At 43.5% G+C, this 72,089-nt stretch overlaps 1 long non-coding RNA gene across 2 annotated transcripts; it reads left to right on the top strand.

Moving 5' to 3' along the window:
• The first annotated feature begins 496 nt into the window (after positions 1–496).
• LOC128346170 (uncharacterized) lies at positions 497–49,747 on the top strand. 2 transcript variants are annotated; one of them, XR_008316819.1, is made up of 2 exons: positions 497–1,230; positions 49,344–49,747. It is a non-coding gene; the product is annotated as an uncharacterized LOC128346170 (long non-coding RNA). The 2 variants fall into 2 exon arrangements; XR_008316818.1 differs by lacking the exon at positions 497–1,230 and adding an exon at positions 37,822–38,021.
• The last annotated feature ends 22,342 nt before the right edge of the window (positions 49,748–72,089 follow it).

Genomic DNA, 72,089 nt, shown 5'->3' on the forward strand with positions numbered 1-72,089 from the left:
GTTTATGACAGAAAAGAAGTCTCCCTCGTGCACAGGTGGTGCGAAAGGATTTCCTTTAAAAAAAATTAAAAATCCCTACCTTAAGAGTAAACTCCACCCCAAAGGAAAAGGTATTAATTAGCAGCAAATTTGCAACATCAGTCAGTCCCTTATTCCTCCACAGAAAGCAAGTGCAGTCCATAGTGTAATAAACAGACTGTAAGATTTAATAAGCTTGAATTCTGAACAGCACTTCATGAAAAATTTATTTCTTTCATTTTTAATTTTTATGTTCTGAGAAAGCCACTGACATGAGACCTCTCTCTGTCTTTCTCTTTGCAGTCATCAAGCCCATTCCTACCTTGTGTTTGTTTAAGTGACACTAGGGGTGTGCGGAACTGGTTAGAATTGAACCAGGTGTGATTTGAACCAGCCCGGGGTATGACCAGTTCCAGTTTGCAGATTGGCAGTTCGGTAAGAATTCAGTTCAAATTCAAACTGAACCACCCAGAGCAGTTCCATGCACAACCCTACCAGACACCAAACCTTTGCAAGAACATAATATATTAAAAAGGCAGAAAAGTAAAATATTTTAAGGATATATACTTTGAGCGAATAAGAGCTAAATTAGAAATGAAACAAAACTGAAGGAACACACACACAAACCCCTGCTTGCAAAACTTCAAATTAAAGTGTCTAGCATCAGTTTTTGCCAATATTTCTGGTTACAGAGGCTGTTGAATTTAGAGATTTTGAGAAAGGAAAACCAGGACAGAAAATGAAACATGATTTGGGATTGTAAAATCACCAGGTTTTGCTTCTGCTAAAAGAAATTAGCGGGCAAAATTAATTAGGCATCTAGACAAATAGAAAGTGGGGCAGACTTGGGTCCAGATCAAGGGCATTGCTGGTACCGCATCCCTCCTTTCCCCCAAAATATAAGAGCTCCAGTCCCATCAAAATACTAACAAAATTCAGAACACAAGACTATGCACATAAAACAAGAACACAGATCAAAGTTGGTCCACAGATTCATGACTAGCTACTCCTGCGTATTATAGTCCTGCAAAGAGCTTGGAGCTCGATGAGTGATCCTTTGCAGGTAACATGAATGGCACTGCTCAGGATCACACAAGGCTGCAAACACTGGTGGATCAGGAGAGCTGGATGGGATGACATTGTCACTGGGTGTGGAGTCATCAGCACCTGAGCCTGAAGCCTGATGTGTGCTCTGCACTGGTTTGAAAATGGGTGAGTAGCTTGAGAAAGTGATGGCTGCTTGAAACTGGGGTGTCTCTGAAGGTTTTGTACAGTTTCCATTCATGGGGCATGGCTGCCTTGCTCAATTAGTTGGGCATTTTGTTCAGACACTTCATTGGCTCGAGCAGTTTCCAATATTTTGGTGAAGATCATCTGGGGTTCATGTAGAATTTGTCACCAAAGTTTGGCTGAGGAACATCCTTGTATTATCTGTGCCCTTTTCTCATTGTCTGTGCAATGAGTGCCCTTATCTCACAGGACTGTGCAAGGTGATGAAGGGTATGATATGCATCAGTACTTTCTCCTTCCTTTTGACTTGTTCGTTGGAACATATAGTGCTCAAAGTCGATGTTTTTGCAGGGCTTAAAATACTTGGTGAGTGCTAGCTTTGCCTTTTCATAATCACCACCATTTCCAGTATGAGGTAATGTTTTGAAAATGTGGTGAACTTCACTGCCTGCAAAATGTAACAGCACTGCCTGTGGGGTCATTTCCCTTTATCTATTTATTTAAGAGATAGATTTTCCAGTCTTTCAAGCCAGTGGTCCCCAAAAGGTCCCAATGTAGAGTGGAAGTAATGAATAGCAAATTCAGGAAAAGTAGGAAGCATATTGATAATAACAAAGGCAAAATCTCCTAAAACTGGAAGAGGAACCAGTCACTGTTGGAAAATAATGCTGTGCCACTGAACAAAAGCAGCACTCAAAATGGCTGCCACTCCAGACCCTCAGGCAGAGCTAAGAAACTCTACAGTAGATAAGATGGCTGCTGCACTCAGAAATAGGGCACTACAAAAGTATTGGGTTACACAGTATGTTATCCCTATGAAGAAAAATTCTGAATTCCAAGTGAGGGAAAGAAGAGAAATACCTGTTTAGAAGAATGGTGTGTCTTTGTTTTTGTCCCTTGCCTTCCTTTTGCCCTGTCTGTGCCTTGTTGGCCTTTTCCTCGATCTGTTGATTCCTGTCACTGAAAAGAGAGTTTTGGTAGGTTTGTTGAGGGGTTCTTTCTCAGCCATTCTTGTCACCAATGTAGACTCCAGAGGAGAGAGCTATGGTATGCAAGGACAAAACAGTGGAGTTGAATCAGGAATATTAATGGTTTAATGCAGGGTGGATTTGATTTAAGTCAAATTGATTTAAATCACTTGTCAGTAAGACTAGATTTAAATCATGGGTGGTTTTTTTTTTTACATAAATACTCATTCTTGCTGGTATAATCTTAATATTTACAACCAGATGAAGGTTTCATTTTTGGTCCTCTTCTAGATAGAAAAATTGCCCATAATAATCTTACAGAAACCTCTGGAAGAGCATGACATTGTTAATGGATTAATGGAATTCATTTACCAAAAACTTTAAACATTTCATATATACAGCCTCATGCTGCATAATTAAAAAACTAATCCTTATTTCATGATGAATACCTTTGGACTATAATGTATCTTAAATAGAAAACTATCTTTAGATAGATTTTCCCCCTCAAAATGCATTTTATTTTAAAAATCTGATTTATATTAAAAAATCTGATTTTTTAAAAAAATAAATCACTGATTTTTATCCACCCTAGTTTAATGAGATAAGATATTATTTACAGTGAGGCAAGTACAGTCTGCCTTCAGTGCTCTTGCTGCTGGCTGTTTTTTTAGACACACCTCTACTCCAGGACTGGAATAAAAGTAACTAAAGCACCATTCAAAAGCTGGCCTGGATCAATGAATGGATTAAGCAAAAACAGCACATTATGGAAAGTTATGTATTACCTCTGCGCGGTGAATTCTAGGACTTTGAGACCTAGAGACATATGCTTCCTTATGTGATATGCTCTCTCAAGAACTTGGGGGAAAGCACCATAAAACAACAGACATTGGACCCAGGGAGCACATGTGCTGCTGGTAGGATTTACAGGCCCAAAGGTGAGTACATGAGTTAGGCTTGGTCTACTGATTGCACAGAGAAGAACACCACCAAGGAGTAAGGCCTGGAAAGAAAGCAAATTTCTGTGTATACACACACACACACAGCCTTGTAATAAATTGCACTTATATGTGGCTATAGAGTAATATGCATGGAAAAGCAAAGTACTATATATTATGCCTTCAATTATTTAACCCCTTAAAATATGGTACCAGCCTACAAAGGAACTATCCTAGCCCTACATACTGAAGTTTCTGGTTTCATGAATGATTATAATGCATATTCAGAGACTGGCAACATCAGTTATGAAAGTTGCTGTCAAGGATTCCAGGATCCTCCAAGGCCGAGCAAAGAGCTGCTTGGGTCTGCTCAGAGGACTCCTTTTCTTTCTAAGTTTTACTTTAGATTCAAGAAGAAGAAAAATCCCTGATTAGAAATAGCAAGGCATGTTGATGACTTGTTAATGATAGCATAGTTATTCATCATTTTGTTTTTACTTCTGAATTGCAAAATAAACTTGCCAGCTAGATGATAACTTTTGGAAAGTTCATGCAATTAAATAGTCTTTAAAACACACACGTGCACACACACACTCCGAAAGATAAGCTCTGTTGGGCTCCCGGGGTAGAGAGATTAATCATGATTCTATAGCAAGAAACAGAACAATTTCCACCCTCTTAAGATGCCACAAACTGTCTCATTGAGCATTGTGTACTCCTTTGCTGTCTCCTGTTTTCAGCATCTATGACTAGTGGGGTCACTGGCTATGTTATCACAAGAATGCCTGAAAGTCTGTGTTCAGAATGTTCAGAATCTCCTTTCTACCTAAGCTATGCCCAGATTTTTCATTCAAATGCCTGGCTGATATAGCTGGTACCCATCAGCTAATCAGAAATATACTCAGAATCAGGAAGCAATTCAGTTCATGCTTAACTTGCATATCAGGTCTGGAAGGTTTGCATGGATGTTACTACAGAAGACCATGGAAAGTGCAGTTCACACTGGCTGACATCCAGAGCAGCTCACTGTGGACATGCCAGGAAAACATATCTGTGCTGCAGAGAGCAGGAGTGTTGCTAGGTAACATAGGAAGCTGCCTTATACCAAGTCAGACCACTGGTCCATCTAGCTCAGTATCGTCTACACCAGGCCTGCTCAACTTCGGCCCTCCTGCAGATGTTGGCCTACAATTCCCATAATCTCTGGCTATTGGCTGCTATGGCTGAGAATTATGGGAGCTGTAGTCCAAAAACAGCTGGGGGGCCTAAGTTGAGCAGGCCTGGTCTACACAGAATGGCAGTGGCTTCTCCAAGGCTGCAGGCAGGAGTCTCTCAGCCCTATCTTGGAGATGCAAGGGAGGGAACTTGGAACCTTATGCTCTTCCCAGAGTGGCCCCATCCCCTGAGGGGAAGATCTTACAGTGCTCGCATTCTCCCATTTGAATTCAAACCAGGGTGTACCCTGCTTAGCAAAGGGGGCAATTCATGTGTGCTACCACGAGACCAGCTCTCCTCCCTTTAAAAATGTAAATGTTTTTAAATTAAAATATTTGGGGCCTGGGCCCACAGCTTCCCTCTTGATAATTAAATTCAATCAGATCCCCCCCATAAAAATTGCATATGCTTTTAAAAGTCTCTAATATTATAATACAGCACCTGCGAAGGTGGAAGCAGCAGAGAGCTAGGTGAGGTTAGGAGCTGTCCCATGTGCTGTGCATGGAGTTTGCTGATGCAAGCAAACAGTGGAAGCCACTTTCTTTTTTTCTGCCCACAATTCCGGTCAGATTTTATTACCTTCTTCAAAATGGGAACAAAAAAAGACCATGCTCAGTCTCTCCATTTGTGGCCAGTGCCTTGACAGAGCAATGAAAAATTATGGTCCAGTCCATCAAAAAACATTACTGGGAAATACTGAAATCTGGCAGGTTAATGAAAACTTTATGGTCTAGTCCCTCAAAAATATTACCCAACAGAAAAGCTTACCTTGGTACTGGAATCTGACAGGTAAATTTTCAGTCTTGTCCATCATAAAATATTACTCATCAGAAAAGCTTGCCCTGGTATGGAAATGTGAATGGGTACTAGGAAAAATTGAAATCTGATAGAGCATTGAAAAAATATGATCCTGTCCCTCAGAGTCCAATCCCTCAGAAAACATTACTGAAAAATACTGAAATATGACAAAGTAATGAGAAATTATGGTCCAATACTTCAGAAAACATTACCATTGGAAAAACCTACCCCATCCGATATTTAAATGGGCATGTGTACTGCTAGTCCATCATAAGATATTAACCATTAAAAATTACTTGTACTGGAATCTGACAGGGTACGGGAAATGCTTGACTAACAAGCAGAAGTTTGCCAGTTCGAATCCCCGCTGGTACTATATCGGGCAGCAGCAATATAGGAAGATGCTGAAAGGCATCATCTCATACTGCACAGGAGGAGGCAATGATAAACCCCTCCTGTATTCTACCACAAAAAACACACAGGGCTCTGTGGGCGCCAGGAGTCAAAATCGACTTGACGCGGCATACTTTACCTTACTGAAAACTTATGGTTTAGTCCATCTGAAAACATTAACCATCAGAAAAGCTTGCTCCAGTACTGAACTATGAGAGGATTATGAAAAATTACATTGTTATCCATCGGAAAACATTACTGGGTAAGGAATTCTTACAGGATTTTAAAAAAATGTTCACTACACTGGCACTGGGCTGATGAGATTCAGGGCTCTAAGCAATTCATTGGGTGCCAGTGCCCCATGGGCCACCCCCTAATGACCTAATATAGCACCTCTATAGCCAAGCAGCAAGGTGGATGGACTCGATTACAACAGCAATGGATGCACCACTGAGAGACCTTAAAGGCCAAGTTGAAGACAGATCATCTTGGAGAAAATCTATCTATGTGGTCTCTAAGAGTTGACACTGACTTGATGGCACTTACACTCAATCAATCAATCAATAACCCTTTCCTGAGAGGAAATGCAGTAGTGGAGTCACCTGCATAGAGAGCTTCTAGCCTCACCTAGCTTTCAATCGAACGCCAAGCTATTTGCAGGACTATACTACACAGCAGTAGCTGGTCATGAATCTGTGGGCCAACTTTGATCTTGTTTTATGTGCATAGTTTTTTGTTCCGAATTTTGTTAGTATTTTGATGGGACTGGAGCTTTTTTATTTTGGGGGAAAGGAGGGATGCAGTGTTCTTGGTTAATCCATTCATTGATCCAGGCCAGCTTTTGAATGGTGCTTTAGTTATTTTTATTCCAGTGCTGGAGTAGAGGTGTGTCTAAAAAACAGCCAGCAGCAAGAGCACTGAAGGCACTTGCCTCTCTGAAAATTTTATATATATATATATATAAAAATATTAAATCATTAATATTCCTGATTCAACTCCACTGTCTTATCCTTGCATACCACAACTCTTTCCTTGGGATTCTACACATAGATAGACTACAATTTAGCCTCAACTATTTTCCTTCATGGTAATAGAGTTGCAGGCTGGACTGCCCACCCAGAATTTTTAGACCTCAGAAAAGTGCACTCCCCATGTTTGGGCCCTGCATCCAATTGAGCTTCTCTGGATTGCTCCAATCAGCCATCATTTTGTCATAATTCTGCTTCAATGAGGCAGAACCATTTTCTCTCTCTACTTGGGGAGGCAGTCTGCTATCAGTGCTTTATAATGAATGAATGAAATGTATTAATCCACACAATGCTGTGCCACAGCATTGGTTTACCCAATCCTTCTTCTTCATAATATGCAGATAGATGGATCTTGAATTGATTGCATCGCTGCTAGTCTGAGAGAGGTGGGATCCTGTGCTTTTACATTCATGACTGAAGCAGTCTATGCATGCCAGTCCATTAAACCACAAACCTGAATTGCTTACAAGCAGGTATTCCATAAAACAAAAGCAACCTCAGGGCATCACTGCATTTTTAAAAACCAGGTGCTTTTTATTTGACTATTGACAGTGAATTGTGTAACTCCCAAATTAACTATGTCAGGTGTTTTTATTTTGTTTTGATTCATTGCTAGACAACCTGTCAAAATTCTTGTCTAACATTACGTTTGTTTCTTTTTAAATTTTGTGGTACATCTTTGTCACTAAGATCCATCTTGTCCCTTGTGGTTCGACAGTATGACACTTGCCCTAATCCGGCTGATATTTTTGACAAGTTACCCTGGCACCAGGTGTTTTATCTCAGCCCCAAATAGTTTGCAGAATACTTTAAAGTGTTTCACGTTCTAAATATCCTCTTTCATAACAGAATAATTTTTTATGCTTATCACCAGTTTGGGGACCAAGGGCCAGTTTTATTGTGGTTTGACAGATAAATGAAACCAGGCTGGCAGGGGGGAACTATCTGAAGTTGTTTTTCAGATCGACTAATTGAAGGCCCTTTGGAGACTGTCATCTACTTAAATACACCTATGATGAATGAAAAACTTTACATCAATGATTTGTAAAACTAAAACCACAGTGAATCCATGGGGCAGCCTGGCTATTTCTTTTTGCCCCAAAGAGCTTTCTATAATTACTCTCTGTTCTGTTAGTCAAGCACTATTCACATCAGTTGATTCAGGATTTGAAGAATTTCATTTTCATTGTTCTTTATTGTAGTTTAAAAGCCACTCTGTTGCTGGTATTTCAAAATCCTTTTAGTAATGAACTTATTTATAGGAAATTTGGCTCTTGGAGCTAATTTGCTATCCAGACCACTAAGAAATTATCAGGAGGCTTACTGCTAGAGGCAAGCACTACACTTTAGGAACTTCTGCTGCTCGGATATGGCACAGTGTGGCTGCCTTTATATTGCAAGCAGCATAGTGGATAGGGGGGTTGCAAGTACACATGGATTTGATGGCACATTCTAAGCTAAAGGAAAGCATGTTTTGAAGTGCCGAGAGCTGTAGAATGTTAAGACTGAAGATTGATTAATTGATGTGATGAATTGATTCATTGTGCATCATAGATTTAAAATAATGGGTCCTTCAAAAAGAACTCTTTCCTGTACCCTTATTATGGTGTTGGTGGTTGACAACAGTGGAATCAGTCTGTGCAAGCTGTAACCTCTTGAGTCTGATAGTATTCTTGCTCTCATGCCCAAAAGGTGAATAGGAGGAGCATCCAGCCAGGCTCCAAGCCCCACGCACACTCCAAAGAAATGGTCATGTGTGAGCAAAAATCAAGGTAGAAGGAGGGGCAAGTGATCATCTGCTAGCTGAGATCTGGGTAGGATGGTATGGGACATGCTTTTCCTCCACTCTTGATACAATGCTGGGTACATGATGTGGGTTGGCTGCCGTTGTCCTATCCAGATCGCAGCTAGCACACAATCACTTCGCCCTCCTCCTACCTTGATTGTTGCCGACAGATGGCCATTCCTCGGGATCGCATATGAGGCTTGGAGCCTCCCCGGATGCTCAAACTACCCAGTTTGGGGGCATGAGATCAAGCCTAATATTTTAAAAATACAGATGCCACAATATGGTAATACTTCTATGGGGACCAACCAAAATGGCACTAAAGGGACTTTCACACAACCATATACAGTTGGGTTGAGGGCGGCTAGGGCGCTCCCTACTCATACCCTAGTAGCAATTTGAGAGGGTCGGAATCAGATTAACTTTTAAAATGAATGCATGTACAGTCATTCACACAAACACATGTACAGATGTGCAAACAACTGATCACATGCACAGCTTAATGTCTGAACCATGTTTAGGTTACTTTTAAATACATGAGCAATAGGCTATGGTTACTTTTAAATATATGAGCAAGTTCCTTGAATTCCCAGTTTGATCTGCAATGTGAGAGGCCACTTTGCATTGCTTCAATGTTAATAAGTATAGAATTGGGACTTCTAAAAAAAAGGTAGATATAAAATTCTATAATTACTGAGTTAAGAAATCCTTCATTATCTCCCAGTGTTATTACTTTGTTGAGATGAGGACAGCGTACCACATTACTTCATTCCCATAAGTGTGAGGGATATAGCTAATTCACATTTTCGTAACAGAAAAGGATGGTATGTTGTGGATTGTTACAGAGCAATCCTTGTCATTTGTCCCTTCCAGACTTCTGGGATGCTCAATGGACTTAGTATTGCCATCTTCGGGGTGGCGTACCCATGAGGCAGGGTGAGGCAGTTGCCTCATGGGCACGCCACCCTGAAGATGGCAATACTAAGTCCATTGAGGTGTGGTGAGCAGCACAGGGGGCAGCAAGCACCACAGATGAGGTGCTTGCAGATGAACGGTGGGTATCATATTGTCTGTCTCTGGCAGCAAAATGTCTTGGACCATCCCAGGCCAGCTTTAAAATGTGATTGAAGATTTTCACACAGGGTGTGAAAATCTTCAGAATGATGGCACGGGGTGCAGGGGAGAGGTCATTTACACAATCAAAAACTGCATTCTTCCTAGGTTTGAGAACTGTGTGACTGTGTGCGCTTCCAATTTTCAGTTGTGTGGAAGCAAGGTTGGAGGAGAGGTTACCCAGGTTTTCCTCCTTGCTTCTGCACAATCAGTTCTACTCAGGTTTTCCTTTTACTTTGCTTCCACACAACTGAAAATTGAGAACACACAGCTCTCCCAAACCCAGGTAGAACACAATTTTTGATTGTCAATGTGATCTCATGGGGTGCAGATGTGGATATATCTACATTTGTAGGTGGGTGGGAAATTGTTTGATGATCAAAGATGGTTAAAGGTCTAGTGGGACTAACTCAAGGTACATTGTCATCACAGAGGTTGTAAAATGTTGCTGCCCAACCTCAACCCACAAAAGGGGAGCATGTCAAGCAAAGCAAGCCTTGGTTTGAGGCCAAGCAGGATGAGATCCTGAAAATGGTGGGATAGGCAATACAAACAAAGGACAGATAATATTGTGTGAGAGAAGGCTGAGGGGGACTAGGATATAACTGAGTGTTCAGGGGCAAATAGAGGTGGAAGAAAATATCAATGCATTTTTTTAAAAATGCAAATATTTGTGCATATCCCTGTAGTGCTGAGCATCAGAGCAGGCTACATCCTGCCTTGGCATCTAGCACTTAATTTTCATGGCGGTGGTAAAAAATATGTCTGGGCCATGCCACTTTGGACTGTGGGTGGGGATTCACAGTTGTGAGTCTGTCAATTATCTGGAAAATTCAAAACACATGCTGGCCACATTCACATGTCATATGGAATGGACAGTGCAATGGACCCACACTTCCACCCTCTCCACACATGTTAACCTGTCTGCTTTCAGTCCCAAACTGCAGTTAGAGAGGCTGCAGAGAGGAAGGGGAACTGGTTGCGCAGGTGGGGGAACTGGCTGCCAGGCTTCTTCCTTTGCATGAAGGACAGCCATAGCAGCCAATCAAAATGGAGAGAGGGAGGAGCTTCCTTCCCTCAACCCTGAGCTTGGAGAAGGCTGCCCCCAGTTCAGTGATTGGATGTAACACTGCCGAACACAAACCTCAGGAAGGAGAAGTGAAACTCACAACAACCTGGAGGTTCAAATTGGAGTTTGGGGAGGGAAACTTCAGGTTTCTTTTTGAATGAGACAAAGGTTCCATGCATTCGGACATACAAGAAATCCAACCTCTACCCCATTTATCTCCAGTTCCCCATTACGTACGAATGTGGCGGCTGACTTCAGTGCATCTGCTGACCCTTCATATCTCCATTTTATTTTGTAAATAGTACAGTTTGAGGTGTGCATCCTGTGAAAATTGTTATGCAAACTGGATCCAAACTTGGTCAGTGGTGGGGTGAGTGGGGCTTTAGCATTTTCTCATGCCACAGTTCTGAGCAAGATTGCTTGCTTCTTCATGTGCTTTTTCCATTTGGAAACTGGTGCCAATGAAAGCTTTTTGTAAAGTAAACAACAGGGAAGCAAGCAAGAAAAAGGAAGCATCCAGCCAGTGAAGATAGTGCTTTGCCAGCTGAAGAGAGTGAGGGACCACTGCACATTCATTCCCAGCTTTGGCCAGGCTCCCTATGTTGGCCAGCATGGGGTCAGTGTGGTGGTAGCCTTGGTGACCTTTCATAGGACCAGCAGCAGCCTTGCTACATCCCTGTTTTAATACCATGTTAGAAAGGGGACACGCTGTGGACTAGGAGTGTGCACCAAACCATCTGGCCCAGTTCAGTTTAGAGTCCAAACTGGACCTGAATTGGACCGGGCCAGTTCAGTTCTGCAAACCCTCCAACCCCCCTGGTTTGGTTTGGTTTGCGGATGGGGGGAGGTTGCCAAGTTTTTTAAAAAAATTGCAAAAAAAAACACCTCCCAAATGGCTGGGGGTAGGTGGGTTTCAGTTCGATACTGGACCATCGGGGCAAACAGGTTCTACATCGAACCTGTTCGCACATCCCTACTGAGGACTTCTGCAGAGAATTTTCTGATGCCCTATAAGCACATCACCCTTATCTTGTGGTGGTGTTGGGGTGTGTTTATTAGAATGACCCCTTTGCATACACTTGCAATACTTGTTTAAACAATTATTTGGTGCTTGTGTAGAGGGGCCATTTCAATAAGCAGCCCCCCATGCAATAAAGGGGCTTTCTGGGAGGGCATTGGGATGTCTGCAGAGAACATCTCAGTGGGCACACTCTCAGCACATTATCTTCTTCAGCACCTTCCTAATAAGTGAAGGTATCATCTTAACCAGGCCATAGAACTATGTAATTGGGGTCTAAAAGGTTGGATTGAGAAATCAGGTAATAGTGCTTGCTCTTTAATTAAAAACCTGAGAAGGTTTGAGTAAAAACATGCTTCTGCAATGAGATTCAATAAGGATTTTTGGTAGAACTGTACCAAAGTGAAGTGGATGACATCACTGCAGACATTTTAATATTATTATTTGATTTTTTTAAAAAAATCCCCATGAACTATACCCTTCCTATCCTAAACTATCCTGGAAATATTTATTTATTTATTTATTTATTTATTTATTTATTTATTTATTTAATTTATACCCCACCCAAACTTATGTCTCTGGGCAGCTAACAACAATTAAAACACATAAAAAGTTAAAACAGCTAAACATATAACACATATAAAAGTTAAAACAATACAATAATTTTAAAACCATAAAATTAACAAACAGTATTCTTTAATTAAAAACCTGAGAAGGCTTGAGTAAAAAAAAAAAAAAAGTGTTTTCAAATGTTTTTTAAAAATAGCCAGAGATGGGGAGAATCGTAACTCAACAGGGAGCGCATTCCACAATCATGGGGCAGCAGCCAAGAAGGCCCGTCTCTGTGTGACCACCAAATAGTTTGTTTGTTTGTTTGTTTGTTTGTTTAGCACATTTTTATACCGCCCTAACCCAAGGTCTCAGTTGAGGGTAACTGAGGAGTAACTGAGGACCTCCTCAGATGACCTCAGTGGGCGGTGGAGAGCGAAGAATACGCTCTCTTAAATACCCAGGACCTAAGCCATTTAGGGCTTTATAAGTTATAACTAGCACTTTGTATTTTGCCCAGAAACCTATCGGCGCCTAAATAGGTTAGGGCTGCCTTTGTACATTGTTCAGAAACTTCAGTTAGTTCAAAATGCGGCAGCTAAATTGGTTTCTGGGGTATCCTGTAGAGACCACATTATGCCTGTTCTTAAACAGTTGCACTGGCTGCCAATATTTTTCTGGACAAAGTACAAAGCACAAACCTTTAAAGCCCTGAATGATCTAGGTCTGAGTTGCCTGAGAGACTGCCTTTCTCTACAAGATCCCTACAGCTCATTGAGATCATCAAGAGGGGTCTGTCTTTGGGTGCCACCAGTTCATCTGGTGTTGACCTGGGATCAGGCCTTCTCTATAGTAGCCCCTAGATTGTGGAATGTGCTCCCCGTGGATATAAGAGGATTGTCTTCCTTGGAGGCCTTCAGGAGAACCTTAAAGACCCATCTTTTTAGCCTGACTTTTAATGATATGTAGTTTTAATTGTAATTTTATTCTGCTTTTAATTGATCTTTATTTTAATTATTATGCATTTTTATTTTAATGTAAGCCACCCTGAGCCACTTCATTATTTATTTATTTTATTTTAGTTTTACACTTATATCCCACACTTCAAGGAGCTCAGAGCAGTGTACATGGTTATGTTTATCCTCACAACAATCCTGTGAGGTAGGTTAGGCTGAGAGAGATATGACTGGGCCATAGTCACCCAGTGAGTTTCATGGCTGTACGGGGATCTGAACTCAGGTCTCCCCGGTCCTGGTCCAACATTCTAACCACTACACTCAGAGGTGCACCTAGGTAATTTGGGAGCCTGGACCTAAAGGCCTTTGGAGCCCCTCCCTCCACCCTGCTGCAAATTAAGCATCTCATGCTCTGCCGGGCGACCATACCACCCAGGACAGACTAATGAGGATGAGGTGGGCAGGGGCTGTGGAGGCCCTGGACTTCGGCCCTGAAGACCAGGGGTAAGAGTGCCTCTGACTACACCACACTACACTTTAGGAAGGGTGGTATATAAATGGACTAAGTAAAGTAAAGAAAAAGTACTAGCAGTAACCATTCTGAGTCTGGTGCCAGTGTAAAAGCTGATCATTCTACCCTTGACTATAACCGTATTTGTTGTGTTAGCTATATAAGCACTAGGGCCACTAGGTGGCACTATTCAAGGAGTCTAAGTTGCTGGATGGGGAAAATAAAAGTTAACTTTACCTCAACATGGTGTCCAGAGATGGTCTGTTAATGCATCACTTCACATCTTCAGGCGTTCAAACGAATGAGTGGAGGGGAGGGGTCAGGAACGTGCCAGCTAGCCACTCAGCCTGCTGCTCCCTGGTTGAGTCCACACTCCCTGCTTTCTCCATATTCTGGAACCCTGAGGGTTCCAAAAGGTGGAGAGAAGTTCCCCCCATGTTCAGCGGTTGCCTCTTAAGACAATAAGTGAATGCATGGGAGAGTATAAGCATGATCAAGGAACACATTGGCACCAAGGGGGCAGGGCTAGCAGGCCTGCTCCCATTCCATCTTCTCCACATAGTCATTTGATCATCTGATGAGAGCTCACAAGTTACCACAAACTGATCATCGATCACCCAGCATAGTCTCCAGAGTTATGCCATACAAAAAGTGGCTTCCAAAGTACAGAGTCCCAGCATCGGACCATAAGTCTTTTAAAAGAGTTTTAAATTGCACATGTTAATCTGACACAGAGTGCACTCTAATGCTCACACAGAGCTATTGCATGAGCAAACTTCCCATTCACTTCAGGGGAAGAGACAGGTTTCCCTTTCAAAGGGATAACAGCAGAGACATGCCCCCTCCATGCACATTTACAAGAGCTCTGGATCACTGTGGGTTACTCTTCCACATTTTTAATAGTGGGGTGAATGGCATTCTACACAGACATTTTTTTTATCAGTTCATGTCCCTGAGTGTCATTATGTAATTGCTTAACCATCTCTCTCTTTTTAGAACAACAATTATAGGTTAGCAATTCTCATGTAACAAAACCCTATGGACCTATTGACTTCAGCTGGATAAGGATTACATACAAGGACAGTAATCTCTTAACTTCTAAACCTAAGCGATGGAAAACATGTCTCATTTTATGGAAATATCCTTCACTATCAAAATACATTTGGAGATCTTATTTTCAAATCCAGTGACATCTCTTCATTTCTGCAACAGTGACATTGTCCTATACAGGCCTAACCGATCACATGAGAGCATTACATTACTAGTTTCTGTTCAGTTTTCCTTTATGGAAATGGACAGTTCAGTTTCCGATGAAATATAAGCTGTCAGCTGTTATCATAAACTAGAAATATGCTTTACAATCATGCATACTGAATGAACTCTCCACATTTTTCTTAATGCAACTGGTTAGGGGCAAAAGCATTAACCAATTAATTGAAGTGATTAATCGGTTGACAACAAATTCAAAATATAAGCTGGAACTAGGCCATTGAAAGACTGCTAACTCAAGTTTAAGCAATCTAACAATACTTCTGGATGTTTTCTGGACAATAACAAGATTTGTTGCTTGGTACTTTTGTTGAGTAATGTCAAAAGATCGCCTGCACTGAGATACTACTGAATGTCAGAGTTGGAAGGAAAACAAAAGCCATCTAGCTTCACTGTCCACATCCAGCTATCCACATGTGAACCTATGTGATCCACAGTGCCAAAAAGATATACCATACAAAGAGCCCTTTCTTACGTGCAGTGAGAAAGAGGTACCCGTTTTGCAGGGAGAAAGCCCAAAAGCGCTTACCTCCCTGCAGACGATCATCCTGCTGTCCCTGGGTAGGCAGATTGCCCGCCCAGATGAGCACCGACTCCTGCCAGTAGCTCCAAGAGTTGGGGTGCCTGGATGTGCCGCCCCACATGCCCCCCCCCGGAGCACCAATCATGTACTGCACAAGTTATGGGGATCTCTCCTCCCCTCCCTGAGTCTGCCAGCTGTGGCTGCAAGCAACCACAGCAGACATACAATCAAATAAACAGGATTAGGAGAGTTCTCGCTCTCCTAACCCTGTTTAGAAGGGAGGATCCGTAGGCGGATTTGCTACTGTGGTGCCGCTGGAATCGGGTCCGATTCCAGTGGTTCACACATGTGTACAAAACCGGGCTGGGCTCCCTAGCCAGGTTTTGCACATGCGTGTGAATAGCCTTAAAGTGTTGTATGATTGATTGATTTGATTTGATTTGATTTGATTTGATTTGATTTGTATACCACCCTTCCAAAATGGCTCAGGGCGGTATTATTGTGTTTTATTGTAAATTTCCCTGAGCAGCAGTGTGCTGGAAGGGTAGGATAGAAATATTTTAAATAAGTAACTAAATAAAATAAGTATGCCATTATGTTCAGTGCACAATCTGCACACAATGTACAGATATATATGCACATACAGTTATTTACACATTATGCTCAACATGCATACAGTGGTACTGTACACTTCCTATCTATAAATTCCCATGCATTTCAGAGACCTGCACATAGGTTCATTTTAAAATGGATGCATTCACACAATAATATGTATATGTGTACAGACACCTGAACAAATAAACAACCTAATGTCTGAACAGGGCTATTCCTTCTCAAATGCCACAGCTGAGAAGAGGTGACATATGGACTGCAGTCTTAATGCCACATATTTTCTGGTGTCACTGATGCAGTACTAGGTTACTCAGTCTTCTTTTAGTTTAGACTATTCTTATTCTTATTGTGGATTATTATAGATTATTCCCAAACAAATTGCTTTCAGAGTGTGAGGTGGGCTTTCCCATGAAGATGTGTGCAGTTCCCAGGAGAGATGTATTCCTCCTTTGCTACCTCCTCTACCCAGTCCTGGATTTTTGTCATCTACTTATGGACCTCTTTCCTACTGCTGTAATACAAGCAGGTGAATGAATGAATTTCCCCCATCAATTGTTCCGAGTCAGGGTTCTCAGAGAGTAAAGGCATGCCTCATCCTGGAGGCATGAGCAGTTGCTAAGTAAGGCACAAGTTTCTCCTTGATCTCCACCAACCTGGAATTTGCATAGCTGTTAACCGGCTTCCCTGCTGCAACAGAGGCAGTCGTGGGCTGCAGCATCCATTCTCTCACAATCTTCCCCCACCCCTGCAAATATGATGGCCATTTTCATGATGGCCATTTTATCATATGCATTTGTACAGAGATATTGATGACACCCAAAATGGTGCTGCAGAGGCAGGGGTGGTAGCAGTCTTGCAAAGGAGGAAGGTAGAGGCAGGAGCAGGACCTATGTGCTGCAAGAGGCAAGGGCACAGCAGCAGCTTCCCTGTGTGCTAACGCTAAATCTAAGTTTCCACACTTCAGTGCAAACCCTATCACCTTCTCCAAAACTACTTTCAGAGTGGATATTGATCCCAGGCAGTGCATAAAGGGATTCAGGAAGTAGGATGAAATAAGGTCGCTCTGTGGACAACCCATCCAAGACCTCAACATTTTCCAGCTGCTGCTGCCACCATGGTTGGTCTGTAGAGGTGTGAGACTGTCAAGCAGAATAGGGCTGTTGAAAAGGTCTACAAGTACCCCTACACTATAAACATTTCAAGGTTTTTCCATAGGCTCCCACTAAAGTACCTTGTAATTCCCCTCCTACTTTTGCTGCCCACAAAAATATTGATGGGAATGGTGTGGCGGGGTGGGTGGGTTCAGAACATCTGCATATTAAGAACATAGGAATATAATAAGCACAGCCCTGCTGGATCAAGCCCAAGATCTAGTCCAGCATCCTGTTTCACAGAGTGGCCCATCAGATGCCTCTGGGGAGTCCACAGGCGAGAGGTGTGTGCATGCCCTCTCTCCTGCTGTTGCTCCCCTGCAACTGGTATTGAGAGGCATCATGCCTCTGAGGCTGATTGTGGGCCACCTCCAGTAGCCATTGTGGGCCACCTCCACAGCCATTGTGGGCCACCTGCAGTAGCCATTGATAGACCTGTCCTCCATGAATTTGTCTAAGCCTGTTTTAAAGCCATCCAAACTGGTTCTTTCAATAAAATTGAAAAAAAAAATATCAAAACAAACTGGTTGTCATCACCATATCACATGGCAAAGAATTGTATAGATTAATTATGTGCTGTGTGAAACAGTACTTCCTCTCGTCTGTCCTAAATTTCTCAACCTCTAGTTTCATGGGATGATCCCTGGTTCAGTTGTGAGAAAGGGAGAAAATTTTCTCGCTGTCCACTCTCTCTTGAACAGACTTGCTCAGCAAAACAAATGGCATTCTTTCACAATGCTCCATAAACAGAAACCAAACCTTTCCATGATCCCCCTCTTGAAAGATGGCTTAACATTTCTAATCCCTCTGGTAAACCTACGTTGCACCTCTCTGTCACAAGAGACTGGGCAGGTTCACAGAACCTATTTGCAGTGTTGTTCACCTGACGTGTACTCAAGGCCTCTCGGACCAGGATGTGTAATTAGACTCATAGGATTTAGCATTGTTTTAAATTGTACATCATTTTAACATTTTAATTTTGTTTTAAATTGTGTTGTTTTATTGTGAACCACCCTGAGATGTGAATTTTGGGTGTATATATAAACTCACATCTCAGGGTGGTTTACATATATGATAGGTTTATATATATGATAGCTAGATAGCTAGATTAAGGTGTGTGACTGAGATTTGAAGTTGGCTTGCCAAACCAAGTGCTGCTCCCATTGAGGTACACATAATGCAGAAGGAAAGGCTTTAACCCAAGTCCTAGAGCTGTCATTTTGACTCTGAACCTCCATTTCAAGCAGGTCTCATCTGCAAGATCCCACTCACCTGCCTGCAAACACATAGGCATCAAACTCTGTGTGATTTCCTGTTTGTGACAGACCACCAAATGGTGTGAAATGAAGAAGATATCATGCAAATTAGTCTCCCATTGTCTGGCAGATCTGTGAGTCATTAGATACATGGCTTTCTTATTGTTTAGGCTAGTTTATCACCATCAGGGCAGTGGCCAAGCCAGTGACAGGAATTTAGGATTTAATTAACACCTTGCTCACTGAGTTCCCGTCACCAGACAGGGAGAACTCAAATCTTAACTTTTCAGGCTCCCTTACAAAGGTTAAGGAGACATTATACAGCAGATTCTTGCTCCTTGCTTCATTCATGAGTTAGCTCTCACCATTGGAGGATGCTTGCGTGAGTCCAACCTGTGTGCTCCTCTTTGTTCCAGCTAGGGGCAAAAACTGCTGCAAATATGGAGCCAGCTTTTAACCTGTAAAATCCAACTTTGTAACTAAGATGATTAGCCTCCTGATCCCAACAACATTGCAAGGCAGGATGAAAGGTAGCTTGTTTTGCTTTTGGACATCTGCTTTGCATTTTAATTGTCTGTAAACTGTTCCTTTAATTTTTACTTAATAAACTAGCCTTTGTATTTACTTGTTTCTACCAGTTACTTTAGCCTGTGCTGAAAGGTGCTCTATTCTGCTTCCCTATGCTGCCACTTAGGTCATTTGCTACTGAAGGGCTAGATTATTATTATTTTTTTAGAGTTACTCCCTTTGGGGCTACAAAGGGCGAATGCTTGTATTAGCACATTAAACTCTTTTTAATGGGCTGTGGGAGAGCCAGGTCATGACCTTACAGGCTTTCTGCCTGCCTGGGAAATTAAAGGCTGATGGTGGCAGAGAAAACCACCATCAGGTTTAAGGGAGGAATTTGGGGTACACAGCCACAGTCTGACATGTCTACGGCCCCCCTTTCCTCCACACACATTATGTCTGAACACACACTTTTCATGACTCTCTGGTTCATTCCTAAGTGAGTCTGCCCAGTTTGCTATTGGGACCAATAGCTGTGAAGTGGTGCAAAGCAGGTTGGAATAGCATTCAGGACCTTGCTGGGAGGCCCAGCCAGGGGACATATCTTTAGCTCAACTTGGCTACTTCTGACAAACTGAGATATGTGATAGATTGCAGTGCAAACTTCAAGTACCCTCCATATCTCGGGCTGGGGGAAACTAAGCTCCCACATTATGTGTGAACCCACCCTCGGTCTCACTGTACCCAAAACAATGCAATATGTATGGCAGTACCTTTTCAAACTGTTAGCACACAACCCAACATATATGTCAGCAGAACGGCTGCTAAGAGTGCTAAATGTTGGGCTCAACTGTTCTTACCAGAACATGGTCTAACAACTCAAACTCAGACTTCAACGATTAAATCTGAATTGCAAAAGCCTGACAGGACCAAAAGCCATACGTTATTTGAGGGTCAACAGAGTTTCTCCCCTTGCATGGACCCAATTACTGCTATATGTTGGCTGAGCCCAGGGAGCTAAACGCTGTTAAGAAAAGTTTGCTGTAAGAAGGGGGTAGAGGCTACTGCTCCTCTTTGCTGAATCCACAGTCATACAATGTACTGATTCTAGGAAGCTTCTTCTTCGTCAGCTGACTTGACTCTGAACAATAACTGCTAAAAAGACTGAGGCAATTCGGACAGTTGACTGCATTCTGAGGGTCACAAAATTAAAGGTTTTCAAAGACATCTTATGCTAAATATGTTTCCATTATCCTTTTGGTTTTGGTTGTTGTGACCTCTGAGCCACAAAATTGGGTTTATAGGGAGTCATATAGTGAAGCTTTTATTCACAGACTACCTCATTCCTACATCAAATTGTCCCGGTTTGTAAGTAAAAAGATGTGTTTTCAGCAAAGTGTGAGGTCTACAGAATTCTGCCTTGCCATGAGCAGAACTTTTGCAAAGTAGGTTAGAATCTGAGCTACATACTGGCCGCATGTAACATAAAACCAGATCTTGCCGGACCTGTGGTTAATTTTTCAAACCGTGAATCGCATCGCAGACATTCGTCCAACCTCGGTCTAGCAACCTCCATTTTCAGTTCAGGGGACCCCCTCCCTCTTCCTGGTCCCCCAAGGCTGCCTCCCAGCAAGTTCTGTAGTGCTCACATCTCCAAGGCAGCAGCCATTGGCCTTGCTCTTCAAAGAGGTGTGCTGAGCGCAATTGTGCCTTTTCTCCAGGCATAGCTGGGAGGCGGGCAAACTGGGGAAACCCTGGGAGTTGGTACAGATCTTTACTATCATTCAAATTTCCCAATTTTGGACTGGCGTTGTGCCATATGCAGATCTGCAGGCAATCATGGGAGAAGGGAACACCGGTTTCCAGTTACCCCAAGAGAGTGGGGTCACCGTTCTGGGCGAAACCAAAGATGTACATGGTCAAATGGGTGGTGGGCTGGCTTTGACAGCTTCTTCCTGGCAGTTGCCAAGACAAGGATAGCTGTTGCCAAAGTACCCATCCTTGCAGCCAGCCACCTGCCCCCAAGACCTGACATTGTCATTTGAGAGCCGTCCGTGGAAGGGGTGTCATCACACATTATTAGTAATTCTGCCCGACACCCCATTCCTCACAGACAGTTCTTCTCATGAGTTGTGAAGGGGTATCCCCATGGCCTTACACTCTAATGAGTGAGTTGTCTGCTCAGGAACAGCATCCATCCTCATCACGTATGAGGAGTCGCTCATTTCACTGGGTAATGCTGATCCTGCTGCCCAGACCTTCTCATGCGTAAGCCTAGGGACTGCACACGTTCCCCCAAGGGGAAGGGGCTGGGGCCCCATTCCCCAACATCATTGTACAAAAATGGACCTTAGCCATTCAATATTTCCTGGTTGGGGCTGCCTTTTAAATCTGACCCCAGGTATTGCTGCCCTGCCATACATTGCCATCCTGGTGCTCTAATGGGGTTGCCCTGCTTATGTTGCCACCCCAAGTGCATGTGCTTGTGAACAAACATCTTTGTCACTTCATTTTCAGAGAGCAAAGCATGTAGTGCCTGCCTGACCATCCCCTTTCTCTCCTGATTGACAGGAGGGACAATTTGACAGGCTGACAAGTTTGGGAGGGGACATGGTGGCATCTCAGTGATTGGGCAACCTCTTTGTTGGATCGGAGACAGGTGGGGCAGGACGAGTGCTTGGAGAGGCGACAGTGAGAAGTGCTGCAGGCATGGAGTGGGCGTGATCCCGGGCAGGTCTGAACTGCTGTCTCTGATTACAGTCCCGTGGTTATGAAGTTGCTGGATGGGAAAAATAACCACAGTTATGGCACCGTCCAAATTCAGGCATAATGCTGCCACCGAAAAACCTCAGGTTATGGGGACTAAACTCACTACAAACTGAAGATTCAAACTGGAGTTTGGTGAGGCACACTGCAGGTCGCTTTTGCTGCGAAACTGTGGTTGCTCACATTCAGACATAACGGAGTTCCAACCTCTGCCCCATTTAACTGTAGTTTCGTGTTACATGTGGATGTGGCCATTGTTAATCCCATTGCCTGACATGATGAACAGCCTACCAATCTACCCTGGGGCTGCTGTGGACTCATAAGCAGCCCCAACACTGTTAAGAACCAGTGGTTGGGCAAGCAGTGCTACCACAGTTTATCCCATCCACTGCAATGGAGAAAACTGTGGTAGCACTGCTTGCCCAACCACTGGTTCTTGACAGTGTTGGGGCTGCTTACTAATCTGCAGCAGCCCCAGGGCAGATTGGTAGGCTGCTCATCATGTCAGCCAATGTCCTCAGATTATGCTTTATGCAGGACCTATAAAAAGTCACTAAAAACAATTCAAATGTTCAACTGTTTATGTGTGTAGTCTGGCCAGAAGAATATCTATTATTGTGGTGATGCATAAAATAAGCAGATCTCAGCTGGATCCACAAAAGCCAAGGATGACTTTTGTGCTTGACATTTAGGGGGACAGAATCTATTATTTCCTTGCTATCTGTACAAATCTCTTATGGAAATCATTGCAACTCAATAAATGTGGAGCTGTATGGTGCCACGTTCACGAAGTCACTTTAAAAAAAAGAACTATCCCTAAATAGATGGTTTTGGTTTGTTAGATGGAAATAGCCTATTTGCTTCTCAGTAGTACACAACAAGCAGTATTGCCTTTTGTTGCCACAAATTCATGTCAAGAAAAAGCAGATGAGTTTTTAAAACTGAGTTATTCTGTTTTGTGAACTCCATTTTATATTAGGATTGATTACATTTTATTTTTCTAAGTTTTGGCATTATAACACTGCATGCTGATTAGTGCCATTCTCGAATGATACATTTATTAAAATGTGTTTGGTCCCATATAAAGCCACCACTGCAAGGACTGCCATTCCCCTCCCCATGCTTGTGCGGTTTGGAGGGGGGTGGGGTTGTGCCCAGCGATTGCTGGGAAGGTGGGGCATATTTATTTATTGATTATTTATGTATATAACGTATTTATACCCCACCCCTGCAGTACATTTCTGCTCGGGGAGGCTCACGACATAATAAAAAGACACAACGTAAAATAAGACCAATAAAGTTAATCTAATTTAAGTTGAACTAGTTAAACTAGTTCATCTTGCCATCTTGCTGGGCGAGCACATGATTTGCGTACCGAATCAGGGGGAGGGCATGTTCGGCCCATTTTTTAGAGAGGCTCCACCTTCTCCCCAGCTACTTGCCTGTTAGCGTGGCATACTGAAGAACTGCTGCACTTTGGGCTGGGCTGGTTTGACCCCTGAAGCGAGCATTCTCGGGGGTGTGGAGTGGTGACCCCAACTCCTTTTGGGGCCACTTGGCCAGAGGTTGAGTGGGCAGCCTCAACTTCTTGCAGTAGTTTGCTGTCTGTTTGTCCAGCGTTTCTGGGCTTCCTGGGGGCTGTTTGTGGGTGGGGTGGGCTTTTCTACCCACTGCATTTCCACAACAGGGAGGGGGATAGCCGAGTGTGGCTGTCTGGGCTTTTCATTTTACGTTTGTCTTCAGTTTGTGCACATTTAGTGCCTCCTCTGCCTATAGGCTTGTGTGCAGTTGTGGGGTGGGGAGGGCTTCCCATGGGTTTGGCTTGGTTTGATCTAGACATTTAGGGGCATTTGGGTAGGGCTGAGGACCCTACCCCACCCCCTTTTTTGTCTTTCTGGTGGTTATATCTTGCAGGACTTCTCTAAGCCACATTGCCACCCAAGAAAAGCAAAAGCTCTGGCAAGGGCAAGGATAAGGCACCAGCTCCCACACGCCATGCGCCTAGGTGCCCAGTACATGTTTCTTCTTCTTCATCTGAAGATGAGAGTGATTTGGCTATGGCTGCCATTTTGTCTCACCTTGTTGCTCTTGAGAAGCACTCTAAGTTAGACACCTCAAAAGGGAAGAAAACATGACACACTTGGCTATTAAAAATTGCAATTCTTGCAGAGCATTACTGCACAGCTGAAAGAATTGGAGCGTGGTGGCAACAATGATCTCCACAGACCCCAGGAGATCTGGAGGCAGCGGCTCAACCGAATGCCCCGACTGCAGATGTAGGGTCTTAGGGTGAATATGATGGGGCTAGGGTTACCCCTTTATGAGCTAACCATGTTGCTAACATATTATTATTATTATTATTATTATTATTATTATTATTATTATTATTAATTCAATTTCTATACTGCCCTTCCAAAAATGGCTCAGGGCGATTTACAAAGAGAGATAACAAACAAATAAGATGGCTCCCTGTCCCCAAAGGGCTCACATTCTAAAAAGAAACATAAGACACACACCAGCAACAGTCACTGGAGGTACTGTGCTGGGGTGCATAGGGCCAGTTACTCTCCCCCTGCTAAATAAAGAGAATCACCACGGTAAAAGGTGCCTCTTTGCCCAGTTAGCAGGGGTGGTATGGGGTGGTATGCACATATGGGGTGGTATGCACCCTTGGCAGAATTATCTGGGTCATGCCATGCCTGCATGCACTGGGGCTAATACTCAGCCGCAGGAACAACCCAAACTGTCCTGGGCATCTTATCTGCTTGGGAATGCAAGTGGCAGGGAGTTCCACAGACTGTGAAGGCAGTGGCAACAGCCACCTTATCTGTGGTGGTGGTGGTGGTGGTTACTGAGCAGTTCCTCATGACAGCATAGAAAATTACCCCCATGGGGATGTTTCCGTCTTGGGGGATCATCTTCCCATGGCAACTGAAGAAAAAATTTGGAAGAATGAATATGTTGACATAATGAGGCTCTACACATGATCAGTGTGTAGAGCCTTACCGGGTTCTGTAGGGAGGAACATAGGAAGCTGCCATATACTGAGTCAGACCATAGATCCATCTAGCTCAGTATTGTCTACACAGACTGGCAGCGTTTCGCCAAGATTGCAGGCAGGAATCTCTCTCAGCCCTATCTTGGAGATGATGCCAGGGAGGGAACTTGGAACCTAGATACTCTTCCCAGAGTAGCTCCATCCCCTGAGGGATCTAGTCTCCCATTCATATGCAACCAGGGCCCTGCTTAGGAGCCTGTTTAGCTGAGGAGACAAATCATGCTTGCTACCACAAGACCATCTCCACTTCTCTTAAACGAGGTTAGCGGAGCGGACATTGTGGCTTCACACCACAATGACTTATGAGGAGACCCCCGACTGGGAGGATCCAACAACCCTCCAGGCCTTGGGAGTCTCCCCAGAATGCCCTGCACACTCGCACGGGGTGTTCTGGGAATTCCAGGAGCCGGGCGGCCCCTGATCTCTGCCGCCCTTACTGACTCTGTGACAGAAACAGTAGTTGTGTGGGCGGCCTGTCCAGCTACCCAGGGTGAGCTCCCTGTTCCTACTTACCACATGACTCCTGCTGCAGCACACGACTGCAGGAAAGTGGGCTAGGCTCCCTTAGCCTGCTTTCCTGCAGTTGTGAGAATCGCTTCAATCTCTTTGCTGTTTCGAGAGCCTGAGGTTCTCTTGCAGCTGTTACAGCATTAGCCAGTTAGGGCTGATGCACGATACCTCAAGGAAGATTTTTATTTGGTTTTCGCATACCATATCAGGATCCTAGACAGTCTTTTTATGCTCACAATTTGAGATCAGTGGTTGGGCTTGAGTACATAGGGAAAAAATTAAGAAGGAGATGGATGAAGGGTGAATTTAAGTCCCTGTTCTGTCAGTGCCTCATTTGTGAGTTTCGCCTTTGAGGGTGGTCCCAAATAAGGCATCTGGTGAATATCGCCATGTTCATCATTTTTCCTTCCCTGGGGGGGATCGCTCTATGATGCTTTTCTGCACCACCTCTGTTCTGTGATGGAACATTTGATGGAACAGTTGAGATGGTCTGCTCCCAAGGTATTGGTGCATGGAAAGTGCATTATTAAATCTGCATTCAGATTCCACCCTGTTCATCCAGGTGATTTTGACCTCCAAGGTTTTTGTTTTAATGGAGTGCCCATTGCCCATGGGTGGCTCAATTTCATGTTCTGCATTTGAAATGTTTAGTTTCTTTCTGGAATAGGAGGTCAAGGATAGGTATGGCTTGGATATGGCCATTTATTTTATGGATTACTTTCTCTTTGCTGGCCCGGGCACTTCACCCTGCTGTGAGTTTCTCATGTGTAACTTTCAGGTGTTGGCAAGAGATTTAGGTGTCCCTCTTGCAGCAAGAAGAAGAAGAAGAAGAAGGTCCAGTGACATCTGTTTCCTTTCCTGGGATTGAGATTGACATGGTAGCTCAGTGTTGCTGACTCCCTCCTGAAAAGATAGTTGAGCTGAGGAGCTGTCTGCAGCTGCTTTTGATGGCAAGGAAGGTCACGTTACAGGAAATACAGGTTGTTAGCAGCCACCTTCAATATGCATGCTGAGTAGTTTCACCAGGGCATGCCTTCCTCAGATGGCTTGTACTTTTCTCAAAAATACTCTTAATACAAATTTTCTAAAAGATTGAACATTTCCTTTTAAAATGTACATTGATTGAGTCGATCTTCCAAACTGTCTTGTGAGGTTATAGAACTTCAAGGGAAATATCTGAGAATGCTCTATCTCAGGGATTCCCAAACCCAGGAATTCCATGGGATTCCTGAGATTTTGTTGGTCAAAGGTCAGTGCAACTAAGCATGATGGAAGTCTAACAACATCTGGGCTTCCTGGGTTGGGAACTCATGTTCCATGAGTTTAGTGTTGCAGAATATGGTTCTTCTTAGTTCTTTAGGAATATATGCATATGCTTTGCATCCAAATACTCTAATATACTTTAAGTTAGGTTTTGTCTCATTCCACAGTTCAAAGGATGTTACTCCTTTAGTTTTAGTTGGAAATCTATTCTGCAAATTAGTTGCAGTCATTACAGCTTCTCCCCAATATTTGTTTTCCAGACCTGAGTCAAGAAGCATACTTATAGACATCAAAGTTCTGTTCTTTCTCTCTGATATTCCATTTTTTGCTAGAGTCCAAGGTATTGTTCTCTCATGTTTAATTCCTTGTTCTTTTAGGTTTTGCTCAATAATTAGAGTTCAATAGGGACTTCATCCTAGCCTCCATCCTGGAATACCACTTTCCTGGAGCATCCTAAGTCTTAATAGCCAACTACACATGACATTACTAAACTCACTGCAATAATGTCAGGGCTACTTTCTTTTGTAAATAACACACACAAGAGGGAGATCTGATCCAGACTGAGACCCTGGCAGGAGGGTTTGCAGAACTGCAACATCGATGTTTATTGAACTTTTTTTCATGTAAATTAGTGCCCACAAGATATGGATTAAGACCACATGGGGATCAGGACCACATTGGGGGCAAAGTGTTACAGCCTTCAACCCCCTCGCTACAGTCCTCATCTGAATTGGGCTCATGCACACAAAAGAAAATAGCCTGTTCTGCTTTCAGTGATGTTATTAATGCCATTTATGGGTTGATCCTTACTTTATGACAAGCAATTCTGCCTTTTAACTAGCAGGTGGAAGCAAATATGATGTGCTGAGAATCTTAAATCTTGACCTGAGAAACAGAATCCTTTAATGCTCTACAAATATATTAGGAGACTAGATAATTTGTTGTAAACTTGCATAGTCTTGCTATACTGCAGTCAAACCTTTGAGAACACTTTCATTGTTATTTCCCCCTCTACAAACCATCCAGCCCATGATGTGGGGGAGGGGATGTCAGTGTGAAGCCAGCTAATTCCTGCCCTGCTGAGTCAGGGAAGGTGGCAGCAAAAGCAGTGCAGAATCCGGATGATCATGGATAGAGCCAAGAGGATTCCAGTAGATCAGGGCCAGAGACTGGACAAAATCTAGGCAGCTGGAGTAGAGCCTGGCAGAATCCAATTGACTTTTTGGACTCCTAGTCTTAGACCACTGACTGGTTGGCATCTCTAGTTATCTTGGTTCCAGTTCTTTAGCTGTGTAGAAAACTCTCTGTTCAGAAACCCACACTGAAGACACCAGGACCCCACTGAAGTCCATCACTATTTCAAGACAAAAGGGAACATTCATCTATCATGTTCATCATGTTCAAATGAGCTGATCATGTGGTTTTGTCAAGCATGAAGCCTTCCCCTCCAAACATGAGTCATGACAAGCATCAGTATCCTGCAACTCTGGAAATGAGAAAGTGGTATATGATTTTACATCATGGTTCTTTCTTCTAACTTTCACCCTATGACTTTAAGCATATGCTCTTTTTTGAAAATAGTCATTAACCTTTCACATGATGTATAACTAGCTTTATCACTCTGGAAAAAGAAAATCCCACTCTGAGTTTTGAAAAGACGACCCATTGGGAAACACACAAATGGTAAACTATACCAAAGGACACAAAAAGGCCCATAAAACATCAGTAGGGTTATAAAGGTCTATGGATTTTAATTGCTGTGTGCCATTGGGCCTTTACAAAGCAATCAAGCAGGCAATCTCCAAAGACAGCCCTGCCATAATACATTTAACAATAGAGTTCTCACCCCATCAGCAGAGTAGGGTTTACGAAGGTCCCAATAGCAATTAATGACCTTGCGCGCTGAGAGAAAAAGGCAAAATTACTTAAATTGGCTGCCCTTTTTTGATGCACAATGTAAGTGAAAGATGCATAAATTCAGAAGAAGGAATGCAAAAGTTTTGATGGAGGAGAAAAAATTTTAGTGCTCTGTCGGTGCACATTTGCAGACGGTCCAGAAATCCATTCTTCTCTGCTAGCAAGAAAAGGAAGTTAATACATGCTTAGTTATCTAAAACAGTGCTTTACCAGCAACTGTGGGGAGAGGAGAGGAGGCCTTCACTATTGTGGAGCAATAATGTGATATTTCAACTGGAGAACTTTATTCTGCTTGATTGCCAGTCAGAGCATTCCATCTTAATGATGTTGAGGTCGATTTGAAGCAGCAAACATAATCAGCAACAACAGAAGTATAGTTAAGTGGACAATCTAGTTAATTCTGTTGAATCATAGCCAGAAAGTTTGTCTTGCTTATATGAGTTTTCCTTCTGATTGCATTTACATGCTGAATTTTGCTGATCCGTTACAGGGACACAAATGGAGTACAAGAACCCAGAGAGCCCTAGATACAAGGAGGGAAGCACATAAAACAGTAATGAGTACCTAGAGGTATCCTCTGCATTTTAAGGAGGAGCAGAAGAAGTAATTAAAGCAGGACAAGAGCTGAAGTTAGGACATTTCAAATTAAAGTGTAAGATCCTGGGACAGTGGTGTTCAACCTTAGCATGCTCCAAGTAACAAGATAGATTTGTGTACATAGCACAGTGCATGTTTTATTTTTAAAATATATGAACAGTGTTTGTTGTCAAACAATCATGATATAGAGCAGGTTAAATGTGTTAAAATTTGGCGGGGGGTCATATTTCAGGATTCTGGGCGGAAGACCTCCCAAATTAGATATGCTGCTGCACAGAGAAGTGTATCAGCAACTCTCAACTTCCACAGGCAGCAAGGAGGGATGTTCATTCCAGCTGCCATCAACTTATTCAAGGCAAAGTCGATAGCTCAAATGTTATATGGGGCACAGCTTGGATCCTATGTTAACTATTCCCTCCTGGAGCAGGTCCAAGCCAGGTTCTTAAGAACATTATTTGTGACTCCCAAGTGTATTCCTAATGCCACTCTGAGACTGGAAGCGGGTGTTATCTCGATAGAGGCCAGAGTTTGGTATGTAATACTAATAAACTGGGCGACAATCAACTTAATGCCTCTGGCCTCCTTCCCTTGTTATTATTGGATAGGCACTGCTCGAGCTGGTGGGAGAACTGTGTAGGGAAACTCCATACCTACGGTCTTTCCCCTGAGGCAGCCCTCTCTGTGGGATTAGTCAGGGCCAAATAACTTATTAAGCAAAGGATCTGGGATATTGAGTTTCAGAATGACCTGTCGAGCACATCTAGGTCATTCCACCTGCTCAGTGGTGGGATGAGGACTCACCCAGCAAATTATCTATATCTCCTCACCTTCCCTAAACAGAGATATTGCCCCTGTAACAACCATAGTATCCTTCTGGACCGCCTCTTGAGTATAGGGATTGGAGGCAATGTTTTGGAGTGGGTTCCGTCCTTTCTTGGAGGAAGGGTCCAGATGGTAGTGCTGGGAGACTACTACTCAGCTCCATGGCCATTGGCCTGTGGAGTCCCGCAGGGTTCGGTTTTATCCCCTATGCTGTTTAGCATCTACATAAAACCTCTGGGAGAGGACTTGGACTGAGTTGTCAGCAATATGCAGATGACAATCAGCTCTATCTCTCCTTTTCACCTGATGCTAGGGAAGCAGTGGACATCCTGAATCGGGGCTGGAGGCAGTGGATGTGGTTGGATGTGGGCTACAAAACTGAGACTGAATCTGGGCAAGATGTGGATACTGTTCGTCAGTAGGAGAGCCAGTCTGGATGAGGAGATTCTACCAGTTCTGGATGGGGTTGCACTCCCCTTGAAAGAGCAAGTGCACAGCTTGGGGGTACTGCTAGACCTGGCTCTGCTTTTGGAAGCCCAGGTGAAGATGGTGGCCAGGGGTGACTTTGCACAGCTTCAGCTAGTGTGCCAACTGTGTCCCTGTCTTGAGAAGGCAGATCTGGCCACTGTTACCCACACCTTGGTTACATCATGCTGGATTAGTGTAATGTGCTGTCCGTGGGGCTGCCCCTGAAGAATATTCAGAAACTGCAGCTAGTGCAAAATGCGGCAACTAGGATGTTATCCAGAGCTGCCCACTAGGATCATATTACCCCCATTTTGAAAGAGCTACATTGGCTGCCAATCTATTTCTGGGTCCAATTCAAGGTGCTGGTTTTGACCTTTAAAGCCCTAAATGGTTTGCACCCTGGATACCTGAAGGATTGCCTGCTCCCAAGGGTTTCTGCCTGCTTGACGAGGTCATCAGAGGGGGCCCTGCTCTGTGTGCCAACAATGAGGGAGGCTCGCCTGTCTTGTACATGGGACAGGGCCTTCTCAGTCATTGCCCCCAAACTTTGGAATGCTCTCCCGGTGAGCCTCTGCTCACCAGTCTCCATCACAGTTTTTAGGAAGTAAGTAAAATCTTGGCTTTTTACCCAGGCTTTTAAATGAGTGTTTTGTTTGCTGCTGCTGCTGCTTTGTATATTGTGGTTATATTGTACATTTTTACAGTATATACTTTTAATTAGATTTGTATTTTTATATTTCATTTTAATTCTTATTGTGTATTTTTAATGGTTTTATATTGTTGAATATCTTGTAAACTGCCTTGAGATTATTTTAATGAAAGGTGGTATAGAAATAAATAAATAAATAAATAAATAAATAAATAAATAAGCAGATGGTTTCAAAGAACCCAAGACCACCAGCTCCTGAGGGCCCTCCAGCTTCACCCCTCCCTATTTTCTTCATTATCTCCCTCACTCCGAGCGGTCACCGGGGAGAGGGGCAAACACAGGCCACCTCTCCCCTAGCTATGTCCCTGATTCAGAGTGTGACCTTCCTGCTTCAACCTGAGTGGGATCTAAAATTAACTGATTAATTCAGATGGCCAGAGCTTAGACCCCTGCTAACTAGGCAAAAAGGCACCTTTTAATGTGGTGATTCTCTTTATTTAGCAGGGGGAGAGTAACTTGCCCTATCCACCCCCAGCACAGTACCTCCAAGTGACTGTTGCTGGTGTCTATTTTATGTTTTTGGTTTTTGTTTTGTTTTTTAGATTGTGAGTCCTTTGGGCACAGAGATCAATCTTATTTATTTATTATTTTTCTATGTAAACCGCCATGAGCCATTTTTGGAAGGGTGCTATAGAAAACAATCAATCAATCAATCAATCAATCAATTAATAATAGATGTGGCAAATTAGGCAGTTTGCACTCTTGGCCATGTGTCACTCTTCAGATTTTTTAAAAAAAGACTTCTTCTCGTGCAATGAAATTATTAGGAGTTTTGATGGTTTAGATTTTTTTTTAAAAAATCTTACATTTTTACAAGTAGAATATACTTCCACAAAGTTCTCTTGCTTTGTGTTAGTCCAGCATTTCTTCATAGACACCTAATGTCTTTTCCATTTTCCCCTCCGCTCCTTTTTGAATACTCTGATATTTTCTTGTTATATTCCCCTGTATCTTCAGGCTGTGATTTCCTTTCCTAACAATTTTTGTTCCACAAGCTTTTTGATTTCTACTTTAAGCCAGGGACTTCTAACTCCAGGTCCAAATAATGCACTTATCTCAGATCCCAGTTTCATACCCCAGGCTGTTTATTGATGGATTTACCAACTTTCAAAATAGTAATAGCATATTTTTGAACCCAAGAGTAATTTAGGAGGCTTGAAGAAATCATTCTGAGATTTCTCTGCCCGCCCCCCTTCACATGACTAAAATTACTCATCTTGACTCAATTTAAGGTTGGGAGGACATACTAGCTGTAGGAAACTGGCAATGTATTTTGAAAATATGTAGCATATGAAGATTTTCTCATGAATTCAGCACATGAAATTTTACCTAAATGAACTTTAAATTAGCAATATTAAATTGGGGGTGGGTAATCACTTAATTATTATCCTGTAGAAGTCACTGACTGACATGATGAGAAAAATTACTTAAAGTAGTCCCATTAAAATTATAAGAGCAAGTTATACAATGTCTAACATGTTCTTTTCATTTCAGTTGGACTACTTTAAGTAATTTTCCTAATGTCAGCCAATATTTTAATGAACATTTTGTGTGCAATGTAAAAAAATGAATTGCATAGTTGTTTTGATGCTCATCGATGAAGTCATATTTGTACAAATGCAATTTTTAAAATCCTGTACTTAACATTTAAATGTCTCCATTTCAACTCCATTTTAAAGATGTCCATACTATGCATATTTACCTAGGAGTAAATCTATCAGAATTTAGTGGGACCTTTTTCAGAGTAGATATGCTTACTAGGGAGTAAGTCTGTAAAAAAACACAACACATTTGCATCTCTCTCATCCTCCAGGGAGTCCAGAATGGTATACATAGTTATGTTTATCCTCATAACAACCATATGATGTGGGTTCGTCTAAGACATAAGTGACTGGCCCAGAGTCATCTAATGAGTTTCATGGCTGAACAGGAATTTGAACTCAAGTCTCCCAGGTTCTAGTCCAACACTCTAACCACACTGGCTCTCAATGAACCTAGATAGAGTTACTTCAGAGAAAACATACATAGGAGTGTGTCTCACAGGAATCTTATGTTCCCAAAGTTATTACAAGGAAGAAGAAAAATGGCATGCATATAGATAGATAGATAGATAGATAGATAGATAGATAGATAGATAGATAGATAAAGTTATAGTTATAGTTATAGTTATAGTTATATTTTAAAAATTAAATTTTAAATTTAAACTATTTTAAAAATTCAGGACCATTCAGAAATGCATGCCATGTGCACAACTGTGTTTATTAATTTTGAGTGAAGAGCTCTTGTATGGAAATAGACATTGTAGCTACATGAACTGAATGATACAGACTCAGATTAACTGTGAAAGGAAATAAAAAGTAAAGTTAATTAAACCCATAAAACAGCATAAAATAGTATACCTCATTATCAGCAGAACCAGGAGAGTAATGGTCATCTATGGGACCATTTACCAGTTATTTGTGTAAGTCAGTGTGGTATTACTTCCCTTTACAGAAGCCATTTTATCTGGCTTTCAGCACTCCAAGTTTATCTACAACTTTTTTAAATACTGTCTTAATCAAGTTTTCTACATAGCACAGGCATTCAGCAGCTATTCCTAAATAGAGAAGCTCTGATGCTGCTGGAAGGGCAGGTTTAGGGCTAGGGTAACTGACATTCTGTTGCCTGAATAAGAGAGCCATCTCAGGGGCAGGGGCATTCATTGGTAAAGGTCACAATCTCCTGCAACTGCATCCGAATAAGTGGCTGAGTCTGGCTGAATGCTGAGGAGGCACGCTTTGGATCGTGTCCCACACCTCATGTGTGTGTGGGGGGGGGGCGGGAAGAGATTCAATTTCTTTTTCACTATAAGGGAGGTGGGAACTAGGGGTGTACATGGAACCAGCTAGTCCATTTCAGTTCAAGTCTGAAATGCATCCAAACCGGACCAGTTCATTCGGGCACCCACTCAAACCCCCCTGTTCAGTTTGGTCCAGGGGGTTCATTAGCTTGATTCCCCCTTTACATTCATGCCAGGCCATGCAGAGGCCCATTGTGCAGGTGCAGAAGCCTCCAAAATGGCCAGTTCACCGGAGAGAAAGGCCAAAAACCAGCTGAAGAATGCCTGAACAACCGATTTGTGGACTAAGGGAGTCCAGCAGTGGAAGGGGGAACCTCCACTGAAACATACACACCCCGGCTGCCTCAGACAACTCACTGGGAGGGGGTAAGTTTTTTGTTTTTAAAAAAATTTTAAACCCATGAACCTTTGCGGGGGTTTGGTCTGGGGTCGGACCAAGTAGGGAGTGGTTCGATTTGACCCCAAACAATCAAACTGAACTGGTTCGACATTGAACCTGTTTGCACATCCCTAGTGGGAACAAGAGAAAGAAAGCCAGGGAATTCAAGCAGCTGCTTAAACTCTACTTCTTCTCAGTCCTTGGGCTTTGCTGTCATTGGGGTTTTACAAGCAAAATGTGCACACACACCCATGCCCTGCATGATCACCACCTAACTGAGATTTCCAATAAAAGCACTTGCAAAACATTTAGTCTGGTCCATCACTGAGTGGAATTTGGTCAAACTAATTCAAGCAGGCTTGATTTCCCCCACCCTTTGCAGCCTTATCCTACCACCAGCACCACCAGCACCACCACCCAAACTTTTCCAGGGGATTTGTGGGTCAAAGGAATCCCAACTGTATAAAACTCTCCAAGGGAGGTGAAAAGCTTTTAAGTGGAGTTCACACTAGCTGCCGCCCGCCAACCACCCAAATATGGGGGGGAGCATCCCAGACAGGACAAGCATTTCCCCCCAAAATTACAGGATGTTCTGGCCAATCCAGGATTCTTGGCAACCCTATTTAGGATGGTGGCCCAAGTGGCACCTGCCAACAGTGCAGAGCTTTAGGGGTACCATTGTGTTCCCTTTAAGCCACTAGTCCCCACTGCCCCCCACACAGCAATTTTTAGCATGCAGCCAGCTTCACAGTCTTGCCCTGCACTGTAACAGCTGCTACAATGCCTTTTCGTGGACCTGCCCCCACAACTGCATTTTCCCTGCCACTGCTGCATTGGATCTTGCTGCAGCCAGACTGGGAAAATAATCTCCCTCATGAAAGTGAGAGAACTGATTCTCCCTCTCTGGATGTGACAAAAGCAAGAGCATGAGCCAAGCCATTGGTCCAAGCCACCTTCTCTTCTAGGCACGATGCCGCAGAAGAGCTCAGCCCCAGAGTGCAGAGCAGCAGTCAAATCAGGCACTACACATCAACTGCCCAGGGTTTGGAAGTCATGTCAGGAAAAGCGTAACATTCACTTTCACTTTCCTCCATGGGAAATTGCTGAGCGCCTCACAGCAAATAAGACATGGGCGCTGGACCAGGGGGTGCTTGCAGAGTGGGGTGGACTCCATCTGCTCAGATACTGAGCAGCGACCTCTTTCCAATGGGGGGTTGAGCCCCACAACTTGTGAAACCATCCAAGACGATGGCACTCCTGAGTATATACAGAGGACACTGGGAGGAAGGGAAGCCAAAGTGCAGGTCACCTTGATCATGAATTTGCAAAGGATAGATGATAAGGGGGAGGGAAGGGGGAGAGAGAGGTACATTGATCCTGATCCAATGGTCCGTGCAACACTTTCATGCTGGATTCATGTGTGCAGAGTATTGACCGAACATAGGAACATTGGAAGCTGCCATATACTGAGTCAGACCATAGGTCCATCTAGCTCAGTATTGTCTACACAGACTGGCAGTGGCTTCTCCAAGGTTGCAGGCAGGAATCTCTCTCAGCTCTATCTTGGAGATGCTGCCAGGGAGGGAACTTGAAACCTTCTGCTCTTCCCAGAGCGGCTCCGTCCCCTGAGGGGAATATCTTACATTGCTCACACATCAAGTCTCCCATTCATATGCAACCAGGGAGGACCCTGCTTAGCTGAGGGGACAAGTCATGCTTGCTACCACAAGACTAGCTCTCCTCTAGTCCTCGGTTCTGGACTCACAGCTGCTAAACCTGAAAATGATCCTTCCACCCATCAAAGCGCTTTGGATCCCCTCTTTCTCTCCCTCTTGAATTCCCATTTTGCACTCATCATTAGGAGATCATACCCACAGATGGCAAATAAATAGGGATAGGGCCGGGGGCATAGCAAGGTTGAAGTGGGCCCTGGGCCCACTTAAAAAAAATATGAGTGAGTAGCCCTATGTTTAATTTCTATGTATGTCATTAATGTTATTTCTGAGTTTAAGTTACTAAAACATTTTTAACATTTTAATAAAATGTACTGAATGAAGCAAACAATAAAGACAAATAAAATTTATTGTTTTTAACTAAAAAGAAAAATTATATTTAAAAAATGGGAGGGGGCGCCAGAGCAAAATGGGCCAAGGGTGCCACAACCCCTGGCCTAGAGGCAGCAGCAGTTCTCTACTTTATCCCCACCATCATCCTTATTTAGCCAAATACTTGAAAAGGAAGTTCTATATGCCCCTTGTTTTTAATCTCATATACGTATGCTCATTTCCCCTTTTTCCTTGCCAGATGTTCCTAAACACTATACCTATAAACAGTTAATATTCCATTCACGAGAGGTATAGGATGCTTCCACCATTTTCACCAATCAGCCTATTAAAATGTAACTGCAGGGGCCAGCCTTCAGTGATCTTGAAACCACTTGTTTACAGCACTGTACTGTTAGGGTGTAGTGAACTCCATCATACAGTCATTTATATTGGAGAACAGGACACAACTTTAAACCAAATGCAATATATCATGTTGACATAACAAATGTGGACATTAATTAAAGAGCAGCAGAATCCAGCAGAGAAGTTTGCCCTCCATCTGCTTGACCTCAGGTAATAACCATATTCCTTTAACCAGAACTGACAGATTTTCTTGTATTTCTTTGGACTCACTAAAGTTGCCACCCTTGGTACTGTATAAATAACCATATGTGTGACATCACATAGAACAGGTAGGCTACAATTATCTAATATTTTGTTTTGTTTCCCCCTTTTTAATTAGTCTCTTTCTAACACTGTTTGCCATTTAATATAGGCACGGCACACTTTACCTTTTACCATCCCCTCCCATGTACACAGTTTTCACAGGGGAGTGTATTGGAGTGGGTCCCCATTGGCATTCTACATCCCTTTTTTGCCCCCTCCATGATCTCCCCTTTTTTCCATTGGCTGGGGTGCATTGGGTCAGGTTCACTGTAATGCATGTAATTCAAGTCATTTAAATAACAGATCCATCCATGTCTTTCATAGCCCAATATCCATCAGCCCCTCCTCCAGTGCTGCATGCATCCGCCACACTTACCATGGGGTGGTGAGAGAGGGCCCCATAATGCCCTATGGCAGTGATCTTCACTAAATTTGCAAAACTTAATAAAGTGGGTTTGGAAGTGGGTTTTTGACCCACTTTGGCCAAAATACCCGCCAAAAACAAACAACCCCCCCCCCATCCTTCAATGTGAGAGTCATTTCCCACCACACTGACCTCTGCACAATGCTGCACATTTCCTGACTGGGTCTTTATTTCTGTATTTAATGGATATATAGACCACTTCAACCTGCATCTCTAGGTGTTTTACACAATGTACAATGTTAAAACCATTAATAATGTTTTGGGGGGTGGGGGACAATTCAGTGTAAAACCAGTTATAAATTTACAATCTAATTAGAAGTTTAGTTGAACATATGTTTTGCAAGGGCTTTTAAAAAGCTGTCAAAGGTGGCCGAGCTCTTATTTCAATTTCTTTAAAGAGTCTGAGTCCTGTCAATCCTCAGTACCATTTTGAAAGTGTTGTGTATGCTCTGTCAGGCCTATAATAGGGGGCTTCTGTTGTTTCACTTTAAGAAGCTGTTGCCTGCCTGTAGGGAGCTCTCTGTTAATAAAGAAAGTTAATGAGGATCTTGTCCACTTTGTGTATGATCCACGGACTTGACAGGGGTGGCGAGGATTGGATCCTCCTGGGATGGCAGTACTGCTGTTTTCTGCACTGGACAAATCCACAAGTGAGTAGCTGTTGTTGGTCATTTAGGCCCAGAGGTCTTGCAGAGGACTAGGCCCAACAAGGTCTTTTTGCAGTCAGTTAAAGGAAGGGCCCTTTGTAGGCAATGAAGACAGGTGTGTGAGGCAGCCTCTTAACAGCCTCATGGAATAAATAGTTATGGGTTCCTAAAGGGAAAGAGCTGACCAATTTGATGATTCTGTGGACTGGGCCTAGCGCTGCCATATTCTGGCTTTCCGAATCCAGGTGCCTAATTTGCATATTATGTAAATTGACTTGAAAATAGTTTTTGAGCAGAATGGTGAATGCACATTTTGCTCCATAACTCCTACAAGGGCTAGAGCTTAGCTCCCCCCCCCCTTTTTTTAAATGAAAGCTGGAATCCAGGCAAATCCAGGTGTGCTAAGCAAACTGGATGAGATGCTTAAAATCTGGGTGAAACCCGGAATTTTTTTTGGCGGGGGGCATGACAAGTCTAACTAGGCCACATATGTTGAGTGCCTAGAACAATATACTCCAGTGTACTCTATGATACTCCAGAGGAAAAGAAGGTACCAGCATTATTAACCTATATGGCAGGTCAAAACATACTGCTTGCTTCACAGTTTGACATATCCAGATAAGCCACGCCTTAGTCCTTTGCTGAACTTGTGAAGTTGCTAGAAGACTATTTTTCACTTAAGCCCTTGGAGATTGCTGGAAGTTTTTGCTTTCACAAAAGGAATCAACAAGTGGGAGAAACCATCGTGGCTTATGCTACTGCATTACAGAGACTAGCAGAATCCTGTAACTTTGAACACACCTTGCAAATGGCTCTGCAAGATCAGCGTGTTTGTGGTCTCAGAGATGGAAGCATTCAGAAATGCCTCCTGACATCATCTGACCTTCAAAAAAGCCTTAGAAATAGTCTCATCCATGGACGTGGCTACCCATGAGTCACAGGAGTTACAAGCTGTGAGCATGAATAAGCCTCCCAATCATCATGACTTGGAATCAAAAGGGCAAAATGGAACCCAAGGGAAAATACAAGCTGAGACATAAGACTGTTAACTGCTGCCTCCAAAATGTGACGTGCTGGCAGTGTGGAGAAAAGGAGTATGTACAATCAGTGTGTTGGTCTGCCACATTACATAGGAGCAATAGTAAGGCCCAACAACATTGCAGCAACAGTGCTGTACAGCAGCGTCGGAGCCAGGGGCGTGGCCAGGAGAGAGGGGGCCATGTTCATCCTTCTCTCTGGCGGCCCCCCAGAGTGAGAGAGATAATGAAGAAAATATGGAGGGGTGGAGCTGCTGGGGGCCCGTGTTCTTTGAACCCTTTTGTTCAATTATAGCTACACCCCTGGTCGGAGCAGTTATCGAGGCATACAGGTACTGGAGGGCAGTGATGACAGCAGTGAAGAAGAGTTAACTGCTTTAAGTATTGCGTGTGTACAGACTGCCTATTTTCAAGATGAGGATATAGAGCCCATATGGCTATCTCCGCCCCGCCACCACAATAGAGAGCAAAGAACTTCAGACAGAACTAGACAACGGCTTGGCTGTGTCTGTTATTCTCCAGAAAGTGTATGAAAAGAAATTCAACAATATACACATGCATTCAGCAGTCATCAAACTAAATGCATGTTCTTCAAAGACTCTGTCTCATACTGTGGACATGTTGCTGCAGAAGGACTACACAAATCACCTAAAAAAATAAAAGCTGTATTAGGAGCAGTGCATCCAGAAAATGTCTCACAGGTTTAATCATTTATTGTTTTTTAACTATTACCACAAATTCCTGCCTAATTTGGCAACTGTACTTTACTACTTGAATTAATTGCTTCTGAAGGGAAGGCATTGGGAATGCTCTGAACAATGTGAACAGGCATTTGAAGAGGCCAAGTGAATTGTTATGTTGGAACAAGGTGTTTCCAAAGCCCAAGTAACCTGTTACATCGGAACAACGTCACTACAATCCTGTGATGCCTCCACGTATAGACTTGGAGCTGTTATCTCCCATGTCATGCCTGATGGCACGGAACCACCCATAGCTTTTACCTCCACATCATTAAGTCTGGCAGAGCACAACTATGCTTACATAGATCAAGAAACTTTTGCCTTAATCTGGGGAGTTAAAAAATTTGGACATTATTTTTATGGCAGGAATTTCACCTTGGTTTCAGAACACAACCCCCTGCTGTCTGTTTCTTATCCTATGAAGGGTATTATAGAAATGGCAGTGGCCCGTATTTAGCATTGGGCATTGTTTTTGGGAGCTCATACATATGATGTTAAATTCAAAGGAATGGCTCAACATTGCAATGAGGCTGGCCTGTCACGACTGCCATTGCAGGATGTACAGGAAGACAGCAACCACTGAGACATGCTGAGACATGTAGAAGTGTTCAATATGACACAAATGAATGTCTTACCAATCACATAATCAGAGCTACATTGAGAAACAGTCCAGGATTGTGTACTGGCAGAAGTTTATGATGCTACCTTAAGAAGTTGGAAGGTGAATCCTGGAGAACGCTTGAAGTCTTTTTTTCACTGAAAACATTAAATTACGGCTTCCCATGTCTCTTTGATGTGGGGTTATAGAGTAATAATTCCTACAAAATTACAACCCCAACTACTGGAGAAATTACATGTTGGACACCTTGGTGTGGTTAACATGAAGGCTTTGGCCAGAAGTTATGGCTGGTGGCCAGATACTGACGGCCAAATTGAACAGTTAGCTAAAGACTTCTCTGGTTGCCAGAGGGTTCAGAATATGCTGGGTTTGGCACCCCTTCACCCACAGAATTGGCCCAGACACCATAGGAATGCATTCATTTGGACTTTGCAGGGCCCTTCCTGGGTACCAATTTTTTGGTGGTGGTGTATGGCTCTTCCCAATAGCCTGGGGTATTTTATTTGTCATTCACAACTTCTGCAAATACTATCCACATTCTCCTGGAACTGGATTGCCTGTACATCTGGTCACAGACAATGGGCCACAATTTGTACAGACTTCCAAACCTTTCTAAAGCAAAATAGGATCAAGCATGTGACTTCTGCTCCTTATCACCCAGCTATGAATGGATTGGTAGAATGCTTCATCCAAACTATATAGCATGCATTGCAAGCTACATCAGACCAAGCAGGCTCTTTATCTGTTAAACTGGCTGATTGTCTATTGGCATATAGGGATGCTATACATAGTTCAACAAACAACACCTGCCAGTTTGTTTCTGGGTTACAACCTCTGATCTTGTTTGGAAATTTTGAAGCCTGACCTGCATAGAGATGTTATCAGCCAACCAACAAACCAGATAAAGCAATGGTTCCAGGTTGCAGGAACTGTGCGTAGACTTATCTGTTTTTGTTCGGGTCTACAGTGGTAAAGATAAGTGGGTTCCAGGAACTGTGTTCTTATGATGTCTCAGTTGCACCTGATGTCATCTGACATGGCCACATTGAAAAGATCTGAGGTTCCTTTTCAACACAAAACTGTACACCACCACTGTCACCACTGATTCCACAGGCACCATACTTGATACTCGAGAGCCAATGTTCCCTCCTATTCTGGCCATGAAATGACCAGGAATTCCTTCAGCCAATTTGTGTAGACTCACACCCCTCCCTTGAGGGTTCAGCTGAAATCTCAATGGTACTGCCCCAGCATTATCCTGTTCGCATGAGAAAACTGCCTGACAGACTCAACCTTTAGATATATTCTTTCCTGTTCTCAATTCCAATGTATTGTTCTGCATTTTAGGTCTTTATTATTTTTTGGTGGTGGTGGGGGAATGTTGTGTATGCTCTGTCAAGCCAAGCTTTTAGGGGGCTTCTGTTGTTGTTTCACTTTAAGAAGAAAAGCTAAGTTCTAAGTCTAAACCAGACTCAAACCGGAACAGGCATGTTTGGTTTTGGCACCCCGAATAGAACCCCATCTCAGCTCAAATTCGTAAGTATATATATAAACTTACTGCTGGGTTTGGCAACCTCAGGTGTGTTGCCATGACCATGGGGGGGGGTGTCCTCCAGCAGTTCCCCCTTCCCCCACCGACATCCCTTTGGTCTTCTATGAGCTGGTTCAGCCCATTTTGAGGCTGTTTTGGCCCTCTTTGTGGCTGTGGTGGCCACTTTGGAGGCTGCTGCACATGCTCCCTGGCCATTTGCATAGCCGGGTCCTGAAGCTACTAGGTAGATGACTAGAGCGCAAGTGGAAGAACACTCGGTGCTAATCTGATTGGGCACAACACAGCACATTTGAAGATCTGTGCGGTGAAGTGGTTCTTTTCTGTCTGCATTGCTTTTGCAAATTCATGTCCAGCAGTTGTCTAGGGTTATGAGGGGGCTAGTATGTACCCCCTCCCCCTTGAATTTAAACTTGGAGCCATTGGTTACTCACTGTGGTGTTTTTAATGACTTTTTTGCAAATAACATATCTCAAGCTGGATTGCACAGTTATTGCAGAGTCTACTGTGGAGGTGTCCAGCAACTCCTCTTATGGGATTAGATTGGATCACTTTCAGTGTGTGGCACCTGAAGATGTGGACAAACTGCTTCAGACTGTGCATCCTACAACCTGTTCTCTTGACCCTTGCCCAATTTGGATTATCTCACCTGCTAATAATATTATCAAAGAAGGTCTGGTAAATATAAATGCTTCTCTGAGGGAGGGCAGGATGCCTCCCTTTCTTAAGGAGGTTATTATTAGACCACTTTTGAATAAATTTGCATTGGATCCCTCAAAGTGAACAAATTACAGACCTGTTTCTAATCTTCCATGGTTGGGCAAGGTGATTGAGCAGGTGATGGCCTCTCAGCTCCAGGCAGTTTTGGGTGATGCAGATTATCTAGACCCATTTCAAACCAGCTTTCAAGAGGGCTTTGGGGTTGAGACTGCCTTGGTCAGCTTAATGGATGATCTCCAACTGGCTATTGGCAGATGCAGTGTGACTCCACTGATCCTTTTGGATCTCTCTGTGGCTTTCAATACCATCAACCATGGTATCCTTCTGGACCGCCTGGGGGAGGTGGGATTGGGTGGCACTGTCTTAGTGGCTCTGCTCCTACCTCTCTGGCAGATTCCAGATGGTGTCACTTGGAGACTGTTGTTCCGCTAAGCGAGAAGTGTGGAGTTCCACAAGGCTCCATACTGTCTCCAATGCTCTTTAACATCTAAATGAAACCACTGGGAGAGATCATCAGGAGGTTTGGTGCATGCTGTTATCAATATGTTGATCGCACCCAGATCTACTTTTCCATGTTGAGCTCATCAGGAAATGGCATATCTTCCCTAAATGCCTGCCTGGAGGCGGTAATGGGCTGGATGAGGGATAAAAAACTGAAATTGAATTCAAATAAGACAGAGATACTGACTGTGGAGGGCCGGGACACAAGAGATGGTTTAGATTTACCTGTTCTGCATGTGGTTACACTTCCTTTGAAAGATTAGGTATTTATTATTATTTATTATTATTTATTTATTTATTAAAAATTTATACCACCCTTTCAAAAGGCTCAGGGCGGTTTACGTTAAAACACCATTAAAATCAATTAACAATTAAAACAAAAATTATAAAACTGCATAAAATAATTAACAATTAAAACATAAAACACCAATTAAATAGCCAAAACTATTTAAAAACAAGTTTTAAAAAGCTGAGAAGGCTTGGTTGAAGAGATATGTTTTCAGAAGTTTCTTTAAAATTGCCAGAGATGGGGAGGCTCGTATCTTAGTAGGGAGTGCATTCCGCAATCTTGGGGCAGCAGCTGAGACGGCCCGTCTCTGTGTCGCCACCAAACAAGTTGGCGGCAACTTGAGACGGACCTCCTCAAGTGACCTCAATGGGCAGTGGGGCACATAGCTTGGGAGTACTCCTGGACCCAAAGCTCTTGGTTGGTACAGAATGCGGCAGCCAGATTGGTCTCTGGGACAACACGAAGGGACTAGGGATGTGCACGAACCAGCAGATGGCCGGTTCAACAGCTGGGGGTGGGGGCTACCTTTAAGGAACAAGGATGAAGCTCTCCCGCACCACCATCACACTTCCCCTGCTGGCGCTGTGATGAAAATCGCTGGCACAGGGCGGCAGCATACCTTCTTGCCACCCCAGTCAGCATCAGACCATTAGTGGCTGGTGTGCGTGCATGACGTGCATACGCGCACCAGCCACTTCCGGTCTGACACTGACCGGGGTGGGAAGAGAGTATGCTGCTGCCCCGCACCAGCTATTTTTGTCACAGCGACAGCAGGGGAAGTGCAGTGGTGGTGGTGGGACCACCCTCCCTGCTCCTTAAAGGTAACCCCCCCACCAACCCACTCACCCCACTTTCAAACCAGCTGAACCGCTGGACTAGTTCAGAGGGCCCTAAAAAAGGCCTATGAACTGATTCATGCACATCCCTAGAAGGGATCACATAACATCGATTTAAAAAGACTGCACTGTCTCCTGATATGTTTCCGGGTGAAATACAAAGTGTACGTTATTACCTATAAAGCCCTTAACAGCTTGGGGCCAAGGTTTTTAAGAGAGCGCCTTCTTTGTCACAAACCCTGCCACCTGTTATGACCTTCTGGTGAAGAAGGATCTTAGTCTGTGACTTTTTATATTGTGTTAAATTTTGTACACCGCCTAGAGATATATACACATCAGGCAGTATAAAAATATGATAAATAAAAATAAGGTAAATAATAAATTTACCTCTAGCATTGCCTTACCAAAGCTCAAGGCCATAAAGGAAGTCATCCCTGTTGGAGGAAGAATTTTTCATAAACCCACTTTCTTTTGCATTTTTTCACTTAAAGTGTAGCAGTTTGATTGCCCTCCCAGAGGGCTCTGAAAGGTCTTTCTGCAGGAAAAATATAATAGAGGGTACCAAGTGGTTTGTTCTGTGTCAGATGGAATTAATTACAATATTGTAATGTGCTAATGGCTTGAACACAAGTGGACCTTTTGATGCCAAGCATCATCACCAGAGTTTTCTGTACCATACACTGTCAACCCCTCCCCCGCCCCAACAACAAAAAAACTCCGGACACTGTCTTTATATTTATAATTGGACTGTTATACGGAAAATATTCATTGGATGGTAGACAATGAAAGCTTTTTAGGGAGTCTACCACACAAGCAAAAGGAATAAAATTGACACTTTGATATTTCATATACACGCAGTAATGGGAAAATGAAATACTTCTATTTTTTATAACACTGATGGAAGTAAATAGATCTTTTATATTTCTTAAATGGATTTTTACCAAATATCACACTGGGGATTTTTCACTTCAGTGATTTGAAATCTGGAAGGTGAATACCTTGTCAGTTTCTCAAATTTGAGTTTCCCAAAATTGGGAGTATGTCTTCAAAATCTAATGCCATGGTTATTTAATATTGGGAAGGGTTAATATCAGTAACTATTACTAAATTTTCCAGAACTATAGGATTTTCTCAAGAACTGCAGGTACACTCATTTTGTATGTACTATTTTTAATCACTTGTCACCAAAGAAATGGTAGTGGGGATTTTCCGTACTGCAGAACTAATGGCTTCAATAAGAGAACATATATATGAGTACATGTATAATTATTAATATGATTACAAATTCACTGTATATATCATTATTAGTAGCAACGTTATTAGTGTAGTACAATAAAAGTGTGCATGTTTCATCTGAAACAACAGCATGTCAGAGAATATGCAAGGTTATACTTCACTAGTGATGTAGACAAATCCCCTGGAGGCTTTCTGTGTTGTCACAATAAAGCATGCAAAACTTCTCTGATCAGAGTCAAATCCTTTGGTATGACTTATTTGTTTTTCTTCTTCCTTGGGATGGTAGCTTCCCTGGAAGAAAGTATTCCTTCTCTTTATCCATGTGCCTTTAGTTGACCCACATGACCACAGTAGAGTCTGAAAGTTCATGGTCATAAATCCAAATATTACAAACACAGAGGAAAATTCATGAGAAAGGACTGAACTCCTTGCCACCCTTGTGCAAAGGGAGAGGGCTGACAGAGAGACATGGTTTTCCTTCCCCCTTTATTTACTTCCTCTTCCTCCCTTTCTCCCAATGATCATTGCAAATAAGAAAAGAAATACACATGGGTTAATACCATGTGCCTCCAAATAATTTTTACTTATATATTGTTTTACTTATATATAATTTTTACTTTTATATTGTTTACTTATATATTGTACTTTTAAAGCACCTAAAGCAAATAGACCCTGTTGTAGGATAAAGAAGAAGAAGAAAAACTAGCATCTGGTAGCTATACCTAACAACTAGCTGCTATTTGATGCACTGAATCGCCAGCATCATTTGTGCCATGATGAAGCTATGACACTATCATAGTCTAGAACAGGCCTGCTCAGCTTTGGCCCTCCTGCAGATGTTGGCCTACAATTCCCATAATCCCTGGCTATTGGCTGCTGTGGCTGAGAATTATGGGAGTTGTAGTCCAAAAACAGCTGGCAGGGCTAAGTTGAGCAGGCCTGGTCTAGAGGTAAAGGTAAAGTGTGCTGTCAAGTTGATTTTGACTCCTGGTGCCCATAGAGCCCTGTGGTTTTCTTTGGTAGAATACAGGAGGGGTTTACCATTGCTTCCTCCTGTGCAGAATGAGATGATGCCTTTCAGCATCTTCCTATACCACTGCTGCCTGATATAGGTGTTCCCCATAGTCTGGGAAACATACCAGCAGGGATTCGAACCGGCAACCTTCTGCTTGGGCAGAGAACATATTCAGGAACACTGCAATTTGTCACTGCTGACTAGTATTTTAAAACCACTACGAAGGTGACAAGGTCCTTTAACTATCTGAATTGGTGTAACTTCTATTAGACATATTTCAAAGGTTTCAGTATTCAAATCAAGGTGTTGCTTTGTCCCAGTTGTGTTCCCTTTATTTATTTTTGCGGAGGTGGCGGGAAGGGTGTGTGTGTGGCCCACTAGGGCAGTTCTGACAACTTCAGTTGTGTATCCTTTTATTAACTTAAAGTGGGCACTGCCAAGGAGTTACAATAAATGCATTTTGGAAATTCACTCTGCTTGAACCTTAGAACTGGGGTTCCCACCCTTTGGTCCCCAGATGTTGTTGGACTACAAATTCCATCATGCCCAGCCACAGTGGGGCATGATGGGAATTGTAGTCCAACAACATCTGGGGGCCCAAGGGTGGGAATCCCTGCCTTAGAAGATCATGTGTAGAGAGATGTACACTAAGTGGTTTCAAAGTGCTATTAAAAACCTAAGTATGTGCACATGCTTACTTTTGTGGTAGCACGAATAGGGCCAGAGAGTCTCAAAGTGTGAGCATTCCAAGAGGGGATGGGAAGTGGCTTGGAAACATGTAAGATCCTCCCCAATTCCTCCCAGCCCCATTTTCATTCGGAGCTTCCTTGGCCAATATTTACCACCCACACTAATTATATTACATTTTGACCACCCACCATTTGCTGTAGCCAAAGGAGGCCCAGCCTCCAATTATTCACAGGATTTGGGCTACCTGGAGTCTCCCATGCACACAACATGCTCCATTCTATTCGCCTGTCTCTGGCATGAACATAAGGAACAACCATGCATTATGTTTCTTGTCCATGCTTGCCATCCTGAAATATACATACTGTGCCAGCCAGAATCAACTTTAGTGACTGCTGTGAGCTGAAGAAGAAAAAACACCCCCACATAAGAATAGAAGTTACTGCCAGCCAATAACCAGTGTGTATTGCTTCATGAGGTGCAGCTGAGATAAGTACTTGTGCTTTTCATGAAAGAATGCTTTCTTTTCATATGAACCTGCCTTATAATGGGTCAGACCTTTGGTCCATCTAGCTCAGCCCTGGCTGAAATCTTGACTCCCAAAGTGAGAACACATACAGTGGTAGGGTTGCCATATTCAAGCTTCCCTGATCTGCATATTATGTAAATTACATGGCAGCTAATTTGCATTTTTAAAATTTATTTCTATGACAGATTTGTATACTTTCCCCTCCTTCTCTGCCCTCCCATGTGATCAGATCCAGAGTAAAATCCGGGCAGCGCATTTGAAATCTGTGTAAATCCGGGTGGAAATTAGCAGCCAGGTGGAGGAGCCAAGATCCAGGGGCTACCCTAAATTCTGGAGAACATGGCAGCCCTACACAGTGGAAAGTTGCTCCGAATGCAGCTGGACAGTTCTCCATTTCTGCACACACATGTGGGATGGGGATGGGATGGGATTGCAAGTTTCATCAATTTTTCCTGCCTCCAGAAGTCCAGTCCCCAGGGACCTATTTCTGGGAGACATCAAATGCTTCGGGAGGCAGAGAAAATCAGCAAAATGTGCTTATCCCCACCCCACCCCCCAAATGCATACTGCAGAAGTGAAGAAGCCTCTACCTGCAAGGACAGAGCCTCTTGCTACATCTTTGCTTCCTTCGGATGCCAGCTACTGACTAGCAGCAGCTCCTCAGGGGCCCAGACAGAAATATCTTTCCCAGTCCTACCTGGAGGTGTCTGGTATTGAACCTGGGATCTTCTGCATGCAAAGCACGTGCTTAACCTCTGAACTGTGTTCCCTTCTATTGCATTTTAGCCCAGACATGAAATGGTGCAAAATCCCACATTTGGCAAAGTTTTAAGCTCTCTGCTGTTGACTGTTGAGATGCTATTTCTTGCTTAATTGAAAGATCAGCCTTCCCAGTATCACTTGGTGCTAAATATTCAACACTACACCAGAAGCAATGGAAAAGTGCCTCAGAAGGAAGTCGACCCTCAGGTTATTCCTTTGAGGCCATTTGCGGAGCAATTTTTACCCACGTTGAGTGAATCTACCCTAAAGATCTAGAAATTTCCCTCATAGAGGGGAAGAAAGCAACATTTTCCCCACTGTTCCTCTGCTGCTTATTACCATGGTCAGTCTCTTCTTTTCAGCTTCACAGAGGTGGATGGGTGGACCTGACCGCTTAGGAAAGGACAGATCACACACTTTTAAATTGCTCTGGTTTACACTGTAATGTGGTTGCTAATGTCTTCCTTACATTCATCACAAGATCTATGCACTTTCCAAAACCCTCTACAATATAAATCATGAAATCTTCCTGGAATCAAAAGAGAAATAAGATCCCATATCTGTATGTTTTGGTGCAACAATACATAGGAAATTAAAACATTCTTTTTGTTGCTGGAATTGGCAGAGGAACAGACAGCATTTTTCTTGGTCTGGAACAAGGATGTCAATACCAGTTAAAATATTCCCTCTCCCCCACCCCCCCATTGCTGCTGCTTCTGCCTGTCTCCTTATAAAGATTATGCTTATGCTTAGTAAATGAAGAAAGGAATTAGTGATGCTCCTCTCATTTCCTGTCTTCCCACAGATGGTGATAAATTCAAATTCAGACTCCATTAAACCTGAGTAGAGAAACCCAGCAGGTGGCTACGCTAATGGAAAATCCTGGCTTTGGAATAATGGGAATTACAACCGACAGCTATTCTACACCACAAAAAAGATGATGTATTCCTATTGACAGTGCTGCTTTTGAGTCCAGAAGGCGGATCTGATAGTTCAAGGCTGGCACGAGGGAGGCTAAAAGGCCCATGGGTATTTTCCTTGGCCACACCACTGTAATTTTTGTCATCGGAACCTTCCATTATAATTCATTGTACACGTCTCATGGAAGTTGGAGAGAGGGAGCAACAACTCTCTTCATTTGGCCTTCAGGCATACATTTGTTCTTTTTTCTTGGTTTAAAGGACAAATAAAGGTTGACACACAACAGCATTTCCAGCCATGGCTGTGTTTTTAATGCTGCCATCCTTAGCCCAAGTGCTTTTAGTGTTTCCAGACAAGCCCATTTGAGAGAGTTTGTGTTGAAAAGATGCATAGATTGCCCTGGAGGTATAATGCCTGATGTTGTGCTATAATTTGCCAGTAAATTGTGTTTGTGTGAATTTTTTAACCTATGGGTTTTCAAAAGGTACAGTATTCACATATATTTGGTCTAGGAAAGAATTGAATATTTTGCATACATATCTTCACTTATAAACTTCCATACCTATTTAAAATATTAAGCACTGTTCCCCATTTTGCAATCTCGTCTATTTTTATAAATATTGACCAAAAAGGCAATTTATCATGAGTGCAACACATAGTGATTCTGCAGAATTAAAAGAAATAAAAATCAAACTATAGCACATGATTTTACATTTTGCATTTAAATGTAAATATCCAACTATTTGCTATTAAGCTATAAAGAAACCTTCTATCAAACAAACACAGTCCAAGAACATGATTTCCAGATCTTGAACCACTGCAGGTTTTTTTGGTTTTTAAATTTCAAAGCACTTTCATCACAAGCAATTTAGATGTAAACATGATTAAGAAGAGGAATCATTTGCAATCCTGGTATCTTTCTATGACATTTATGTACTTTGAAACAAAAACAAAAAATTAGTTAAAACCAATACAAAATTGGTTAAATATTTCAAATGTATTTTTAAATTCAGGTGTAGTTTCATCATTCATTATGGAATAAATCATATAATTGCATTTTTACTTGAAATCAATTAACAACATATATGTAAAATGTCTCAGTTGTAAAAGTAGTGAAGAAAAAAGAGGCGATGACTTCCCCATGAACTATAGAGCTATTTTTTTTGGAGGAATACATATTTTTAAATTCATAAATTCAACAATGCAATATTTGTTTTTAATACCCTGCAAGCTGGAGAACTTCAATTTTACCTGGCACAGATTTTATTATCCTCTATTCTAGAAAATCATTTCTTGTTAGTCCCAAGATTTTTTTCTGGGGCATGGCACTGAATTTTAAAAACTGTTTTATGTGGCAAACTGGCTAAAATTCTTCTCAAATATGAAGTGTTATTCTAACTTCATATGAAATGTTAGTCTCTCTGTTCAGATGACTCCCCCCACTTTTCTACTGATACAGTAAAATTATTCGCATTTTCATTCCTTTAGTATTAAAAAAAGACTAGTTCAGGGTTCTGTAACTTCAGCCCTCCCAATGTGGGGGTTGTAGTCCAACAACTGCAGGAGTTCCAAAGCCCTGGACAACCACCAGGGCTTTGCCTATGCTTATGTAAGGAAGTATGATGGAGGGATGAATGCATGCAAGCACGAGCTGAATGCTGACAGAAGTTGTTCTCATGTGCAGTCTAATCCAGGTTAGGGATGCCCAGCCTGGATTAGGCTGTGCATGAGAACTGCCAGGATTGGGCCTGATCCCAGCAGGCCAGCAATGCCTAGCCCAGCTTTTTCACCCAGCTGCTAGCTGAGGTTAAGGGAGTGAGTGCTCCCTTAATCCAGGCAATTTACTTGTGTGCAAGCCGGGCTCCTCCCAGCTCAGGCGCACACAGAGATAGGCGTCTAGAGTGCCTTCCTCTAGGTAAGTCACACAGTGGTTGTGTGGTGCATTGTGGGATCTCTGGAGGCTGTGCGGTGCATTGGTAGGTCACGCAGTGCATTATGGGATCTCTGGAGGCGGGGACAATAAGACCCAGCCTCCATTTACCCACACAGCCGGGAGCAGCATGGAGATTCATCCACGTTGCTCCTGGCAATGCTGATCATGTGGGTGCATGGCTTGCTCACCTTTGGCACTACAAGAGGTCATCTGGAGGAAGGTATGTTGAAGTGTGCCTTCTCCCCTACCTTCCCACCCAGCCGTGCATGAGTGCTTGTGCAAAGCCATGTGAACAGTTCCAATGTGTCTGGTTTCGCAAGCCTTGTGGACACACAAGACTTTGTGTGTCCAAAGCAGTAGATGTGCAAGTAGATCTATTCCTCCTTATCTTTCTGCTTAAATGATAAAAGGTCCAGCCATCCCAATGCTGATCACCTGCCTTAATTTAGTTTCCTCCCCCAGAACAAGTGATAAGTGCTTATGCTCAGTCTATTCCTCATCCCACACCAAACACTGTTAAAATGATCAGTCACAATACCGATCATGACAATATGTCAGTTTTACAATTATTATTTATTCACACCGTCAGACAGGTGTTATTGACTGGTTTGTTTTATCCAGACATCGAGTCCTTCCCAAGGACCTGGGATGGCTGAATTTTATTGTCACTGTTGTTGCTGTTGTTATAGATATCGCTGCAGAATTTAGGCTGTACACAGTAAAGCTGCTTTTTGTAATTGGCTGATGGTGATTTCTGTGGCCCCTATGGTGTTGAGGTGCTCTTCGAGGTCTTTTGGAACTGCACCCAGGGCGCCAATTACCACTGGGATTACTTTGGTCTTTTTCTGCCACAGCCTTTCAATTTCAATTTGTAGATCTTTCTATTTTGTGATTTTTAAAAAAAAATTCTTTTCTTTTTTCTATTCTTCTATCCCCTGGTATTGCTATGTCGATAATTTTAACTTGTTTTTCTTTCTTCTCGACTACAGTTATATCTGGTGTATTGTGTGGCAGATGTTTGTCTGTTTGTAGTCGGAAGTCCCATAATATTTTTACATCTTCATTTTCTACCACTTTTTCAATTGTATGGTCCCACCAATTTTTGGCTACAGGTAGCTTGTATTTTTTGCAGATGTTCCAGTGTATCACCCCTGCTACCTTGTCATGCCTTTGTTTGTAGTCACTCTGTGCGATCTTTTTACAACAGCTGATTAGGTGGTCCACGGTTTCATCTGCTTCTTTACAAAGGCGGCACTTGTTGTTTGTGGTTGATTTTTTGACTTTTGCTCTTATTGCATTTGTTCTTAGTGCCTGTTCTTGCACAGCCAGTATTAAACCCTCTGTTTCTTTCTTCAAGTTGCCATTCTTAAGCCATTGCCAGGTCTTGGTGATGTCTGATTTTCCACTTATATTGTGCAAATATTAACCATGCAGTGGCTTCTTTTTCCATTTTCTGCTCAGTTCTTGACTTGTTCTTTCTTGTGAGCCCCTGGTGAGCGTAGTGGTAAAACTGCCACCCTGTAATGAGCCCCTGGTGGCGCAGTGGTAAAACTGCCACCCTGTAACCAGAAGGTTACAAGTTCGATCCTGACCTGGGACTCAAGGTTGACTCAGCCTTCCATCCTTCCGAGGTCGGTAAAATGAGTACCCAGAATGTTGGGGGCAATATGCTAAAATCATTGTAAACTGCTTAGAGAGCTCCGGCTATAGAGCGGTATATAAATGTTAGTGCTATTGCTATTGCTATATTGTAGGCCTGCTTTCTTTCATTGGTCTTAAATAGTTTCTCGTTATTGACCATTGTAAGTGCATCTTCTTCACTGTCCTTGATATATTCTTCAAGGCCTCTTTTCTCCTCCTCTACTGTTTGATGGACTTGCAGCATTCCTCTTCCACCTGAGCTGCGAGGGAGGTATAGCCTATCTACATCACTGTGGGAGTGCAGAGCATGATTGATAGTCATTATTTTCCTGGTCTTACAATCTAGCGTCTCTAGCTCTGCCTGGGTCCAGTCTATTATTCCTGCAGTGTATCTGATAACAGGTATAGCCCAGGTGTTTATGGCTTGTATGGTGTTCCCGCCACTGAGTTTGCACTTTAGGATTTTTCTAACTCTCCTGATGTATTCACTTCCAATTTTTCTTTTAACTTCAGTGTGTGCAATGTTATCAGCCTGGAGAATGCCCAAGTATTTGTAATGTTCTTTCTCTTCCAGGTTCTTGATCTTGCTTCCATTGGGCAGATCTATTCTTTCTGTTTTTCTTATTTTTCCTATTATTATTATTATTATTACTATTATTATTATTATTATTATTATTATTATTCCTATTATTCTTCTATTAAACTTCTATTCTATTCTATTCTAAACTTCTATTCTTCTATTAAACTTCTTTTTCCTATTATTATTATTACTATTACTACTACTACTAATAATAATAATAATAATGCATGAGATAATACAGGCTGCTCCGTCATGCTGCTTTACTGTAGTTAAAGAATTTTCAAATGTGTGTATGTATTTGTATTAATGATGTTTTATTATTACTTTGTTGTCAGAGCAAGGGTTTCAAAATGTTCTATGTACACACATTTCTTAGCTGTTTGTCAGAAAGGATCCCTGTAATCCTAAATTGAAATATACTTTAAACTGTAAAATTCTGCATGCAGAGTAATATATTACTCTTGCAAGGGTCCTTCTTTAAAAACGATGAAAAATGTCTGACTATACAGAAGTCAAGCCAAATGGTGGTGTTTGTATTCTGCAACGAAAGTCTTTAAAGTAGCATTCATTCATATTCCCATATTAGTGATATATCCTATTATGACGGCTGACTGTATCTTGGCTTAGACAAAGTGTTGTCTGATAAACAGACTTAATGCATAAATGTCTGCAGGGAACAGGCAGCAGCAAAATGTGGACAGATGTTTGGCTCTCTTTGGAGCTCATCAGCGCAGTTCAACCGCTTTATCTGTCAGATGGGTGCATCCCCAAGACCAGATTCAAAGAAGCTCAATACATTGTGATGTTGGGGGGTGGGAGTGATACAGTAAGCTGAGTAAATGATTTGCAATAAATAATCCTTTCAGGAAACTTTGGCCTTCCTTTCTGCACACACAAGAACCATTAACAGCTACAATGAATGCCTGGTTGTGTTTGGTAAAAAGATAGTGGTATGTGTGTGTGTGTGTGTGTGTGTGTGTGTGTGTGTGTGTGTGTGTAGATAGATAGATAGATAGATAGATAGATGAAAAATCACTTTGAACATTCAAATTACTATAAAGCACTATAAAGTCACCTGTTATTTACAGCTGAATACATGTATGGAATGCTTGCAGTATTTAGTATATACATTTAATTCTGTACTTCAGGGGCGTAACTATAATAGGGCAAGGGGAGACAGTTGTCTGGGGGCCCACTGCCTTGGGGGGCCCCCCAGAGGCAAGTCACATGACTGACTCCCCCAGCCGCACAGCCGCCCGAGCTTCCTTCAGTTGTAATTCATCCTTCGAAATTAAAAAATAATTTAGGATGATGTTCTATTGTGGCACATAGGTGTATGTAAGTATGTATGTATGTATGTATATTTACAATGCTTTTTGTTACCACTATTCAGCCTCATTTAAGATTTCTTTACTTCATGAGCTGAGCTTCAGTGAGGGGCGGTCCATTTTAAGATCTTGTCTCTGGGCCCACTCCAACCTTGCTACGCCCCTGTGTACTTGCAGTTGTGCAGGAGGATGATATTAGTGGGCGATGCCTAGAACAAGGAATTCATATTCATTTTTCTACTGATTCTATTGGTTTCAGTCAGTATTACTTCTTTCCTGATTCTAATACCAAACTCTACAGCCAGTCCATTGCCCCCTAATCTAATTCAGATTAGAGATGAGACAGGAGCCCTCTTCAGACCTTAGTCGAAAAGGATGGTATACTCACATACCTCATTCGAAGTAGGAATGGAATCCCATCCCACTGGACTGTCGATTAGGGATGTGCACAAAACTGGCTTGGCCTGTTTGGTTCAAATTTGAACCAGCTTTGAAGCAGGATGGGTAGGTTGATTTTGGTTTTGCTCAAAAATCCCCTGGTTTGGTTTGAATTAATCCCAGTTAGAACCGATTCTAAAAGGTTCTACATAGGGTATAATGGGGACTTGAACTGGCCCATTACTCCCTATGTAGAGCACCTAGGGGCACAAAACTGGGGTGGGTGGTAGGCACCCACTAAACCCCAAAGCAATGGGACACGTCTGTGATTTTTAATGAATTTTTGAAGATTTTTCCCATTTTCGCATTTCTGCCATAGGAAATAATGGGGATTTGAGGCAGTCCCCTCCCCCTTTGGGGGGTGCCAGGGCACCCCAAAGAGGGTCTGGGAGCACATGGGTTGTATTACAACTCCCTCCAGGCAGCCCCAAATGGGTGGGGTTCAGGGTCCCCCCCCCAGGAATTTTTTCAGTTACTGTCCTTTTAACAAGTCTATCTCTATCAGAGTAGCTTCTCTGGGGTGTGTGTGTGTGTGTGTGTGTGTGTGTGTGTGTGTGTGTGTGTGTAGAGAGAGATCCTGATAGGGGTTCATTGAGAGAATTCATACAGTCACTAAGAATCCAATGTGTGTTTGGACTTGATGAGTATGAATTCTCTCAATGAATCCCTATCAAGGATCTCTCCATACACACACACATATATATACAGACCAGAAAAGCTACTCTAATAGAGATAGACTTGATAAAAGGACAGTAACTGGAAAAATTCCTGGGGGGGAAACCATGTACTCCACCGGCTTGGGGCTGCCGGGGGAGAGTTGTGGTACAACCCACTGTGCCCCCAGACACACTTTGGGGGGCCCTGTCACCCGCCCCAAAGGGAGAATGGGCTGGCTGGGCTGCCTCAAATCCCCATTATTCCCTATGGGATAAATGAAAAAAAAATTGGAAAAATCTAAAATCACAGAACTGTCCGATTGCTTTGGGGTCGGTGGGTGCTTGGCACCCCTGTTTTGCTTGGCACCACCCACCCCAGTTTTGTGCCCGAGCAGGCTACCATGCCAACACACAGTGACACAACTAAGAAGACAACTACAGTGGTCCCTCTACTTACGAAATTAATCCGTTCCGAATGCACATTTGTAAGTCGAAAAGTTCTTAAGTCGAAAAGCGGTTTCCCATAGGAATGCATTAGGAACGGATTAATGCGTTCCGGAGCCTAGAAAAAAGACCCAGACCCCCAGTAAGGCTTGCAAACTGCACAGGAACATTTCTTTTCAAGAATAAACAGGCAGTAAACAGGCAGGCAAGTCAAGGAAACCGCATGTAAAATTCATAAGTCGAGGAAACCCCATCTAAAAAGTTGTAAGTCGAAAAAACCGCATCTAAAACCGGATCTAAAACTGCCGTTTGTAACTCGAAAAATACTTATGTCGAGTAGTTCGTAAGTCGAGGGACCACTGTATCTGGAAACAAAAACAAAAAAAGCACACCACAGAAACAGAACTGCTGCTGTGCCTGCACAACTGCAAAGCCAATGGGACCAAACCAAACAACAGCACAGACTACACAACAACAGCCACAAACCAACAAGACCTAACTAGATGCTACAAAGCAGTAAAACCAACCCGGCACACAAACTGCAAAGAAAGAGGGGCAAGGCAAAAACACACCAACACACTGAAGGAGAACTTAAAGTAACACGCACCTGGTTCTTCTGCTCTTCTCTGCGTGTGCAATGCATGCATTTTGCCTGTGGGTAAAGAAACGCCTCAGAGTGTCTGGTCCACAACATCTTTGCTGGAGGCCACACAGGGCCCCAGGCGCGTGGTGGCACCAGCGGTGTGCATGTGTGCTTGCGTTTGGTGTGTGCATATGTGTGCTGCTAGCTAGAAGAGGGGAAAGGGTGGGGGGGAGGCTTTGAAAAAATTAAAGGGATAGGAAAGTCCGGCTCAGAGGCGGGTCAGTGGAGGCCACACATGACATGGTGTGGCAGGAGACCACTTATTCATCATGGTTGGTGCATGCGTGTCTGGTGCATGCATGTCAGCAGAACCAAATGAGAGGGGAAAGGGGGGCACACTTAATAAAAACAATTCACAAATACACAAGTATATATACAAATCCAGCTATACAGCAGCTATACAGTAAAATTTACACCACTAACAACTTATCTACAACACAAACCAGACCAAAAACACTATCTACGGAAAAGAAAGGAAAAACCTCTACTACTGACAACATCCACCACACACAACAACAGAAGAAACCTCCACGCGCACACACACTCACACACACATATGCACACACAACACTTCTGTCTACTGAAATATTTACAAATATACATTTTGGTGGTCCCGCTGCCCTCTCCTCGCAAGCCAACTATGTATAACAACAAGCAACACAACACACATCAAAATATCATCTACACAGTGCCACACTGGCACAAACTGGCTAGTGTCTGTCTATGTGTGCCCCCAGCCCCCTGAGTGCTGTGGTCAGGTGGAACCAGGGGCGAGTTCAGCATCGGGTTATGCCAGTGGGGGTGTGGAGGTGTGTATCCAGTTGCCAAGTCACAGCACTAGTGGGCACGCTGAGACTTGGCATGGCTGAAGGAGGAAGGGAGGAGGGTAGGGATGAGAGGAAGCTGCTGCCAAGCAGGTGACTGGCACCATGGGCCAATCATTCGCCCAGTTCAACCTCCAACTTGGGGTAGCCCAGCAGTGGGAGGTTAACCTTGAGGAAAACCAGCTGCTCAACCAAGCCAGGATCCAACCGGGACCGAGCAGGTGTTGCCACATTGCCAGCACATGAAAACACCTGCTCGCTCTGGACGCTGGTTGGTGGGCAGGAGAGGAGGTGCGCAGCAACCACTGCTAGGTCTGGCCAGACTTGGCATTGAGTTGTCCAGAACTGCACGCGGTCCATCTCGGGATCTTCCTCCACAGGCTCCTCCAAGTACTGGCCAACGCATTGTACAGCACTGGTGGGCCTGGTAAGCCAAGCCTCCCACAAACCAGTCAAGGCGCCAAGGCACACCCACTTAAACCACTGGGCTGATTTAGCAGGAGGAACTGCCTGTTGTGTTGGCACCACTGCCTGGAATGCCATGCCGCCGGACTGGAAAGAAGAAGGGGTGGATGCTGCATGGTCATCGCCTGCACTGCTCCTGCTGGGTGTGCGTTATGTACGCTCGGGTGGCACACCATCACCACCCTCCTGGTCTCTGCCGGCCCTAGTGACCTCCTCTTCCCTAACTCTATCGACCAGGAGGCCCCTCAACCTGGGCAAGTCATCAGCACAAACGACATTGCCCTTGATGGTCGGGTCACAGAAACAAGCCAGGACATACTCCTTTCTGTCACCCAGATCATTGACCAGCCTGTTGACAATTCTGGTCCTCAGCCTTCCAGCCAGAGGGGTGGTCAGCGAAGTCCAGAGTACACCCATCAGCTTCTCCAGGAGGAGAGCCGTGGGCAAGGCCTGGCTCAGAAGAGTGGTGTCACCACACAAGCTCTTTGTGGCAAACAGGAAAGGCCCGAGTGCTGACACCATCTCGGGCATGAGCTTCCACTCCTCATTGGATAGGTCGCGCATGCCCAAGGACTTGTTCCTCACCAGGTCATCAAGGGCCACCTCCTGCTCTAGCAGGTGCTGGAACAAGAGGAAGGTGGAATTCCACCAGGTATCTATGTCCATGGGGATGAGATGTGGAAACCCATGGACACGCTGCCGCTCATGAAGCAGGCACCTGGCCTTCTTACTCCGGTGGAAGTGGGCTGCAATCTTGCGGGACTTCACAAGCATAGCTGTGGCAGCAACAGCACCTACCATGGGGCACCCATGTTCCCTGAATGCCTTCGCCTCCTTGAGGCCAAAGGCGTCCCTGACATTCAGTTGGAGCATGTGTGCCATGCAGTGGATATTCACACACTCCAACACTGACTCTACCATGACATTGGAGCCATTGTCTGCCACAATGAAGTCCCAGGAGAGGTGTGGCAACCCACCTATCCACTCCTCAATTTGGCGGCCAAGTATGGTTGCCACCTCCTCCTTGGTGTGTTTGACATCCAAGGTCTCCACGTGCAAGATGGCCCACCTGTGCCGAAATGTGGTGTGGGACACGCTGGAGCCAGAGGCAGCACCAGAGGACCTCCTCTCTCCAGACCCCACCAGTGGGTGGTCGGGGCTAAGAAAGAAGTGTGCATCCCAATCACACTGTTCCACAGATCAGTGGTGAAATGCATGCTGGTGCCAGCTGGTGCTGCACGCTGCATAGCTGACATGAGCTCCCTGCACTGCCTGTACAGGGAGGGGACCACATTCTGGCTGAACGTGGTCCTTGAGGGGATGGTGTAGTTGGTCGCTAGCAGCTGGAGTATCTGGCGGAATCAGTATCTGGCTGGCTGGAGTTCTTGACCACCTGAAAAGGCTCGTTGTCCTGGAGGAGGGGCCGCCCCCTCCACCTCATCAGCAGACCCTTCCCCCTTGGAGCCAGACTGGGAGGACCCAGCACAGGACTCCACCACAACCTGGGCATCATCAGGGGGGGCCCCACTGAGTGGTGAAAGGAGCATTGGAAGGGCCACAAGAGGGAGGGAAAATCTGCCTGCTCTTCCAGCCGTTAAGCCCCTGCCCTCCACCCCCACCATGGAAGAAGCTTCTCTGGCAGGAGAGCCCCCCACACCACCAGGCTCTTCACTAGGCACCAGCCCCGGTGGTGTGCCACCTGATGGACCCACCACTAATCCAGGACCTGGCTCAGCGGCAGCAGGCTTCTCAAGATAGGAGAACCTTCGTGCCACCCCCTCACCTCGGCCAAAGAATTTGCTGATGGGGACCTGTGGGACCCCAGGATGGCATCTTCTCTGCTCCCCACCCTGGCCTCCTGCACTAGCTTGGGGACCCCTCCCACCTCTACCTACCAACCTGCTGCGAGCTTTGCTCACCACACAGCACTCAGACATTCCCGAAGACCCTGGGGCTTTTTAAAAAAATGGAAGTATGTTTTTTTAAAAAATGGAGGAAGGATTTTTTAAAAACCAATTGGGGGGGGGGACCTTTTTTTAAAAAAGCCTATTGGGGGTAACCTTCTTTTTAAAAAAAGAAACCCATTTTAAAACAAGCCTACCCACCCACTCCACCCACAACAATACAATACAATACAATTTAAAAAAAACCATGCAATGAATAAAGTGCACAGTGGGGGAACCTGTAAAAACAAGAAACAACCTGTGAAAACAAGAAACAACCTTTAAGGAAAAAACACAGAAAATATACCTCCCCACCCCCAAACACAAAAGGAGGCCCTATTTAAAGAAAACTAAAGGGGATAGGGGGGACAACAAAAAGCTTACCCCCTCGTTGTTCTGAAGATCTTCTGCCCCACACATTGGTCAGGAGAAAAAACATGGAATTCCAGACCAGCGGCAAACTGGCACAGCACGGGGTGGGGTAGGGCAGAATGAAAAGCTTTCCAGCTATGTCACCCATCCAAAAAAACCATATTAAAAGTAAAAACACTGAGAAAATAAATAAATTGCTGTTGGGAGAAAAGGCTGTGGGGGTGGGGGTGGGGAAGTGGGGGAAGAAAAGTGGGGGACAGAGAGGTGCTCTACTCTGGAACAGGCAATGTGCCAAGCACAGCGAGAAAAGGATTAACAAAGAAAAGCACCTGCTCCAGAGAAAACAAGAGACTACCCACACACACAAAGAACCCAGAATAAAATAAAAACAACTGGCAGTGGCTGTTGAGCTGAGGAGGAGGACTCTCTCTCTTTCTCTCTATCTCAACTCAGCCAACAGATTTAAAAGCAGAAGCCACCAAAAGCAAAAAAAGGTGGAGGAAAGTGGGGACTGGGTTAGCGAAATGGGCCAGAAAGATGCCTCGGGCTAAAGGGCCTGGGGCCCCCTGGCCCAGAGGAGAGGGGAGAGAGAGAGAGACAGACAGACAGACACTCACTCACTCAGGGGAAAAAAAATTAGAGCAGCACAACAAACACACATACAGACACACCAGAGGGAAAAAGGTTTAAAGCAGGGGAGCGAAGGTGGGGGAGCAGAGAGAAACAGTGCCCTCCCACATGGTAGAAGCCAGCCAATGAGGCAAGGATGTGGGCCAATTGGGTCCCGGCTGCCTCCATTCCAAACAGTCACTCCACATTCTGCAAGTGCAAAGGGTTGTGCTGTATACATGGTTCCATGGCCAGATCCCCACAACTAGTGCTTCAGATGTTGTGGTCTCCATTGCTAAAGCAGGTTCTCACACACAATGCCAAACAATTTATTACTGGTTGCTAAACACTGTTGATTTTGTGGTGAGAAAGGATTAATCCAATTCACGTCTTTTGTCTTCTTTCCAGTGGAGAAACTGGTGGATCAAAACCTACCCTCAGTGCTGACCACAGTCCCCAATCTGGATTCATTTGACAAGGACTCTAGATGGTCCAGAGTCCAGTCCATATCCATTATATTTATTTGCTTTCAGATCCCTCCCCATCTCTAGTGCCAAATTTGTTAAAGAACTCTAATTCAGCAACCTCACATTCCACCCAGCACCAAAACTCTTCTGAGTAGTGTATGTAACACCAATTGATATACGACAAACCTATTGTAATCATAAAGTTGTTTCCTTTCTTCAGGGACTCTAGGAACACTAGTTTTGTGAGTTGTTGTGGTTGTTTCTAACAGAATTTGTAACACCCTGACCAAACTACAATTCCCAATATTCTTTGGAAAATACCCATGATAGTTATACTATTATAAGACAGAGAGAGGTTTGCTGAAATTGTAACGATATATGCCCATGCATGCAGTTGTAATAGTTATGTTAGTTAATTGGTTCAAACACCTGAAAACAGCTTTAATCCATTTGTCTTAATTTCTGAGGAAGACGGAAGTGAATCGCATTGGAAGAAAGTTTCAGAAGGCAAAATAATTTTTATAGAATAACAGCCCTCTTATGAGGGAATGTACCTTTGCAGGTACCTACTACTCATGTTTTGCTAGAGTGAATCGGAATTGATAGGCATGAAACAATGGCAAAATACTGAATTGACATTCCTCACTGAGTTCTTCCAGTCCAACAACATGGGAGTTTGGAACAAAACATGTAATCCACTTTCATCACTGGCTATATATGAACAACGCTTCAGTTTATATAAAGGGACTATCCAGATCGAGCAAGCAGAATGAGGGCTGCCTTTTACCTGCTACAGTGTACACTGGACACACACGAAAGGCTTTTTCCAGTGTTCTCCCCTGTGGTGTTTAAATCTTTAATAGTAGCAACTTAAATATAGTGCTTATGAAGTGATAGTATTGGAGGCCTTTGAGCATTATCGATTCAGAATATCTCCATGCAGCAGTTGCAAATACCTTTTCATTTCCCAGTCATATATTTCTAGACAAAGCTTTCTTTTAATAATAACAAAAGAAAGGTGTTTAAAGGGAGGGGAAAGAAGCAAGTTGGATGTATCCCTTAATGCAACATTCAAAGCAATTAAATGAAATCTCTTTAACAGCATGAACTTTTTCATTTTCTCTGTCACCTCTGCAGCCTTAAGTTAAAAAAAAACACCTAAAAGGGGCCTTTCAAAAATGCTGATTTTTAAAGATTTAATATATGCTCTTTTTATGGGTCTGCTGTTGCATGCTTTTGAGCTGGCTAACAACTATGGATAGGGCAAATGAGAGAGAGGGCAAACTTGTCTCATATCCTGTGAAGAGGTGACTACCTGAAGTGTGACTATGAAAGGAAGCCTCAGAATTTTCTGAAAGGTTTTACTACACAGAAGAAGGGGCTGAGACCTTCATCTAACCCTGGATGCACATTATTCTTAATAATGCATAGCCATACTCCCCCCGCTTTTTTTTTTGTTTTTTTTTTTTGGCTGATGGAAAGTAGCAAGCTTACTAAAATTGATGATATATTACAGAAATAGGGGGGGAAACATGTTTCCTGTATCGTTCACAGTTCTTTAATTTGTGCCATATCACTTTTATCTCTCCTTGCTTTAACACCAGATTTGGTTTAATTAAATTTATGTCAAATGAACACATGAAACGAGAAAGAAATCAGAAAGCCTGCAGTTGCCCATTAGTGAGTCACTGACTACACAGTGAAAAGGCTTTTGAAGCCTGGCTCTCTGCCAGAACAAGCTTCCAGTGATGCTCAGAGACACCCATGATGCTTTGAAGGCAGGGACTTGAGTTGACCTGAACCTGCTCAATGGAATCCATCCAAATCCTCATAGGCTGGATATAAATTCTATAATAAGTCTTCTGTCTTCAACAATTTACCTGTCAAGTGAGAGCAGCAGGGGGTGGGGAAATGGCAAGTTAGGTACATAATTAATTAGACCAGATCCCTTAATTTCATTTATTTTATTGATAAAAGGCATACAGTCTCTAAATATTTCATAACTATTAGGAAATACAACGATATGTTATAATTATACATCAAGCTTTTCATCTGCGGATCTTGATCTCACTAGGGGGCCCAAACCTAGGCCTCTGAAGTTTACCAGAAACCTTCGCAAGCATCAGCTGCATATCCAGCTAAGCGCTGTCCCGGGTGATCCCTGAGTTCAGCAGAGTGGGGTGAAACTTAAAAGTACTTTGCAAAGATTGGAACATTTCTCCATCCCATTCTGTGCATGATGAAACTAAGAGATAGAGTGGCCAAACTCAGAGGTAACATGAAACTGGAGGTTGGCAAACCCGCGGTTTCAATTTTAAACTGTAAATTGCACCGTAGATGTTTGCCCAACCACAGTCTGCCAACCTCTGGCTCCAGGAAAGGGAAGCACCACCCTGCAATTTGGCCACTGAGGCTAATTCCAGCAAGCTCCATGGCCAGACTGCGGACAAAGCATCAGCATGGCATTGAAGTGGCCGCAATTTGCCATGAACTTGAAGGTGGCATGCCAAGTGCATGCATTTTCGGAGTGATCCACCCATCCTTGACATGGAAAGGGCATTTAAATCCCTTTAAATGCCATGCCATGCCATGCCAGCACTTCTTCAGACAGCAATGGCACTGCCACCCCACAAAGAGCCCTGGAGCAAAATAGTCCTGCACAAGTAAACATGATTTCGGGCAGGCAGGGGGTGCCCTTGTTATTCAGGGAAGGGAAGGGAACATGAAGACTTCCTAGGACAGGATATCTATATGAGGGAGGACAAAGGATCCTGGGGGTATGTCCCTCCATGACCTGGGCTGCTGTTGTGAGTGATCACCCCGTCAAAACAGTCCATGCAGACCAAACTACACTCCTGCTTCACTGGCAGCTTACTGCTGGTAGGCTATTTTGGAAGGGCAGTATACAAATCAAATTAATCATCATCATCATCATCATCATCATTATCTTGTCTTGTCTTGTCGACCATCTTGTCATCCCATCCCCTTCCCCTCTTGCTTGCCACCGCCATAACCACAATTGGGACTGACTGGGAAGAAGGACTACCCCTGTGTGACTGTGCTACTTGACAGGGACAGATTGAGAAGGGGCAAGCTGACAAGCTTGCAATGGGATGTGATGGTGTCCCTGTTGCCAGACAACTGCATAGCTGGATAGGTGACAGGAGGGATAGACTGGTGCTCAGAGAGGCTGCCAGCACCGGAGCCATGGAGTGACAGCGATCCCAGGAGGGTCTGCACCACCATATCTATGATTGCAGTTTCAAAACCGGTGTCCAGGATCAGATGTAATGCTTCAGTGGCCAAACCAGAGGTCTCAGTGGCAACCTTACAGCAAACTGAAGGTTCAAAGTCAAGTTTGGTGAGGCAAACCCCGTGTTGCTTTTGGTTCTAAACCACGGTTTCATTAATTTGGACGTAACGTGGTTCCAACCTCTGCCCTGTTTAATCCCAGTTTCATGTTACATCTGAATTTGGCCAGTGATTACTCCATTTGAAAATGACAGCAAAGCATCCTGGTTTTCTGACATAACTCTTGTCAAGATGAAAATCTTGCACAAATCAGCAGACCATGGTGATTTAGCCCTATAAGCGGAACCAGGGACTAACCCTGCCACATGGAAAGTAAAATGGTGGCTATCTTACATTTAGTTGTAAGAGAGTAACAGTCCCCCTTAAGCCAGCATAGCTTCTTTCCAGTGGCTTTGCTGCTGCCGTGTGTGTGTGTGTGTGTGTGTGTGTGTTTTAGAGTGTGATCCCTTTTGGGACAAGGAACAGTTTTCTCATCTCTTTTGCAACATAAACTGCTCTGAGAACTTTTCTGCTGAAAAGTGGTCCATAAGAATAATGGCCAACATCCATGCTAACGCTGCGCAAATGGAGCCCAGAGGCTGTGAAGTGTGTGTATTCAAGCATGGGGGAAGAGCAATTTTTGCTGATCTCTCCTTCCCCTGGAAGTGCTCTATGCAACCTGCATTATGTCCCTGACTGTGGAATAACAACAACAACAACAACATCAACAACAATAATGATAATGATAATAAAGTCCTCTGAGCATGAACAGAGGGTCTTTGGTTTGCCATTGGAACTACAGTTCCCCCACATCTTGGATGAAGAGATGCAGCATTCATAGCACAAGACTGTCTCAGGGCATTTCCCAGCACCTCCAACTTTATAATATAACCAACCCTACATGCCAGGGTGCTATTATGCAGGGTGTGTAATTTCAACCAGTGCCAGCCTGGGTGCAGTTCCCATCAACATGGAAGCTCCTGCCTGAATTGACATTTGGAGGTGCTACTGTTAACATGCCCAGAACGTCTACTAACTGCTAACTATTACTAGATTTGGGGTGTTACTGATATGTACAAATACAGGAAGGCTGAATCCCACATATTTTCTATATTTATACCTATTGTTAATGTTCAAAATCAGGCCTTGTGCATCTCCTCTGAAAGAAGATTGTGTATTCCTAATATGGAGGCAACCAATATATTTCCTCTCTGAACAGGAATGTAAGTCTTTGTGAAAGAATCATGTTTCCTCTATTAGCAAAAGCACCTAATAACATTGGAAGATCCCTGTTGGATCAGACGAAAGGTGCATCTTGTCCACCATCCTGTTTCCCACCCTGGCCAACCAGGTACCTCTGGGAGGCCCACAATCATGGCATAAGGGCAATAACCCTCCCCCACTGCTGCTTCACAGCCATTGATATTCAGTGCATAATGGGTCTGAAGATGATTGCTCAGAATAGCTATAATGACTAGTAGCTACTGCCAGACTTGTCCAGGAATTTATCCCTTTAAAAACCATCTAAACTAGGCACCCACATTGGACCATTTTGTGTACTGTTTAGAGTTTTTATCTGTTCTATATTGGGATTGGGGGGAGGGAATCTCATTCTAGGCAAATCCATGATGCATTTTGCCCTTATTTTCCTCACATTAAAATATGTGTGTGCATGTGGAGGGTGAGGGAATCTTCACTGCTTTTTCCACACATAAGCTCTCCTAAAGTAACACATTAAATTAGGTTCTCAGATTATCAATATTTTGGCACCTTCAGTCTAAATAAAGGCTACTTTAACTTTGCTTTGCAATAAAGACTCTGTAATGGCTTTATGACATTCAAAAAGAATATGTACTCTGAATGTATCATCATATGTTTTAACTCATTACTTTAAATAATTCTTCTTTTGACAGTGACAATCTTTGTTTAAAAATCTATACTTTACTATTATGTAAATGAATTTTATACTCACTAGGGATTTTATTACAGTATTGTACCATAAATTAACTAGTGCTGGAAATTGTTTCTCTAGAAGTTTGTTTACTGAATGAGAGGTTGGAAACCAGATGCCATTCATCCCAACCTCTGATCATTCTCAGTTCACTATGTACAGATTGATTTCTGAATTCTGCTTATATCAACACACTTAAGTTTACAATGCTACAGCTAATAATTAATAAGAATGTTTTCACTTGTCCCAAAATCAAGCATGATTAAACCCCAAAATCTTAATTTGCAATGTATACAGCCCTTCACTTTAGTTCAGCTTATGGCTAGCAACTTGAAAATGTAAACCAAACAGTGCCTAAAGGGAGTTGAGTAGTTGCGATGTGAGGCTGGTTGGTTTTATCAATGGGATCATAGAGAGAACATGGTGAAATTCCCTAGAGAAGAGGCATGAAGGATAGAACTGTGGATAGAATTGCTGTGAAATTATCTCCCATCTGAAGCATAGTAGTATCAAGTTGTATTTACTGCCCTTTTGAAATTTTCTTCCAGCTCATAGAAGTGACAGGGATCCCCAACAGGGATCCCCACCCCTCTTTCACACACAGATACTGCATTCATTTCTCTGTAAGAGCTAAGGGAAAATTTATCCACACACTATTATTGTGATCTCAACACCATCATGAACACACAGGACCAGGTCTCACGATCAGTGAGACCTGGTTTTAACAGGTGAGCGGGAAGAGCGGGCTAAGCCCGCTCTCCCAACTCATGAGTGGGCAGGGAGCCCTGGGCAGCCGAATCGGCCGCCCACATGATGGCCAGCTCCGTGACAGAGCCAGTGGGGTTGGGGGGAGCGGGGGCCGCACGGCCCCCGCAAGCCCCAGTATGCCCTGTGTGAGTGCGCAGGGCATACTGGGGAGACCCCCGAGCCGGGAGGCTGCTTTTAAGCCACCCGGCCAGGGGTCTACTCGTGAGTAGGTGCAGCGCGAAGGTGCGCCGCGGCTACTCATGATCTCAAAAAGCAGATTTGTAGGAGTGCTCGCTCTGCAAACCTGCTTTTTACGAGGGGTTCTCGAGGGGTTTGCCACTCCAGAACCACCAGGCTCGGCTGTGAGCCCAGTGGTTCTGACGGTCAACAAAAATCAGGCTAGCCCGATTTTTGTTGATCGTGAGAAGGGCCCCACAGTGTAGGAATATCAATAGACTGTAATGAATTTCTGTATAATCAAAATTCAACAAATTTCTGTTGAATCTGATTGCATCTTGACAATCAGGAAAGAAAGCTGGTCTTGTGGTAGAAAGTGTGACATGTCCCCTTAGCTAAGCAGGGTCTGCCCTGGTTGCATATGAAAGGGAGACTACTTGTGTGAGCACTGTAAATTATCCCCCTTAGGGCGTGGCGTTGCTCTGGGAAGAGCATCTAGGTTCCAGGTTCCTTCCCTGGCATCTCCAAAATAGGGCTGAGAGAGATTCCTGCCTGCAACTTTGGAGAAGCCTCTTGCAGTCTGTGTAGACAATACTGAGCGAGATGGATCTATGGTCTGACTCAGTATATGGGAACTTCCTATGTTCCTATGTAAGTTGTGGCTATGAAGAGGGGTCTCTGCTAGAATGCATGACAACTCCATTGAAGAAGGACACCAGGAAGTTGTGGGTGCTTCCTTGGAAAACATAAAATAAGTTGTGCTGGGCTTTGTGAGTGGGATGGAGTGACAGTGTGTTGACAAAGAATGCCACCTCTAACAAAAGAACTCTAGAGATGTTCTTCTGGTAGCAAGAATGAATTGCCCCCCTTTGCTAAGCAGTGTCCACCCTGGTTGCATTTGAATGGCAGCTCCGTAGGGTATAGGGGATGGGTTCGCTCTGGGAAGAGCATCTGCATGTTTGCATGCGGAAGGTTCCAACTTCCAAGTTCCCTCCCTGGCATCTCCAAGATATAACTGAGAGAGATTCCTCTGCACCCTTGGAAAAAACCTCTGTCAGACAATACTGAGCTAGATGGACCAATGGTCTGACTCGGTATATGGAACTTACTATGTTCTTATGTTCCTAAAACATTTTGATGGCCAAACACTGTCAAGAAATTATATTTAGATCTGGAGTATCAAGATCTGTAGCCACAAAGGTTTCTGAACTTCTACAGTATGATATGTCCTAATGGCCCTAGGATTAGAGACAGCCTCCATACCAGTGAGCCCAAAGGAACCAGATTACTCAGCTAGATTCTGCAGTTAAGTAGGTTGTTTATTTTCACAGTCCAGGTGGGACAGTGGTTAGCCTCACTCTGTTCACTCCCTTACTTCCATCCTCCTGGAATTCTCTCCTCCAATTCTAGTCCAACCAGGGCCAAAGCTAGGGGAGAGGGGGCCAATCTCCACCTACCAATCCGAGTAAAATAGGGAGGGGTGTAGCTGGGGGTGGGGCTTGAACTTGGGGGCCCCTCTGGAGCTTGGGGGCCCAGGTTCTTTGAACCCATCTGCTTATTTATAGCTAAACCCCTGAATCCAATTCTATTTGGCTACCTCTCATCCTTTTCTGCTTCCTCTACCTGGGGAAGCCTGTTCCTTGAGGCTGTGTCTCTGCCCTGACATTCAAGCTTGCAGAGTCTTGTTCTAGTAGTGGCATTTACTACATTGGTTATTGCTCCTGGGTGACATCAGTCCCAGGTGAAAGCAGCTGTGGTCAAGCCACTCACAAACATCTTCTGGACCTGCATTCATATATATCTTACTATCTGAAATATCTATAGCCATCTCTTTGGTACAGTGCGTCTTCTTCTCACCCCTTTCCCATTTCTGATTGAACACTCTGGAAAGTAAAGTTGGTTCTTAATGGCAATTGAACTTTAACTGGCCAACAGGTACAAGCCTCATTTCTCTGTATGTGTGATTATGGTGACAGGATAACAACTGAAGTGGCAAAAAGACCAGGAGCCTTCCCAGACAGCAGGCTTTACCACAGGATTACTGCGAGGCTTTTATGCGAGTTCGAAGCTGCCCAAAAAACCCAATGCAAAAAGTGGATTTTTTTTTTAACCCCAGATGTAAATGTGAATGCACCCCCTCCGTTCTGGAGGAGATGTGAGCTAAAAGCCAGGTGTGGAAAACTTCCATGGGAGACCATCCCTGCAGAATGTCACCTCCCAGGCTGAATAAGCCATCTATTCTGACCTTGCTGGACAATCCCCTGTTGATGCAGGCAGGCAGAAAGCTTAGATGTTTGAATAGATCCCCTAATGATCTAGGCTGGTGGGCTGTGTCCTTGGAATAAATAAAATACCTGGCTGGTGGGCTGTGTCCTTGGAATATATAAAATTTTATTTAGGATAAAATTCATTTCAGGATAAAAGCTCATCCACTTTATCATTGTATTCACATGTTACATATACTCATGCTGAAGTGACTCTATCCCTGACTGTAAAAGCTCTCTGACAATGGAACAGTCTGCTTCATGCAGTGGTGGTCTCTCAGTCTCCATCACTGCAGGTCTTCCCACAGAGGCTGGTTGGCCACCTGTCAAGGATGCTGTAGCAGTTTCCTGCACTGAGCAAGGGCTTGGACCAGAAGACCTCTGAGGTCCTTTCATCATACTCTAAACTGTTAAGAACGCTGGTATAGAAGTACCCATCCATAGTTTCAGGGATGGTTCAGGATAGAAGTACAGAACAGTGGCTACAGGAGAAATGATCCATGTGACTTTTTATTCCTTTTGTGAGATGATAAATCTTCCCTCAGTTTGGGCTTGGCATCCAAGCGAGAAGGAACATATTTTAGAAATGTTGAGCACCAGAAAATGGTAGGTCAGTTTTCAGGAAGAAAAAGAGAAGTAGTAATTCTAAATGACACCATGCTACGAACACCAAGTGTTGAAGCCACAAATCTGAATGCTGAGGCTGACATTTAAGAGGAGGAAATAAGAGCCACACTGCATATTACACTCCATACTTAGCTTGGCACTGAGAGTTGTTGTTGTTCTTTTAATCTAACCAGTAGACATGGCAATGTTGTCATCTGGACCAGGACCAGGCCATGTGCTGTTCCCATACTGTGCTCCCAGTTTGGATTGGCACTACTCTAGACTTGCTCTCGGCCCCAATATGAGCTTCACCCCCAGGGAAACAGCAGTAGCCATAGGGGTAGGGTAGAGAATTCTATAACCTCCACAAGCATACAGTCATTTGAGTCTTTTGCTCTCTAAGAAGAAGGTTTGAACTGTTGGTAGGACTGGTGTCCCCACCCCCATCTTTATCTCATTTTCATAGGTTGTCCACAAACACAATCAATCTATTTATTTACAGTTAGCGACCAAATAACAAACACACATATCCATCGGCTCAGTCCATTCAAGATTAGACAGATTGAACCTTGCTATGCTGTTCCATGCATCTGCAACGTCCAGGCTTCATTACTGCCACATCCTCTACATAAGGGTGCCCTCAGAGATTGAGAAGCTTCAAATGATGCAGAATGGAGCTGCAAAGCTTCTTTCTGGTAGCGGTAGGCATACTGCATTTGTTTTCAGTGCTTTCATTATTGCTGTTTCATTTGTGTGCTGTGAACTGCTGTGAGCACCACCAAAAAATAGTTTACAGATATATTAAGTAATGATAACAATTAGTAGCTAACGTAACATGCATGCAGTGCAACATGGGCATAGGAGCCTGTGCTCCTGCACATGTGTACACACCATGGATGGAATTGCTTTCCAGGGCAGCTCCAATCCAGCTTAAACTCATGGAAACACAGTTGTGCAATCGGACACCCATTATTTCCAATAGGCATCCTATTGTGAAACTGTGTTTGCACAACTTTATACCAGAGTGGAGTTGCCCTGGGATGCAACTCCATCGACAGTATTCACACATGCGAAGGAGCACATGCAACATCGTATTGCTCAATATGTGAGCCAGTATGGTTAATTTTGTTGTTTTTTCAGCAAAAAGTGTCCTCAAAGCAATTTACATAGAAGAAACAAACAACATGGTCCCCTGTCCCCAAACGGCTCACAATCTATTGCAGGAGGCATACACCAGCAATAGTCACTGGA

The sequence above is a fragment of the Hemicordylus capensis genome, chromosome 2 (genome assembly GCF_027244095.1).
Source record: "Hemicordylus capensis ecotype Gifberg chromosome 2, rHemCap1.1.pri, whole genome shotgun sequence".
Taxonomy (NCBI): domain Eukaryota; kingdom Metazoa; phylum Chordata; class Lepidosauria; order Squamata; family Cordylidae; genus Hemicordylus; species Hemicordylus capensis.